Source organism: Lygodium microphyllum, chromosome 3 (genome assembly GCF_053477565.2).
Source record: "Lygodium microphyllum isolate KBCC chromosome 3, Lygodium_microphyllum_v1.1.10, whole genome shotgun sequence".
Lineage (NCBI taxonomy): Eukaryota > Viridiplantae > Streptophyta > Polypodiopsida > Schizaeales > Lygodiaceae > Lygodium > Lygodium microphyllum.
Window position 1 is genome coordinate 121725224 of NC_141137.1, and position 72089 is coordinate 121797312.

The 72089-nt window shown below is 40.3% G+C and overlaps 1 protein-coding gene across 1 annotated transcript; it reads left to right on the forward strand.

The window, feature by feature from the left end:
- Nucleotides 1–44428: 44428 nt before the first annotated feature.
- On the forward strand, nt 44429–49441 carry LOC148038836 (aluminum-activated malate transporter 14-like). Its single transcript, XM_087675476.1, has 6 exons — nt 44429–45731; nt 45924–46064; nt 46333–46605; nt 46796–46935; nt 47601–47744; nt 47994–49441. Exons 1-6 carry the CDS (start codon nt 45368–45370, stop codon nt 48780–48782), a joined length of 1851 nt encoding a protein of 616 aa, XP_087531602.1. The 5' UTR covers nt 44429–45367; the 3' UTR covers nt 48783–49441.
- Nucleotides 49442–72089: the final 22648 nt, after the last annotated feature.

A 72089-nucleotide genomic window follows, 5' to 3' on the forward strand; every position in this document is an offset into this window, starting at 1 on the left:
AATAATTGATTAAATAATTAAAATAAATATTTAATTGTAATAACTAATTACTTATTAGTTAATTAAAAGAAAAATTTTCAATTGATTTTAATATTAATTAATAAGTCTAATTTTAATTGGCTATTTTTAATATAGGTAAGATAGATAATTAGTTAATTTTATGTATTTTTAAATTTCACTTATATCTAATTAAATAATTCTGAATTAACCACCTAAAAAGTAGATGCATGAGAGAGAGAGAGAGAGAGAGAGAGAGAGAGAGAGAGAGAGAGAGAGAGAGAGAGAGAGAGAGAGAGAGAGAGAGAGAGAGGAGAGGATTCAAAAATCCCCCCTTGTAAGGACTTTGTAGCTATACCATGGCGTTATCACCAGAAACACTTATATAGGGAGTAGTAATGAATTTGAGCCCTACTGGGTGTCCACTCTATGCGTGATTTCCTATACCCAGTGGTGAAGCCTTTTATGTGTGGTGTCACGAGGGTGTAGTCCTAGGATGTGCCTATGTTGTACCGTTTCTTTGATTGAATAATACAAGAGTATACCTTGCTCTCACATATCATATTACCTTTCTGTGTTGTGTTGAGTGAGTAACAAGTGCAGGTGCACCACACTCGGTATCAGAGCAGCTCTTGCTTAGAGTGAAGGAGTGGTCACAGAAGTAGGAGAGAAGATCCAGTGCCCCAAAGAGAATGAGTTAAAACGACCCACATTGTGTCACCCCACGTCACATCGACCCCTGTCGCGTCGACCACGGTGTGCCACCTTGGCATGGCAACCTCGATACCATCTGCTATCTGAAGACTTGATGTGACTTCCTCGTGGCACAACGACCCACCAAAGGCAAAACGCGGCTTCCTTGCATCGATAACCCCCACCGACCACATGGAGGATGACAGAGAAAATGTACCCATCTTAATAATGGAAGAGAGGAAGAAGAGTAGAGGGCAAGAATGGAGAGTAGCCCAAGAGGAGAAGGTAGCTGGATTGGAGAGGCAGTTGAAGGGCATGCTAGGCATGCTAGAGTCAATTTGGAGGAACATGTAGATGAAGGAAGAGGAAGAGGAAAGGAGAAGAAAATTAGAAGTGGAGCAGGGCTATAGAGAATGGGTGTTACAACAACAAGAAGAGGAGAAAATGCAAAAAATACAAGAGAAGATGGATAGATTAGGGAGAGAGGAGACTTCTAGGAGGGCGCAAGATACAAGAAAAGACAAGAAGAAGGTAGTAGAAACCGGAAGTAAGAAGAAGGACAAGAAGCACATCCATAGAGAAGAGGAAGATACTGACAACTCAGAAGACAACTACGGCAAATTCAAGATGCCCCAACCTGCCAAGTATAAAGGAGAGAGAGGCGGGTTGGTTCTGAAGAAATGGATTGCAGAGGTGGACAGATAGTTGAAATATGCCAAGATCACCGAAGATAGGAAGGCAAAGTTGGCAGCCATCTACTTGGAGGAGGATGTTGCTATTTGGTACATGTTGGAACATGAGCAGAGGCACACCATCTTTTAATATGGGAAGAACTCCAAGAGGAACTCAAAGATTACTTTATTCCAAAGATGGAAAAATTTAAAGTCAGAGATGAATGGAGAAACCACAAGCAAATGCAAGGGAAGATGAAGGGGTACATCAGCAAATATAGGTAGCTCATGCTACAACTATCCATCATGGACATTGACACCAAATTGCACGGATTCTTATTTGGGATGCAAGAATGGGCCAGAAGAGACATAGAGAGGTAGGAGACAACTAGCTTAGATGAGGCCATGAGAATGGCTGAAAGACTAGTGGACTTGGAAGGCATGAGGATAGCCCAGGGGAACCAAAATAGATTCAACACCAACCTCAACAACAATTCAAGGACCCCGAGACCTAATGCTCCTAGAGGCCCGTTCATAGAGAGGTGGAGCCAGACCTCCAGCATAACACCAGTCATGCCACAATCTGCATTAGTACCAAGAGGAGCAATTGTGGCAGATGGGGGAACAACCACTATAGGCCAACTCCCAGTGCGTCATATGGTCCCACGGGATTAAACACATCATGGTGGAGACCCCCAGGCCCAACCACAAGGATTAGATGTTTCAAATGCGGGGGACCACACTATCAAAACAGATTCCTTGTGGAAGACATAGCCTCATCAAGCGGGCCGAGGGTGAACGCCACTAGTGCATATGGAGGAGAGGAACCACAACCCTCGTGCATTCAAGAAATCCCAAGCAGAAGCGATGAAAGCATGGATCACCCAAGAGTGGGGACAGTTAGTGCGCGTCCCTAATGCATGGCGGCGGACCGGGTAGCAGCAGTCCACCACCTATACATCAAAGGCAGAGTGAGCAAAGGGAATCAAGCTATTATGGTGGACACATGGGCCACTCACACCTTTATGACACTGGAGTGTGCAGCCAAACATGGATTGAAATTGTCTAAGGCCCCAGAAGGATTAATAGTAACATTCGCATAAGGAGAGGCCAAGGAAGTGAAACAGGTCTTTGTAGTACAAGTAGAGGCCAGGAAATTGAAAGCAAAGCTCAACTTCTTAGTAATCCCCATTGATGATTTTGAAGTTATACTAGGCTTGGAATTCTATGATAAATATGTCATTACAATGTTTGAAAAGGGAGTTAATGAGATGATGCTAGATATGCAAGGAGAAGGCATCAGAGTACCATGTGAAAGAATGCAGTTGCCAAGTAGGACACCAATGAAAGTGCAAATGAAGGAGAACAAGCTTGGAGTTTCTTACAAATAGTGAAGTCACAACTAGGAGTGCCAACCCAAGCAACACTGTGTCAAGGGAACATTATTTGGCCACGCACCATGACATTCAATGCCAAGCAAGTGGAGAAATCAGTTAAGCAAAGAGACATGGTCTACCTATGTATGATTCGACCCATTGAGCAAGAGGTCACCAAGAAGCCCAAACCCCACCAGTAGCATAGAAGTGGCATAAATACTTGAAGAGTTCAAAGATGTAATGCCATCAGAGCTACCCAAGGGCCTACCACCTAGAAGGGATGTGGATCACAAAATCAAATCAACCCCAACGACCAGGTCCCCTTATCGCATGAATCACATAGAACTCATGGAATTGAAGAAGCAGTTGCATGAATTAGAAGAACAAGGTTTCATCCCCCCAGCAAATCCCCCTTTGGTGCCCCAATGTTGTTTGTTAAGAAGAAGGATGAGGGACTTAGACTATGTGTAGATTATAGGGCCCTTAATAAAATCACCATAAGAAACAAATATCCCATGACCCTAGTGGAGGACCTCTTAGATAGGCTACACAGAGCCAAATACTTTAGCCACATAGACCTTAGGTCAGGCTACCACCAGATTCACGTAGCAGAATAAGATATCCCCAAATTAGCTTTCCGCACCTGATATGGTAGTTTTAAAGGGTTAGTTTTAGGATTTGGACTAAGCAATGGGCTAGGCACATTTTGTGGCCTCATGGATGAAGTCTTTAGACTTGAGATAGATGTCTTTGTCATAATCTACATTGATGATCTACTAGTCTATAGCAAGACCCTAGAAGAACACAAGCAACACTTATGCTTAGTCTTTGAGAAACTGCAGCAACATAAGCTATATGCCAAACCAGAAAAATGCGAGTTTGCAATAAAAGAGTTAGAACTCTTAGGCTTCATTGTAGGAGCAGCTAGTATCAAAGTGGACCCCAAGAAAGTAGAAGCTATCCAAAAATGGCATGTACTGAAGACTGTAAGGGAAGTGAGGGAGTTGGCTTCACAGTATTTTGTAGAAGGTTCATCAAAGATTATAGCCTCATCACCGACCACTATCCCACCTCACCAAAGAAGATAACACTTTTACATGGGGTAGTGAGCAATAGGATGCTTTTGAACAGATGAAGAAATGCATGAGCCAAACCCCTATCTTGAAAGTACCTAGCTTCACCAAACCCTTTGAGATCTACACAGATGCATCCGATTATGGCATTGGGGGCATACTAGTGCAAGAAGGCCACCCCATAGCTTATGAATCCAAGAAGTTCATAGATTTTGAAATCAGGTGGAGTGGAAACACAGTTGCGATTCTCATCATCCTTCCACCCTAAAATAGATGGGAAAATAGAACAAGTCAACCAAGGCATTGAAGATTATCTCATGAGTTACACCCAGGTGGACCAAAAGGATTGGGCCTTGTACCTCGATGTGTTGGAATTCCAATACAATAGCTATATCCACTCTGCCACAGGTTACACACCCTTTGAATTGGCCATATGGAAAGAAGTCATCACCCCCTTGCCTTAGCATCTAGAGTAGTCAAAGCAGAAGATCAAGTTGCAGATGAATTCTTGAAGAAATGGAGAGATGGGAATGCGGTGGCCAAACAGAGCCTAAAACAAAGCAAAATCACCATGACAGAGCAAGCCAACAAAAAGAGAAAGTCCGTACTGTTCACTAAAGGCGACATGGTCCTAGTTAGCTCTCTATAAGAATATGTCACTCCCAAAGAATATGAACCCCAAGTTCAATCACCGCTACTATGGACCCTACCACATCACTCAAGTGCTGAATGAAGTCACCTACAAACTCAACTTTCCAGAAAGTATATGTGTTCATAATGCTTTTCATGCTCATCTTCTGCGTAGGTTCTATCCTGACAACCAATGGGGGTGGCACATACCTGTTAGAATATCAAGCTTCACTTTTCTTTATCTGTGTGTGTGTCTGCTGACCGACAGACTGGAGACAGCTATACATGTGTGCGACATTAATAATTTGGGACCTAACCATAGTTAGATGATGGTTAGTGAAACCTAGTATAATACTCTCTCTTTTAGTTAGTAGACCAAGTGAATGGAATAATGAAGAAGAAAAAGATGAGCTAAAGCTAATGGTTCTGTTCCACTCTTTGTCTCTCTTTCTCTTCCAATATGGTATCAGAGCCATTGTAGGTGGGCTCTCTGGAGAGCAGGAGGCAATGAAGAAGACCTGAAGAACTTGAAGGCCAGGGTACTTGAGAAGAGAAGCAGCCCGCCATTGTTTCTTGAAAGGTATGCATTAATACATTGAGTACCCTGGCTCTCAAGCATTGAATACAAAGCCATTGTAGGTGGGCTCAAGCATTGTCTCTGGCTTTGTCTAGAAGTGCATCAAGGCTCCATTGAGCATGCATAAGTTGTCAATGAGCACCATGTGCTACTGGTCTGTTGCAAACATAGCATGTTAGGCTACGTGAACTGCACCTGATGTAGGCTCAACTTCCTTGATTGCCAAGACATCACATAAGTGGCTACTAGGTGGTTAAGATGCTGGCCATACCCTTTGAAAGATGCTTGAAGATTGTTGTATGCAAATGCTTTGGAGAGGGCTTAGTTATGAGTTGAGACATGAATGTACAAATCTGAAATTAAGTCTTAACTAATGTATACTTGAATGGACATCATGTACTTTGTCATGATTGACACACATGAATTCTTTGACATGCTCAGAAAGCATCATTGAAGCATAGGTATATGCAAGAAGGACATATGCATTGTTCTTGTGTCTTGGAGCTAAATTCTAAAGCTTTAAAAAAATGCATTTAAAGTGTATTGGCTGGTTACAAGCAAGGAATGCAGTCCATGGCATTGCTTCTTGAATATAGAGTGTCTACTATGGTTGTATGTATGGTCATGTATTGACCCCGGCACATTGAAGCAAATGTGTGAAGTTATTTGAAGACATTTTGGAGCTAGATAAACCTTTTTTTTCTGAGTATTTGTTGACTGCAACTTGTGAACATGAGTTTTGACACTTGTACCTAATGTATATACACTGATATGTGCCGAATGATCATGTATGGAACCCTACATGTACTAGCAAATGTCTGTGAGCTTTTGGGACACATATGACATGGATACACCTCAATTTTGGCTGTAAATCAACTGCTGGTCATTTACAGCCTGCAAATTTTAGACTCCATGTATGTACCCTGGCAGTAAGGTTGCATGAGATAGAGTTAAAGCAACTACATGGTCTATGTATTGACTGATGTACCTATGGGTTATGCCATATGTTGTGGATGGTTTTGAAATGTTGATGGGCTAAAATACCTTGGTTTAATAGTGAATTTTTTGTAGAAAACTGTCATAAATAGTCAAGGACTATAGTTGGTCAGTGAGACTTGTTGGCTTGCAGGTAGTCAGAGACATAGTCTGTTACAACATGGTAAATGCACAGGGCACTGGCAACATTACCCAGATTGTTGGTGAGAAGTTGTATAACAAGAAATTTTCATTGTGGAAATTCAAAATGAAGAACTTTTTGGTTGGCAGAGGATATTGGGATCTATGCTCTCGTGATGAGGCTGAAGTGAATTGCCTAAATGACCGACACTTGATCATGGAAGAGCTCATAAACAGTAGACATAGAGAGCATGCAAAGTGCTACATTGGTTTTCCTTATGCATATCTGATGCTATGGAAATACAGATCATTGGATATGATTTTCCAAAGGATACTTGGGACATAATCATGATGAAGAACTATGGAAATGTAACACATGCACGAAAGATTCAGGTGAAACAACAATTTAACAACATGTCTAGGAATGGCAAAAGCATCCAGGCTTACACGACAGAGATAAAGACCATAGCAGACCATCTTGCCACTATTGGATCACAGATATCTAAGGATGATATGATTTCTATCACTCTGAATGAACTTGGCAAGGAATATAAAGCATTTGATACATCTATTTCAGTTAGATCTGAATCCCCTGATTGCGATGAGTTGCTTGCTTTGCTGTTGCACGAGGAAGTAAAGCTTGGATTGAACACAAGTTCTAGTACGTCTCAAAGCAAAGACACTATCCTTTATTCTAGCCAGTGTGGTAGAGGTGGCAGAGGCCATGGCTTGTTTCAAGGTAGAGGTGACACTCAAAACACCTATGGACAACAGCAATAGAGTAATTGGCATGGCACAAATACACAAGGCTAGCATGAATCTAGCGACTTTAGAGGCAGGGGGAGATTATCCCGAGGTAGAGGTGGTAGATCCTGGCAGTCGAATGATCAGTCCAATAGGGTGGCAGGCATGGGCACATTGCAAAGGATTGTCATAAGAAGCAGGTAGGTATGAAGGCTAAGGGTAGACAACATGGGAACTATGCGTCTTCTAGTGGTGCTCATGATGAGCAAGGTGATAGATTGTTTGCTATGCAGCATGTGTCCAAGAATGCATCTAGGTAGAATAGAGATGAGAGATGGTACATCGACTCTGGGGCTTCTAACCATATGACACCCCATGTAGAGTGGTTTGATGAGTTGGTTGCAGGTTCACATGGTTATGTTTGTACTGGGGATGACACCTAGCATGATATTCAGCACACATGAGTTGTTCCATTGATGATGCTTGATGACAAGAAAAAGAGCCTACATGATGTATTTCATGTATTGTCAATAACTAAGAATCTCTTGTTAGTGGGATGGATGGCAGAACAAAATTTGTAGGTTAGATTAAATAAAGATGGTTGCTTTATTGAAGAATATAGTAATGGCCGCAAATTAATTGCCAGAGGTAGAAGGGCTGGCAAGATGTTTACCTTGGATGCATCAATTCCAAAACTTCAAGCAGCCATGTTTGCACATGATGAGGGTGCTTTACAAGATGTTGAGATTTGGCATAAGAGGATTGGCCATGTTAATGTCCAAAAGCTGAAATCTGTGCAACAGAAGGAAGTGGTACTTGGATTGCCCAAATTCAAGTATAATGACTTTGGCCATGTATGTCTTGCATGCCAGTTTGGAAAGTAGGCATGATTTCCATTTATGAGATATGTGAAGAATAGATCGAGACCCTTGTAGTTGATAGACTCTGATGTCTAGGGTCCGTCTCATAATGCTTCGTTTGGAGGTGCTCGTTATGATGTATCCTTCATTGATGATTTTAGCAGGTACACTTGGCGATGTACATATTGAAACATAAAGATGAAGTGCTTGATGCATTCAAAGATTTCAAGAAGCATGCTTAAAATGAGTTGGGCTGCTATATCTCTTGTCTTAGGTTAGATGGAGGTGGAGAATATGTCTCTAAAGAGTTTGATATGTATCTTGCAAAGTATGGGATCAGAAGACAGCTTACTTGTAGATATACACCGCAGCAAAATGGTGTAGTAGAGAGGAAAAATAGGGTACTGATGGAGTTAGCTAGAGCTATGTTGAACGAAAAGTGTTTGCCTAATACTTATTGGGATGAAGTAGTGGTTACTACTATATATGTGCTGAATGGAACCCCTAAAGGAGGGATTCATGATGTAACACCTTATGAGAGGTTGTGTGGTCATAAGCCTAACATTAGGTACTTAAAGGTCTTTGGATGCATTGCATACGTGCATATTCTTGATGAAAAGAGGAAGAAATTGGATCCTAAAGCTGTCAAGAGCGTGTTTTTGGGATATGCACATGATAGGAAGGCCTATAAATGCTATGTGCCATCTACTCATGAGACGTTGATAAACATAGATGTTGTCTTTGACGAACTAGCTTCTTGGTATGGGAATCCAGTTGCAGTGGCTATTGACAGATCAGCCAGCACAAGTAATGTTGAAAATACCCTTGTAGTTAGTACATCTATAAGTGGATCATCGACAGGTGATGTGTCATCCACAGTGAGTCCTTGGTTAGGACGATTGCAGAATCACACTCCTATGTCCACTAATACGGACATGTCAATGAAGGGGAGATTGGATAAGGGAAAAGAAAAGATGTTTGAGGATGTAACAAGTCCACTTACTACAGGTTATGAGTCGTCCAACAGTGATAGCTTGGATAGTGAGTTGGGGATTCCTTCTGTTACAAAGATTTGACCTCGTGTCCCAAATTTATGGGAAATTCCCATATTCCTCAATATGGTGTTTAGAGTTGGCTCCCTTTGATACATTGTACATACATTTAAGTGTCTTTAAGTCACTAGCTATGTGCCACTCAATCTTATAGTTTCCAAATCCTTTAACAAATAGCTCTTCTCCTGCTTGTTGTCTCTTAATAACATCACGTATTGGTGTTCAATGAAAACTCCAATACAGTATATCAAAATCCTTTGTATCTACTTCGAATGTTCCTAGCCACCAGATGTTGTGTTTCTATTGAACACTAAATGACATTGAGTGATTGTAATGATCTTATGAAAGTTCTCTATTTATCAAGGTAATAGAGAACCTCTCTAGTTTCGTACATTTTAGAATCTCACTTTCATCAAGTTTAACCACAAATCTAGCCACTCCTTGTGCCTCTTCTAATGACAAGTCATAGAATTTAATCATTAAGCATTGTAGGGTGGGTAAGCCAAGGAAAATATTGTTAAATTCATTGAATACAACTTACTTTTTCTTGCCCTTGAAGCTAGCCTTGATATGGAAAGGCTCACCCAGAACCTCTATTACTTTGTTATTCACTCTTTGTCTAATAGTTCTAATCATAGATGGCCTTGGAAGTATGCAATTACATACTTGCCATTGCTTCATATTTGACTGTAAAAGCTGAAAAAGTTGTATATAAGCATCTCGACTGATACCAATATTATCTAGTGTACACTAACTCAATTTCCAAAGAGAGATCCTTTATAAATGACTCTAAGCATTGTTTCTTTACCTTTTAAAATTTCTTCTTCTCCAAAATATCTTTTGAAACTAGTGAAGGAAGAAGATGATAATATAACAGATATGATTTTAAAGAATCTCTTTCACTTGCATTTGCTTGAAGAAGAGACCTAAACAAAATCAACATCACAAATCAATATAATTAATTATAAACAAAGTCATATTTCATATTTTTAAAGTGCAAAAAATGTACCTTGCTTCTTGGATTCTTTTACTACAACCACCTCCTCCTTGTTTGAAACTCTCAATATTTCTAAGAGCCTTTTGTCAATTTCAAAGTCCTAAAATAGTTTGATTTTGTTGATAAGATTTGATGTGTTTCTTCAACAAATGAATCCTATGTTGATAGCCTTCTAGCTTTTACAATAACTTATTGTTATGTTTTGATAAAAGATGGTTCTCCAATTTGAGGACATCCTTTTCTGCAACCAAGTTAAGTGTATGCCTAGAAACCCATTATAACCATCACCAATGAACCTCAACAGTGAAGAGCTATTATAGAAAGGTAGAGTGCCATTTTTTCTAGGATGTTTGGGATATATCCTGCCATCTAACCAAAGATCAAGATTCTTCTTTCCTTGAAACCCGAGTATATGTTTCGTAGACTTTGTAGTAATGGTTTTGTTCTCTTCCTTATTGGTTCGTACTCACTATCCAACTCAACATGAAGATGATAGAGAAGCCTTTTACTAGATCTACATAGATAATTGGATGACTCATCCATAGCTAAGGATGTGATTAGAATATTGGATTGAAAAAGTATGCAAATTAGAAACAAGAAAGAAAACAAAAGAAGAAGCTAGTAAAAGAAAGAAGAGAGTGAGAGTGGAGGGAAGTAATCAAACGTCGAACAAAATTCAAATTGAATATTGGTTTTCACTTTAATGAGGATGAATAAGATCTTCATTATGACAATCTTTGTCACCTTTATGGCAGTCTAGATTTCTAGGTTTGATGTGATAATGAGAATATCACGACAATGACTCATTAACAATGTTTAATATATTTACTTACCAAAATATAAAAGTTTTTAAAAATCTAAAAAATAATTTTATTTCTTAAATATTTTTTCTCTCTAGGATCACTTACATGGGATTTTTGAGACCTCAAAACTCCGCTTATGTACACCTACTAACCAAACCATCTGCATTATGCTTGATTTTGTAAACCCACTTATAGCCAATAGCTTTCTTGCCCTTAGAAAAGGGTACCAAATCCCATACCCTTTCTGCTCTAAAGAGTATCCAATAAAAATACATTTTTTAGCCTTTTGATCAAGCTTTTTTTGTAGCTCATCTGGCACATGAAGATATGAAATACAACCAAACATTTTCAAGTGTGACACATCAGGCTTCTTCCTTATAAAGGATTCTTCGAGGGCCATCCCCCATGAACTGTAGTTATGGGAGTAATGTTCATAATATAGATAGCTGTATGAATAACTCCAAACCAAAAATATTTTGGCATATTCTTTTCATCCATTAATGTCCATGTAACTTTTGTTATATGCATTTTCTTACTTCTTGCAAACCCATTTTGCTGTGGGGTTTACCTGCAGCAAACTGTCTCTTTATCCTATGAGATCTCAAGAAGGTACTAAACTTATTAAAGAGATATTCTCTCTCCATCTGATCTCAAGCACTTAACTTTCAAGCCTATTTTTGTTTCAATATTAGGCTTGAAAGTTTTGAAGTGCTCAAATGTATCACTCTTTTCCTTTATTAAATATACCCACACCTTCCTTAAACAATCATCAATGAATATAACAAAATATTTGCTTCCACCAAGAGGTATGTTCTCTGTAGTCTCCCAAACATATGTATATACAATATTGAGTATGTTTTTGCTCACATCTCTATCATGCACAAAAGGTTGTCTTGTATGCTTACCAAACTAACATGCTTCACATACTTTATGAAATTCTGCAACTTTAAAAGCATGCAACCCTATAACCAATCCTTTGGATTGCATTAAATTCAACCTTTGCACATTTTCATGTCCAATATGTTTATGCTATATTTCAATGTCTACAACCACTCCTTTGCCTTTAGCATACATAGCCACATTCATAGTAGGAATTAAAGCATCTAAAGTGAACATGCAACCAATTCTACTTTCTTTTGCAGTACACTTATCATTAAAGTTTAGGGCTCCCTTACCTCTAAAGTTTCCATGGCCTCCTTTGAAACTTGTATTTCACCGAATTGCTAATTTAACATGTTTTGCTGGTTATTACCAACATGTTCCATACCACGGCCTCTCGAAAAGGATAAGCCACGTCCCCTTCCTAAACTTGAGTAAAATGCTTGGACCTGTTTATTTTTTTAAAAGATGAGTCATCTTACATATTGATCTCTTCGGTATTCATGAGAGAGACCAACTTATCAAAATCTAGAAATGACTTTTGTACATATACTGAAGCGACAAATGATTTCCAAACCTTTTCATTATTAAGACCATGCAAAGTAAATAAAACTAAATCATCATCATTAGGCACTGCATCAATCACTACCAAAGCATATACAATGCTCCTCACCTTTAAAACATACTCACTGAAAGAAATTTTCATTTATTCAAAGTATTCAACTCTTAGTTGAGTTGAATCTTTCATGCCTTTGTATTTACTAAAAACATGTTCTCAACACAATTGTCCAAGATGCATGTGGTTTTTGTGCATTCCTAATATACCCCAGCATAATATTATCAATGACTGCAAATAGCCAACACATTTTCTTTTTGTCCTTTTGCATTCTATTCTTTTCATGCCTTTAATCCATCTGCAATCATAGGATTACTCAGCTCTATCTCCTTTTCTTCACATGACATGAACTCATAAAAGTATTTTCCAATAAGGATGTTCATCACATGAAACTTCCATGATGGGCAATTGTTCTTAGCCAACTTCTCAATGTTTTTTTGCCATTATTACAAGAATGATACAAAACAACAAGCTAGTCTTTTGCAACCATTCACATTAAGTGCACAGCAATATACAAGAAGCCTTTTTCACTGACTACTCAATAGTACATGTAATCTACAACTTTTTTGCATATAAACCTTGCGTTTGCTTCATGGAAAACATCTCAAAACTTACAGATTTGAAATTTGTAACTTGTGCATCCCCTTTCAATTAATACAACCGAAATTGTAGTATATCGAGAAACTATTGTCCACAACCTTGCGGCTCTAAAACAGGGATCAAAACAACCTCGAATCGGAAAAAAACCTTTGGCTAATGTGATATCCCAATTTTAATTTAAAATCTTCCCGACTTCTTGCAAAAATGGACTTGAAGAACTCTAAATCATTAAATAGAGAAGATCTCGAGCAAAATGACCCAAGGATCGTAACCCAATAGTTTCTTGGATTAATGAGGAATGTCATCATCCATCACGGAAGTTACCGCGTGAACGAGAGTTGTGAGCCATAAGTCAAAATTGACCAAACACATGTAAAACTTGGCAAAGAAGGTAAGTCAAAAAAGCTTTAAGCTTTAAAGCTTAATGCTTTATAAAAAAGAAGAAGATTGAGAGGGAGATGACAATGAACATGCCACCCCTGCCCCTCTTTTTATGGAAAAAAAAAATAGTGCAGTATCTTCCCCAATTTTGGCATCTTTGATTTTGAACCAAAAAGCCTAAATTCTCCTTCAGTAGTTTAGAAGTTAACTCCGGCAATCTTTTCCTCTTCTCAATTTGATGAGAGGCTTGGATTGAAGCAAGATCATTCGAGAGCCAAGCAAATCAGTCATGGCATCTCTAATTTGAGTCCAATGATCATCATGAGTTAAGATATTGAAATTAGCTCCCTCATCGACCAATGCATCGAAAATATGTGTTCCCTGGGTTATCAAAATCTCATTGCTTGACATGCTTGTCAAACTAGCTCTCACGTCATGCCTTTTTGCAAATCAATGCATGGGTAGCTAGAAGTCGAGTCTCTAATATGTGTTCTAACTCAACTAGGCATTCTATTCATGCATCCTTTCCATCCCATTGCTATTAAATGGCTACTCTTAGGCTAGGGACAAAGAATTTCATTGGTAAAATGGCTTCAGTTCTGTAGGTCAACCTAAAGGGAGTCTGTCCTACAGTCATTTTGTAGGCTGTTCAATAGGCCCATAAGGTCTCCCCATTAGCTTGTTGTCCCAATCATCATTGTGCAAATTAGAGACTACCTTGGTCAAGACATTCACTAAGATCTTATTTGTAGATTCTGCTTGGTTGTTCACTTGAGAGTAGTAAGGCAAGGATTTCTGATGTATGATAAAAAAGGTAGACAGGAGGTGAGCAATCACTTCATTGATAAAATGCGTGCCTTGACCACTAACTAGTTCAATGGAGTAGTCGAATCACAAGATCACCTGCTCCCAAATGAACTTAGGTATGGTTCTAGCGTCGTTCTTTCTAGTGACTCATGCTTCTGCCCACTTTGTGAGGTAGTCTCTGGCAACTATGATGTACTTGGCTTACAAGTATTGTGCTGCGGGACTAATTGGCTTGATGAAGTCAATTTCACATTTTTCAAAAGGTTGCCTTGCAATGATTGGGGTTAGCTCCCATCTTGTCCTTGCGAAGAGGTACCTTGGTCTGTTGGCACACTCATCGCATTGCTTTACAAAGTTTGTTGTGTCTCAAAAAAGTTTAGGCCACCATAGTTGAGACTATAGCACCTTGTAGGCTATCTTATCTCTACTGAAGTGTCCTCTAGCAATTCTGTTGTGTGTGCTTCTCCAAGTATGTTATGCATTTTGTGCTCAGATACAATCCTATGTAGCAAGCCATCTTGCCCCCCTAGCCTTTAGATCTGACCTGCTATCAAACTGATATGGTTGTATCTTGAGGACGAGTCACCTAAGTCACGGACTTTCTCAATGGGTCTTTCGAGTAGTCCATGTTCAAGCACTTAGACTATGTCATCTACCCAGTATGACGTCAAGTCGGCTCTAAAAAAATCCTTCTTGCTAGACAGGTTAAAGAGATGTGTGCCTAGCAATGGTCAGCAATACCATGTCTAGTGGATTCTACTGTGGGTATGTGGGACATTTGGTTAGCCATTTCATGCTATTTCCCCTTGCGCACGACCACAAAGAAGTCAAATTCTAAGAGCAAAAGTAACCATCGAGCAATGTGTCATGTAGCACAAGGTTTATTAACAAGATAGAGCAAGGCTTCATGGTCACCAAAGAAAGTAAAAGGCATAGCCAAAAGATAATGCCGAAATTTCTTTACAACAAACACCATGTCTAATCCTTCTCTCTCAATTGTGGAATAGTTCATTGTGGTACACTTCAGTTGTCTACTAGCAAAACTCACTAGATAGTCTAGATTATGTTCACCAGGCTAGCACAACATAGCTCCCACGACAAACTTTGAGGCGTCAATGTGGACGTGGAAGGTTATGGTCCAGTCTAGGGCTCGTAGTATTGGTGTAGTTGTCAGAGCCTTTTTCAACTCTTCATATGCACATTAGCATTCCTTAGTCCATTCAAATATTATCAGCAACTTGTAGAGTGGTCTAACAATTAATGCATAGCTCAATACAAATTGCCAATAGTATCACGTGTTCCCTAAGAAGCACTGCACTTCCTTGTAATTGGTTGGTGGTGGAAGTTCGACAATAATCCTAATTTTCAAGAAGTCGGTGTGGCAATGCCGTTCTTGGACGCCTAGGATGCATCCATGCTTCACCCAGATTTGGCACTTAAGGGGGTTCAACAAGAGATGATACAGTCTGCAACATTCAAATACTGTGCGGAGTTTGTCTAGGTGTTCTTTTGAGCTCGAGTGAACATATAGGTCATCAACAAACACTTCTAATCCCCTCCAAAACATGTCTTGGAAGATGGTGCACATGAGCCATTGAAATGTGGCTGATGTGTTTGTCAATCCAAAGGGCATGACTATGTAGGCAAAGACGCCTCACTCGGTAGAAAATGTGGTCTTATGCCTGCCATCTCTTTTGAGCATATGCTTAGTGTACAACAATGGATAGTTGTCTCTCTTTGTACCAGCGTTGACTTTCTTATAATTGATGCACACTCTGATTTTTCCATTCTTATTCAATACAATCACGATGGGCGAAACCTAGTTTGTGTGATATATTTCATAAATGAATTCCACTCTTAAAATCTTATTGATTTCCTCTGATAGCGTGAGCATGGTTGGGATTCATCAGATACGGTCACTGCTTGACCGGTGTTGCATCGTGTCATGGGGATGTTATGAGTCACTACCCTCGGATCCACTTCTTTCAACTCGTTGTCGCGTGTGACCAAGGGAAGACATCTATGTACTCTCATAGGAGAGCAATGAGACTTTCTTCTTCCTGCTTGCTTAAGTCGTTACCTAAAAAGACAAGTTAGGGCATCTCCCCTTCCTTAATGAAATTAATCTCTTTCACTTTGACAGGTCCTTATATCGGCTTGATTGCTTGCTTGCCCTTGTCGTTTGGCTCCTAGCAAGATCACTACCCTATCACATTTGTTAAACTTCGCAAATCATTTTGGTAGGTCTTGTAGATTTTTTTGTTCCCTAGCATCTGATTCCTAGGACTATCTCTTCCTTTCCTCCTTCAACCATCAGCGCCTTAAGTGGACCGGTAGCTCCCCTTGATGTGTTTTTTATTATGAGGTTGAGGTACCTCTAGGGTCACTATCTGAGCTTACTTCTAACTAAGAATCAAACTCTCCATCTTTGCTAGAAGAGGGGGTCTTTCTTGGTGGTTGTAGCGCTGACGGTGATTCTATTATTAATAGAGGCACGGCACTTGGTTGAACTCACCTTGTTATCACCCCCAAATGGTCTAGCCAAGTGCAATTGCATTCGGTTTTGAAAACTCCTCTTTTGATTCTAAATGTGTTGGTGCTTTGCGGCTTTGAGTCTACCACGATTTGCTCAATTACTTGACCATCCATGTTGTATTCTATTGTGTCAGTCCCCTCTTCATTGTCTTCATTCGTAGGATAGTAGCCTTCGTACTTATCATTTGAACTATCCTCATCCAACTGCTCATCATCTCCTAGGTCTTGTTACTTTGTTTCTTTCTCTTCGGTGACTAAGGCCCAATCGTACATCAAGTTTAGATTGTGAACCTTGGTCCATCTCCACCTAGGTTCATCTAAGAAATCCTCGAGGGGTTTGAGATTAGCAGCTAGGTTGCCAGCTACCTTGTTCGTCAAGTGCTCTAAGATCTCATGGAGCTCTTGCTTGTCATTTGGGATATGGAATGTGATAGGGGTGGGTCGTCTACTAGGGCTTCTAGCCATCATGCATAATTGCACTGAGGGTTTCTTCTTGAGATCATCAATTGTGTTAGCATCTTGCTCGTATTCCTCATTATCCAAGAACGACAGATCAATCATAGCTAGCACACACATCCAAATGCGCTCAATCTCAGAGCAAGGGATATACTTCATTAGTAGCGGCCCGTAAGATTTTCTAACATGAGTATCACTCTTCAGCATAGTTGAGATGGTGCCAAGGTTGATTGGTGTAGTCTTCCAGATGTCCATCTCTACCCTCACTACTTCCATTTGATTGCCTAAGAAGATCAGACCGTTGCTCCAATCTTCTATGACTCGTGCATTTCACATCTAGGGGGGTCAGTCTAGCAGGATATCGTAGTCAACTCTCTTCATGATGATGAAGTCTACTGAGCACTGGACTCTTGCAATCTTCAATGGCCAAATTTTTAGCACTCCGAATGGTTTGACCTTCATCCCATTTGCTAGTGTGACATTTAACCTAGCGCTCTCAATAGGCGGGTCACCTTAGGCTTGAAGCACTGCATGGCTAAGCACATTGACTCTTGCCCCCGTGTCTACGATTCCTTTCCTAGTAGTGTCTCCTAGTGCTAGGACCAGCAAGACTACATGCATCTCTGTGCCCTCCCAAAAAGTGTTGACATGTAAGGACTTGGGCACTAAGTGCAGTGTTAAGCTCGGTATCTGCATCACTGCATCATGGTCATGCAAGTCAACTTCCCTTTGCTGAAGCAGTCCTTCCACCCAGTGTTTCAACTCTTGCCACAGTGTCAAATGCTACCTAAGCATGTATTCTAAGCTCAAATTCACTGGGATGGTTGCTAGCATTGTAAGAAGATTGTTAGTTTCTTGCTTGTCTCCTGATTCTACACTCCTCCTTGGACAATGGCCTTGGCTAGCTTGCTAGCAGGTGGCATTCAAGCTCTATCTATTTAGTACTACTTGAGGTGCAGTGGCATCTCTTGACTTCAGTTGCATAGGTGAAACCAATGTTCTCACACTAGAGAGATCATCTATTTAATCCTCCAAGATGGGCTCGGTGTCCCTTAAGTATTCTCGGGCTTCTCTCACACACTCCTTGACCTTATCCATGGCTTCAAGTTCACGCTTCGGATTGGGGTACTCCCTAACCTTAGCACTCCCTTTTTCTGTAGTCTTCAAAGTGGATGTTTTTGCCTTTGCGTCCATGACTTTCTTCCTTGCAGGTAGTGTCATGGCACTTTCATTTTTAAGTGTGATCTTTACTTTGCTTCTCTTCTTCCTTCGCCTATGACTCTTCTTTCCTATTGAGGCTGCATCTGGGTTGCTAGGCCCTAGCAACAATGATATGCCGGCCTACTTCGTCTATGCTCGGGTCATGACATGTAACAAGATGGGCATAGCTTCTTTGTCGTGTGTTTCAAACTTCAAACAATCCCAATGGTACTGATGGCACGATTACTGAGCTAGAGGATGGTTTCCATCTAGGGCAATTGGCAAATAGGTGGGTGATGCCAAACTCTGCACATCTGAGGTCAACCTTTCCTTGGTTGGCATGCTTTCTCATAGAGCAGCATGAGGAAATGTGCCCTAGGTGACCGCAAGTCCAACAAGCAATCAGCTCTTGGGTCTACCCTCCTAGGCCTCTACCTCTACCTTTGCCTAACACCATCATCGACACTAGTTGATAGTCCATAAGGATCAGACTGCCCTCTTCATCATGTAATACATAAGGGTTCACATATGCCTCTTCGTCATTTGGCTCCTCCGCATAGTGGACTGGGGAGCATCGCTCGGTGGGTGGGTTAAAAAAGGTCCACGCGGCCTAGGTATGCTTGTGGGGTTAATTTCCATCCTAGGGATGACTAGTTTTGTGTCATTAGGTGCTGGAAGACCCAACAGGGCTCCCCTTCCAAAGAAATTGTGTGGCCTATTCCCTAAGTATAGCTAGTTGTAAGGTTGTGAGTATGGAAGTCTCCTTAGAAATCTACAATAATGCATGGCATTATGACCAAACCTACCACAATTGGCACAAGGTCGAGACCAAGGGTCTTGAAACTCTGTTGAGAGGTGGTTTCCATCACAGTGCACACATTGGACATGTGGGCATGTAGGTCTCCTTACCATTTCTTGCAGTCTAGCTAGCTCCATCTTCATTTTTGCCAGCTCTTGACTCTGGTCAGACTCTGGTCAACGCTTTTCCCTTTATCTTGGGTAGAATGACTACTTGCTAGATGTTGTGGCCCTTTCTAATTCTGAGGATCTAGAATTAGCTTTGTCCCAATTGGAACTCCTGGAGCTTCTCTCCTTGAGCTAGTTGTCCACTCATATGGCCTCTTCAAAGATCCTAGCTAGTGCGTCTCTTTGCAAGCTCTAGTTTCCTGGCAAGGTCTTGTAGAGTTCCTCATTGTGTATGTCGTTGATAAAGACTGTGGGAGCTACACTCTTGGTGGGTCGTTCATTAGTTGGGATTCTCTTATAGAGACTCTACACATAGGTAATGTAGTCCCTAATGTTCTCTTTGTCCTTCTACTTGACATTCATCAGCCAAACTATGAGATTGTTAGAGTACCCAACCTCAGAGTATCCCTTAATGAAAAGAGTCTTGAGGTTGTTAAAGTTATTGTGTTTCATAATATCTAAAATCGTGTACCATGTCCTACGCTTATCGCTTAGGCATAGGTCGAAAGCTTGCGAGTGCTGCATGAGATCGATTAGGCTGTTAGCCTCACAGACCTACTCGAATTGCTCTACAAAACTATATGGGTTGTTACTTGGCTTGTATTTGTCTAGTTGCTTTGTGACTACAAGGATCTTCAATTGGCTCTTGAAGCCTTGGGTGACTCCTAATCCTGCAAGCAATGAGGCTGCTAAGGACATTGCACTCTGCTCTAACATATTGTCAATAAGCGGCTTCGTAAGAAGCTTGCTCAGCATTAAGTCTGCCTCTAGCGCTCTCTGTCTCTCTCTCTTTGCATTAGGTCATGTACGATTCCTATTTGCTAGAGCTAACACGGGACTTCTCGCATCTCTATGTCCTACCTCAATTTCCTAGCATGCTACTCCTGGTTGTAGGCTGTGATACTCTATAGAACCTTACGTGCTAATTTCCTCTCCTCCTCGAGGTTTGCAATGATGTCCTCTAATGGCCTACCATGGTGGTCCATCTGGGTTTGTAGATCATATTTACTTGTAAATATCAACGCAAGGTAAGTGCGGTCATATTTGGTTTGTTTGGTTCTTATTAGTGGTTGTGTATTATTATTATTATTATTTTGTTTGAGTTTTTAGTGTTATTATTTTTTTAAAAAGAATTTTGGAATGAGCGTTCTACACAATTAACCTCAAGTGAGAATTGAACCATTAGGTTTCAACAATGTGTTTTTATTTTTCAACATTTTTCAGCTTATTTTTGGAATTTAAAATGAACTTTTTTCAAATTTAAGTAAAAAATTTAGCATGTTGGCCTTAAAATAATATTTTATCCATTGATCATAGCATTTTCAGCTTATGGAACATTCCAAAAATATGCAATAAAGTTAGTGTTATTTTTTGAAATTATATATATATAAATTTTAGTCAATTTTCAATAAATTTTAAAGTATTTTGAATATTTTTTAATTTCTTACAATTAATTTTCTACATTACATCTAGGAAAATAATCCAAAAAACTCTCCAATGTGTCAAAGAAAATTTTAGTTATTTTTTGGTGTTTTTACTAAATTTATATGAATTTTTAAAGTGTTTTTAGGTATTTTCTTGGGTTTTAACAAGTGTTTGGAAAATTAAAAAAAGGAGGTAATTGGGTCTGCATGTGAACAGACGGGCACGCACCACCGCATGGATAAGGCTGAATGCGGGTCCTCAAATGTGAACACATGCAAGCAACTCTCGAACACGGCACAACGACACCCACGAGTGCGCACGACCACACGAACACTCGCAACCACCCGTAAGCCCGGTTGGGAGAACACGTGAGCAGTGGGGGGGGGAGGGGGGAATGGGGGCTTAGGTAGGGGTGGGGGAAAAGGATGGGAATGGGGCTTAGGGAGGGGTGGTGTGGGGAGGGGAGGAGGGCCAAGGAGGCAACGGTGGCGACGGCTGCGGCGAAGGAGGTGGTAGCGGCGACAGAGGCGGTAGACACGGCATCAGCGACATGTCCTGGGGGTGATGACGACAGGGTGGAGGAGGAGGAGGAGGAGGAGGAGGAGGAGGAGGAGGAGGAGGAGGAGGAGGAGGAGGAGGGAGGGAGGGAGGGAGGGAGGGAGGGAGGGAGGGAGGGAGGAGGAGGAGGAGGAGGAGGAAGAGGAAGAGGAGTGGGGAGAAGAAGAAGAAGAAGAGGGAGGAAGTAGGAGAAGAGGAAGAAGGAGCAAGAGGAGGAAGAAGAAGAAGAAGAAGAAGAAGAAGAAGAAGAAGAAGAAGAAGAAGAAGAAGAAGAAGAAGAAGAAGAAGAAGAAGAAGAAGAATAAGAGGAGGAGGAGGAGGAGGGAGGAAGCAGGAGAAGAGGAAGAAGAAGAAGAAGAAGAGGAAGAAGAGGAAGAAGAGGAAGAAGAGGAAGAAGAGGAAGAAGAAGAAGAAGAAGAAGAAGAAGAAGAAGAAGAAGAAGAAGAAGAAGAAGAAGAAGAAGAAAGAAGAAAGAAGGAGAAGGAGGAGGAGCAGGAAGAGGAGAAGGAAGAGGGAGAAGAGGAAGAAGAAGAAGAAGGAGAAGAAAGGAGGAGGAGGAGGAGCAAGAAGAGGAGAAGGAAGCAGGAGAAGAGGAAGAAGAAGAAGAAGGAGAAAACAAATTTGCAGGGCCGAGAATGAAGGGCGACAAACGACGGCGCGAATGCGACACGTGCGTCGAAAGACGAAAATGAGGGCATTCACGCGCAAACCTGCGCAACTTCGGGATGCAAAAAATAAACAAAAACTAATTGCGAAAAATCCATCCGTCGGAACAAAGTGCGAAAACAAGAAAAAATGGGTAAGATGATGTGGCGGACCAACCAAATACTTCAAAACATGGTTCCGATTGGGATAAGACCCGTTCACATTGAAAACCCACAAAAATACACCCGAAACAAGACATAAAATTGAATATGGAGGGAAACGTAAGTCAAAACCCAACGAGATGAATAGGAAAAAGGTATGCAGTGAGGTGTCAAACTCAATGGATATGGAAAATTGCAATTCCGGGGGAGGTAAAGCACATTCGCATGGGAAAAACAATAAAAACTCTACTACGGACACATAAATTAATGGTGGAAGATCCATGCATTGGAACAGAGGGCAATAAAAAAAATGCGAGGACAAATATGGATGATAGGGCGATTAGGGCAGAACGCATTTTTGGGGGCATGAGGAGGTGTTCACATGAAAAAACAATAAAACGAGGCCTGAAACCACATCTAAAAATTAATAACGAAAAATTCGAAGGTCAGAATAGGGCGGAGTAAGAAGGAATAATGGGCAGGATGATTTTTGCAGATAGTCGACGGTGATTGTTGATGGCATGTGTGGGATCACATTCGTCTACAGAAGGTACTAGAGTGTCTTTACATCACAGATCCAACATGGCAGGGGCCACATAACAGCACTTAAGGAGGTAGCTCTGTTGGTGAAGTGCGTCAGTGATGATGAAGGGTTTAACATTTAGCTCACTGTCGCTCATGGAGGAGGATGAAAGAACAGTCCCTTGCCTCAACTCTCACATTGCTCAAGGAATAATCATAAGAACCCATAACTCATACCCGATTTAGAATGGAACAAGGGGAAAATGATTCATAGGGAGTATGCCAATGTGCACAGTTAATGGTGCAAGAGTGTGTTCCAACCTGTTTGGCATAGGTGCAAGAAGGCAGGCCAGGGAGCTTGATAGTATAGTGCACAGAACAGAGTGACATGTCTTTTGGTGGTGGCAGAGACCCATCCCATGTGTGTATAGGAAAATAGGAACATACCTGACTCCAAGTGTCGTAATGTCCGTCAATCCTCACCTCTCGATAATTGATTGAGGAAACACCAGTCATGCTCAGCCCCCCCCTACCTCAGGCTCTATTGATAAATACAGGAGGGCAGCCCATTCCTGAAACCCATTGATGTTATCCTCATTGTCACTTATGCAGAGGGCGTATGCCTTGTGCACAATTGATGGTGCAACCGTGCATCCTACCATGTGCCGGCATACGGTGCAAGAAGGAAGGCTAGGGAGCCTTATAGTGCTGTGCATAGAAACAAATTTGTGCTTTGTGCATTGAGAGGCCCATCTCCCGTACCTGCAACACTCCATTTACACATCTCACCTCTCTATTGAATATCAAGGCCAAGGACTGGTCACTTACCCCACCCTCTGTCTCGCACTCTGTTGATGAATACAGAGAGCAACCCATACTCAAATCCCCATCCGGTTAGGATGAAAGCTCACGACGCTCAAGGTTTGCCGATGAAGATCAACCTCGTCTGGTTGATGGTATCAATGTGGATTGGTTGATGAAGAAGCCCACCCAGGGAGGTAGTCAACAAGTTCGATGCTGGTATTACATGTTGGAAATGGTGTCTGTTGTAGGAATCAGAAGCACTTGAGAGGTTACAAGATTTAGCGCACCAAGGGAGGTGGCTTGAAAAATTCGTTTACAAGAGTTCAGCTAGAGATTCGGTGATCTTGGATTGCGAGATATTAACACCTTTTCCACAGCCAGCTTTCCGTCCAAGTGTGTATGCACCACATTGTCTTAGAACGAGGCCTGTTATGACAGGGAATTGCTTCCTTTTCTCCCATAACAATTTTATTTTTTCTTTTCTTTTTTTTTCTTTTCTTTTGTCCTACTCCCGAGGGTGTTTTCACCTTTTCTCGAAGAATAGGTTGGCATGATAGGAACCAGTCCTTTTCTCCCATCACCAATATATTTATTTATTTAATTATTAATTATTTTCTTATTGTCTTTGAAGCATCGAATGGCAGGGATGCCATATATCAAAACCATCCTCTTGCCTCTATTGCATCAATCGGAAAGGAAGCAAAAGGGGAGGGGAAGGTGGCTGCAAGGGGGTAGTAGACAGGGTGATGACAGAAATGAGCATTTGTTTATGGTGCAGCACATGAACAATCCTATGACAAGTACAGAAGAAAGCAACGATGTATGGTATGTTGACTCAGGTGCATCAAACCACATGACAGGTCATACAGAATGGATGGAGGATGCAAGAAAAATGGAAAAACCAGGATTTGTGGAGACTGTGATGATACTGCACATCCTATTGTGCAGATTGGAAAAATTCCTTTGTCTATGCAGGACGGGAAAAAGAAATACCTGTTTGATGTATTTCATGTCCCGAATATCACCGAGAATTTGGTTTTTGTTGGTCAAATGGTTGAGCAGGGCTTGCAGGTCAGATTTAATCCTCATGGATGATTTGTTGAGGGTATGAAAAATAAAGGTCGCTTGATAGCAAAAGGAAAGAAGAAGGGCAGAATATTTACGTTGGATGCAGACATGTCTGAATTGAGTGCAGCAATGTTTGCACATGGGACCAGTGTAGTTGCAGATATTGATATCTGGCATAAACGCATTGGTCATGTTAATGTACAGCGACTTAAATCAATGCAGGCCCAAAATATTGTTGCAGGATTGCCTAAATTCAAGGTTGCAGAAATGCATAAGGTATGTGAAGCCTGCCAATTTGGAAAACAGGCAAGGAAACCATTTCCTAGACATGTTCAAGAGAGTAAGAAGCATCCACTCTGATGTGTGGACTACTAAAGCTGCATCTCTTGGAGGCTGTCATTATTTTGTCACTTTTATTGATGACTATAGCAGAAAAGTTTGGGTGTATTTTATGAAAAAAAAAGTGAAGTTTTTGGGCATTTCAAAACTCTTAAAGCTATGGTTGAAAAAGAAATAGGCCTGTAAATAAAATGCCTAAGGTCAGATGGAGGGGGAGAGTACCTCTCAAATGAGTTTGCAAGGTTCCTGCAGGAGCATGGCATAAAGCAGCAATATTCATGCAGTCATACCCCACAACAAAATGGAATTGCAGAAAGGAAAAACATGCATATTGGAGAGGTATCTCGTGCCATGCTCAATGAAAAAGACTTGCCAGATTTTTATTGGGCTGAGGCAGTTGCTACAGCAGTCTACATTATGAACAGGACTCCCACTGCAGCAATACATGGGATGACTCCAGAGGAGAGGTATACTGGTAGGAAACCAGATATTTCTCATTTGAAGATTTTTGGTTGCATTGTCTATGTTCATGTGCCAGATGAGTTGAGATCCAAGTTGGATCCAAAAGCTGAGAAGTGCATCTTTATTGGTTACTCTCTACAGAAAGCAGAAAGGGTATAGATGCTATAACCCTTCTACTCGTAAGTTTACAGTGAGCAGAGATATTGTTTTTGATGAGATGAGTAGCTGGTATAAAGTAATAAATGTGATTGATGATGTAGATGCACAAAATGGTAATGCTGCATAGAATTCACAGAGCAGTCACAAAATATTAGTGGACCTGGAGCGTCCTCTAGCAGTGGTTCACATTCTTCGCCATGGACAGGCAGATTGAGATCAGGAGAATCTTCTCAAAGCAATACAGATAGTGGTATGCAGGTATCACGAAAAGGAAAAGAGAAGGTAGATCAGCCCATGTTTGATGTGAATGCAGGTCACTCTTATGTGGATGGTGAATCCAGTGGCTCAGAACAGAGCATTGATGATGAGTTGGGTATTCCTTCTATTGTTACACCTGGAGTAAGGAAGACTAGGGATGTTTTGAGAGCATCTGGGAGTGAACCTACTTTGCACATGTCTACCAGAGCTAGGTATCTTGTGGATAGGCTGAAATGTGATGGATTTATAGCCATTCACTATGCATATATGGTCAAAGTGATACAGGAACCAGAACCCACTTCTTTTGAGCAAGCCATGGGAAAAGAAAAATGGGAGAAAGACATGGATGAAGAAATGGATGCCTTGGAAGCAAATGCTACATGGGAATTGGTACCTTTGCCTAAAGGTAAGAATGCAATTGGCTGTAAGTGGGTTTATAAGGTGAAGCACAATGCAGATGGTTCTGTGAACAGATACAAGGCAAGATTAGTAGTCAAGGGGTATGCACAAACATATGGCATTGATTATGAAGAAACATTCAGCCCGGTTGCAAGGATAGCAACCGTAAGAGCAGTCATTGCTATGGCTGCATCAAAGGAATGGTCTTTACATCAGATGGATGTAAAGAATGCCTTTTTGCATGGCGATTTGCAAGAAGAGGTATATATGGAGCAGCCACCAGGTTATGTGCATGATGTTCATCCTGAGTTTGTTTGCAGGTTGAAGAAAGCATTGTATAGCTTGAAGCAAGCACCTAGAGCATGGTCTGACAAGATAGGACAGTATCTTGTCACTATTGGCTTTCAGATTTCCAAGGCAGATTTCTCACTTTATGTGAGAAAAACAGAGAAAGGTATTATGCTGCTTGGCATTTATGTTGATGATTTGATTATCACAGGTGACAGTGATGAAGATATCCTTCATGTGAAAATGCTATTGAAGCAAAAGTTTGAGATGAAGGATTTGGGAGAGCTGCATTATTTCTTGGGCATTGAGGTGATTAGATCACCAAGTGGGATATGGCTCTTACAGAGGCAGTATGGATTGGACATGCTGTCCAAATATGGGATGACAGGCTGTAAGTCTATTTCAGTTCCTTTGGAGCAGAATGTGAAGCTGAGCGCAGATGCAGGTGAGCTTTCGGAAGACCCTACTATGTACCGACGCATAGTAGGAAGTTTGATTTATATGACTATTACCAGGCCAAATTTGAGCTATGCTGTTGGATTGGTAAGTCAGTTTATGCAGGCTCCTAGGAAACCGCATTTAGATGCGGCTAGACGCATACTCAGGTATGTGAAGTCCACATTGCAGTATGGACTACTTTATGAGATTGGGGTTCAGATACAGTTGCATGGATACACTGATGCTGATTGGGCTGGTAGTATTTCTGATAGACGATCTACTAGTGGATATGTGTTCTCTTTTGGGAGTGCTGCAGTCACTTGGAGCAGTAAGAAACAACCTACAGTTGCCTTGTCGAGCACAGAGGCTGAGTACAGGGGTGCAACAATGGCTGCATGTGAGGTAGCTTGGTTGCATAAGCTACTTTATGATATGCATCAGCCTACAGATGGGCCAGTTGTCATTTATTATGACAACATGAGCAGTATACACTTGGAAAATAACCCAGTCTATCATGCTAGAACAAAGCACATTGAGGTGCATTATCACTATGTGCGGGAGAGGGTTTAACTAGGTCTTATTGATCTAGTTTATGTCAGCACAGAGGATCAGGTAGCTGACATATTCACGAAGGCATTGGGCGCGGAGAAGCTGCGCAAGTTCAGAGACCTGCTTGGTGTGCAGGAATTGAAATTGAGCTCGAGGGGGAGTGTTGAGATATCGAGCTCCACTCGTGATATGCCAGGGTGACCGTTGTACATTTATGTCACCGACTTGTTAGCTGTAGATGCGGTTGGTACACCGCCCATGAATAATAGCTAGATGACAACTATCCTTATCTACTCTAGTTCGTGGCTCAGTTAGTATGCCACCTGAGTTAGTTGAGTTTGTTTTGAGACCCATATATAGGGTTCTTCTATTTCTATGTACTTGAGTTCTTTTTGGCTTACACAACTAAGAAGAGGAAAACTGTTTTCAGCCTCCACCTTTGTGTGTATTCCCCCATTGTGCAAGCAAGAAAGCTGCAAGTGAGACTCCTTCCTTCTCTCCCACAATCTTGACAGCATAGACTACCCTGAGGCGTACATGTGGTGGATACGAGAGAGGTGTATTGAACTAGTTTTAGATAGGGCAATTACACTGATGGACCCAAATTCCCCTATCCAAGCTAAAAATTCCAAAGGACAAGGCAACAACGAAGGGTAAAGGCAAGAAAATGGCAACCATTAAGAAAAAGAAGTCTCCAAGGTCCAAACAAAAGGGCCACAAAATGAAGGGCATGCCTAAGCTTTCGCCATTGAAATTCCGTCCATCTCCTCTAAAGCGCCTAAGGAGGAAAGAGTGCCTAAGGTAATTAAGTTCTTCAAGCAATGAAAGAAAACACCTACTAAGAGGAAACTAGTGATGACTGATGAAAGTATAGAAGATGAAGCAACTTTTCCAAAGAAGGAGAGAAGTCTTAAGGATGAAGAAGCTATAGATCAAGGAGAACTAAAGATCAAAGAGAAGCTAAAGAATAGTCTTATAATTATCAATTTGTCTATTTGTACTAAAGTAACATTCCACGGGTCCTTATACATCTGTAGTGCAATATTCTAACCCAAAACGTAATGATATGTCATATTGATCTTACCCATGAAAGACGATTTTTTGTTCATAGAATCATAGAGAATTAAAAAAGCTTGTACCAAGTCTTTCCTATTAAATTGCACTGTAATTTTGTAACTCATGATATAATGAAATCATTTTGGTCCACAAATGACGATTTGTTATTCACAGAATCATTGCAAAGCTTATACCAACATTTTTTTAATAGTACTTCTCAATGTGTATAATTCCATGTTTGTGGCAGCAAAATTTGTGAGCAAAAGAAAGATTCAAAATTATTTGTACATGCATATTTATGGTCTGAAACTCACAACACTAGGAGGCAAACAGCTCATACATGATACAGAGCTCTCAGCTCTTTTTCCAATCACAGCACCATTTACCTTGAATTTATATCCAGGAGTAACATTGTCTAGAAACTCCAAGGTGTCTTTTACATCCTTAAGACTCCACTTTGAAGTAATGTTCACCTCTTTTACTTCTTGTGCGGTAACTTGCAGTGTAAATTTCAATGTCTTATAATCAATATCTAAATCTAAAGGAACCCAAGCATCCAATCTAAGTTTGTATATTCTATAATCAAAACCTATGATAAGAGATTGTCGAGATATATTATAGAATAAACTCAATGATTGAGAGCACACATTGCATCTTATAAAGTCACTTTTGTGGTCAGATTCCTTGACTTTCCAACATAGACCTAAAATTTTGTCCAAATCTTCATCTGAAAAATTTATGTTTAGCCATGAAGCCTTCGTCCGTTGTAAAGATATTGTTTTGAAGTAAGCTACAAAAATCCTTCCAAGAGTCATAGCCTTTTGAATATATTGAGCAATTTTGATTTTAAAACTCTCCATTGTTGCTTCATCAGGCATCTCACAATCCAAAGATGTGAGGCTTCGTAAGTGTAGATCTTCAAGGTATCCATATACACCTGCTCTTGAAGGAAACACATATTGTGCATAATACACAAAATTTCCACTTTCATGAAAAAAAACTCGTGCCCTGATTAGCATAAATAATGTTTGTAAATTCTTTATGAATGGCATGCAATGTTTCTGTGAGGCTCTCCACCGGTTGCCACTCGAAACTTGTTGATGGAAAGATATCTACAACCAACAATTCATTATTTAGCATATTCTTCAAAAAAAACCATATACTCACGTATATTTACAACTTAAACTTACAGTGTGCTTGCTGGGAAAAACATTCCCGTGGAGCCAAGTGCATATCTTTGGCCATGTAAATATGTTGCACCAAAGAAAACCAGCCTTGAGGCATGGATTTGAATGCAAAGATATGTCCCTTCCAATGATATTTGATATCCCCTTGTTTTTTTTTTCACTCTGTGAGAACCCCTGCAAGATGGTAGCATTGTAACCCAATCTTTTATAGTAAATGTTTTGGACTCCCATTCTCCATTTGCGCTCTTGCTATACATGGTGCAAGAGTTTATAGAATGAGAAGGACGTCTTGTGGATGCCATGTAAAAGACAACGAGTATGCAAACAATGTGCAGAGAAAGAAACCTAAAGAGAGAGGTCAAGGAGACAGATTAAAAATACTACAAGCGCCAAGAACTTTGAAAATTCTCCTGATTCTCAAAATGGTCTTAATAAACTTAACTTTGTCATGTCTTTGTCAGAGGTTTTATCAGCTTTTATTAGTTAATAGGGGCCGTTGGGACTACCAAAACTTGTCAAGGTTTGAATATTTCGGCTAAATAGGAGGGGAGAACTACAAAATGGACTCTACTATCTCAAAATCAGAGGAGAAAAGAATACCATATTTTTGTCCAGGTGGCGAAATCTCTTTGGCCCTTTCCTTAATCCACGGATTAACAAAAGTGCCGTTTTTAACGTTTTTTGACCCTAATGGGTAGCCATACCTTCAATCATTTGAGGTAAGTATTAGCTCCCCATCCTCTCCAACTTCTTCCTCAACTCCATGACAACCTTGAATCACTACCAAGTGACTGCAGAGGGTTAGTGACCACAGAGGGTTAAGGATAGTAGGAGAAGCTAAAGATAGCATCCCACAATTTGTAGTACATTTTTAGGGGCCTTCTTTGCATAGTCTTCATAAGCCATTGTGCTCTAGCATTCCTCATGCTTCTTGCTTAGTCATTGGGCATTATTTCTAGTACTTTTGATTCTAAAGAGCATCATTCAGGAAAGAGTTCATCAATCATCGACTGTCATTTGTGGACCCACTTGATGTTCAAAATTTGGGACAATAAGTATTTGAATGTTTATGCTTCATTAATGCTTATTCATTGAGACTTAATCTTGCGATGATGTACTAATGCTTGGGAATGCTCTACAAATTGATTCATGTCATTTTTTTCAGTGTTTGAAAGGTTCCTTATTGTCATAAACAATGGGGACAACATGCATATGCTTTGAATGTTAGTGTAATCTACACTTTCATGTCAGTCGAGAATGTTCTTGGATCATATATATACTTGAGATTCCTAATCATATATGGATATGCTCTTGTTTGATCTTCGAGCTTTGATTTTAAGATCTCTTACATTCATATTTGGCAAAGGTTGCATTGTTGAGTGCTATTATTTGTAGGCTTGGATGCTTATGTTATCTATATGCTCTCGGATGTATTACTAGGTTTCTTTGGGCTTCTGGATGTAATGACATACATATTTTGAGCTTGTTTTGCTCTTGGATAACCCCATTTGTTTCAATGGGAATACTTTCAGATTTTATAGCAGAGCTTAGGGAGTCTCTCATGCATGCTTATTGATCATTGTGGGCTAGTCTCTATTTGCTTTTTTAGTTATCTAGTACTTCCTCTTGTCAAATGGGTTGCTAGTTATATGGATACATGTTGTGTTATGCATTGAGCTTTCCTCTTCAATGAGTAGTTAGTTGGCTACAATTTGGTAGATATCATGTTGCTTGGAGATCTCTTATGCATAGTTAGTTTATATACTTGGTTAACCCTTGGTTTGGGATGCATCTATGTATCTAACACTTTTGGTTCTATGATAGTATTTGGTATTTGGAGTTGTATGCTCTTCATTGGTCAATGCTAGCTGCATTGTAAGTCCTATTGCTATTCGGACTTTCTTGATAGTAGGAGAATTTTATCTTGGATATTTTCCTAGAATTGAGTTCTCATTCACTTGAGTTTTATGGACAGTACTATTGGATTTCACCTTTTTGCCATTTTATTCAAGGTAGACACTTGTTTTTGGCACTTTAGAGCTTCTATTTTGTGGATAGCAGTACATTACCTTGTATTCCTCATTTTGCACATAGTTGTGGCTCAACTTTGGGGCTATTTTACTGAAATTATAGCAGTCCATACTCTCTTGATTTTGCACTCATAATGGCATATGCTTCTAGTGCTTCTAAGTATAGTGCTATCTTTAACCTTGACAAGTTGAATAGCAACAACTTTCACCACTAAAAGACACAGATTTGGCAAGTCTTGGTCCAAAAGAAACAAGTTAAGCCATTGAAATGCAAAGGCATAAATCCAAAATATCATGATATTGACACTTGGGGCTTGATGAGAGTGGTGCAAGTCCACGATCATGTTATCTTTGTCTAAGTAAGTATATTTTAATATCACTAAGACTATTTGTGGTGCATGGTAGTTATGGGAAAAAACTAGTTCAAGAAGCTTGTGGACCTTCCTATGAAGAAAGGAACTCGTATGTCTAGTCATTTGAATGAGTTCCATTGAGGTTCCATTCTATTTGCAACCTACTTACATCACAGAAGATCATCTTTGATGACAATATTACATCTAGTGTTCTTGCTTGTTACTCTACTTGAGTCATGGGGTACATTTTGTATTGCCATGAGCACTAGTACTCTTGAGGGTGGCTTTACATGCTTAGATGTAAAGGGAGCTTTACTCCACTAAACATATTAACATGAAGAATGTTGATGCAACCCACACCTCTCATGCTCTCACAATTTGGGGAAGGAATGATACTAGAGGTAGTTATGACCATCGTGGTAGAGACCCACAATAGAATGGGTCTAAGTATAGATCTCATGGGCAAGCCTGCAATAAATTCCTTAGGCCTAAGTATTCAATTACATGTCATTATTATTGGCAGAAGGGACACATACAACCATAATGCCATAAGATATGTTGGGATAGGTGTGATAAAAGGAAAGGAAAAATGAAGGATAATGCTAAATCTTTAGATGATCAACACATCACTAAGTCCATTTTCAAGATTGAAGACACTAATACATTGAAGTACAGTTTAGATGATTGCATATTGGCTAATTTTTCACCTGGTGCCACATAGTTGAGCGATGGTGGCTAGTCCTCATTCTCTCAATTTCAGTTACTTGATTCAGGGGCTTCTTGTCATGTGACCCCACATTGTAGTTGGTTTTATACATACCATACCATTTTCAGTTTTGTATGACTGGGAGATGATCATGTATGTGATATTGTTTTGATGAAAAGCCTTACCTTTGGTGGATAGTTGGGTGGTGTTGGTTATCTCTATCATTTTCTTGTTTCTAGATCTACTAATCATATATTGATCATTATTGATCTCCCTCATGTATCTCTATGGCATCATTGCCTTAGGCACATGCCACTCAATAAAATGAAAGTTTTGACTCGTTTTGTAGTATCTCCCACCCCTAGACTATTCTTGTTTTGATTCATTACTTATGTGGTCAACAAACTCCTAATGCTCATAAGAAGTCTGTCTCTACATGCATGGGTGATCTATTGGCTCTTGCCCATTTTGATGTTTGTGGTTCCATGACTTGTTAGTATTTGGGTGGTGCTAAGTATTTTGTCATGTTTATTAATGATTTTTCACATAAAATCAGGGCGCATCCCATAAAGTAAAAATGGGATGTTTTGGCTACCATTGAATGCTTTGTTGCTTTGGTTGAGAACTAATTTGTGCATAGGCCAAAATACCAAGGACTAGATAATGAAGATAATTATGTCTCATGTGCTCTTAAGTAGTTTTGTGATGATCAGGGCATTAAGCATTAGTTGACTGCCTCTTCTACCCCATCCCAAAATAGGGTTATAGAGTGCATGAATAGGAACATTCAAGAGAGGGTTCTTGTAGTATGCTCAGTCATGCAGTATTACCCCATACAATTTGGGATGAGGCAGTTACTATTGTAGTTTATTTGATTACTAGATCCTCATGCACTACTGTTCTTGGTGGAGTTATAGAGGAGGTATGGCATGGCAAACCTTCTTCATATGCACACTTGAGAGTCCTTAGATGTGAAGTCTTCTACCATAGTCACAAAGACAAGCACAACAACTTAGACCAAAGTATGTCAAATGCATCTTTCATAGATATGGTGATGTAGGTGAGATGGATCTGGTGTGTAAATCGGATGCTATATGCACATGTAGTGAACGTCGGAAGGTCCCCAAGGACAAAGAACTCTACAAAAGCTCATAAAGCAAGAAGAAAGGTTTGCATGAAATGAGACAAAAAGAAAAATTGGGTGCAATCTCCCCCCATGCCTTGTGTGAGTGCTTCACAAGGCATGTATTTATAGATTTATTAATCTCCAAGATGCTTTTGGCTTTTGTGTTTGTGTTTGCCCAAATAAAGAGTAAAGCGTTTGGGCGTCCAAAAATCAAGCTATGCCCAAATACAATGTCTAATAATAAAATATTAAAACCGAGCGCCTATGCGCATACAAAATAATAAATATTTGTCAAGCGCTTTAATAAATAAGCGCAACTAAATAAATATTGGTGCTATGCCTTAAGTGATAAGACACACGCCCATCAAAATAATAATTCTTCTGGATAATCTAAATACATGCCATCGCCCGGTGCTTCCCAACGGCACTGCTGTCTGCTGTACACATCAACTAATGTATTCATAATTGTTAGAAAATAATAAGATAAAATCCACAAAAGTGAATACCTAGCAGTCTTCAGCTACAAAATAATTAAATAGGTTGGAACTCTGTCCTAACCTTAATTTAATACAAGTGCACTCTAAACTTATAAATGTCCATTAATTTAAATATGTATTTTGTGGAATCACCCGATGTGGAGTCACTCACATGCACATTAAATTAATTTGATGCCCGAAAAGGACAGGTGTCCCCATCAACTTCTCGCACAAGGAATCCACCTTGTGTATGAACCCCGAAAAATACATATAGTTTTACGAAATCCACTAAAAAACCTCACGGAATCCACCATGGAATATTATTTTAGTTTTATAGAATCCACCAAAAAACCTCACGGAATCCATCGTGGAATATGACTCTTGGCATCACAACCTTGGGGTGGGATAGCAATTGTCCTCAATTGCTATTAGCTCAATGTGGAGTGAGCAGTGAGGGGTAAGCACTTAGGTCGTGAGCGTGCATCCATTGGGCTTCTTCAACATGATGATTTTTAAACTTAACCAAATATCTAGAATATCTACGGCTGGTTCTAGTGGTCATAAAGTTAGTGTCTAGAATAGTTTTAGGTTTAAGAATTTCAGTTTCTTCTTCTAACAAAGGAGGGTTTTCATAGACAGTGAGGACAGGTACTTGGCCTCTAAAAGGTCATAACAACATGATATGAAAAGTATTATGGATTTTCCAATATTGGGGTAGTTTGAGTTTAAATGCATTGTCATTGATCTTGTGGATCCTTTTGAAATGTCCATAAAATCTAGGTGCTAATTTAACAACAAGGTGTTTCTTAACACTTTCTAATCTTCTCTTTTTAATGCATAACCATACATAATCATCAACATTGAAACTCATGTATTTTTTTTTTCTTATTAGCTTGTTTAGTGTATGATTGCTGGGCTTTCGCAATCATGTCTTTAACTTCAACAAAAATAGTAGTATGCGTATTGGCAATATCATCAACAGTTTTACCTTTGTGTGACAATGATGTAACAGGTATAGCCAATCTATGCCCATAAATGATTTCAAAAGGTGCTTTTTGTGTAGCTGTATGTGGTGTATTATTGTATGAAAATTGAAGTAGATACAAATGTGTGTCCTATGCTTGTGGTTTTGAAATTGTGTATGCATGCAAAAGATCTAGAATTGCATTGTTAGTAGCTTCTGTTTGTCCATTGGTTTCAGAATGAAACGCATATGAGAAATCAATCTTAGTACCCAAATTAGTAAACAAAGTAGTCCAAATTTTGTTACAGAATATAGAATCACGATTAGAAATAATAACTTTTGGCAAACCATGGCTAGTGAAAACAGTCTTAAAAAACAATTGTGCATCTTGAGATGTAGTTAATGTTTTCTTGCATAGTAGGAAATATGCTTGTTTGCTAAATCGATCTACTATAGTCCAAATCATATCATGATTAGCTTGTGTATTAGGCAAACCAGTTATAAAATCCATTGAAATATGTTCACATGGACGTTCAAGAATTGGTAAAGGCATTAACAAACCATATTGCTTACCATGGTGTCGCTTAACTCTTTGACAAATTAAACATTCAGAAACAAAGTTAGAAACATCAGATTCCATTTGTGGCCAGTAAAAATCTTCAACCAATGTTCTTAAAGTGGAAATAATACCTCTATGACCTTTATATGGAGGATAATAAATTTCGTGCAACACAAATGATCTAAATGGAATAGCGACACACAATCTTTTCTTGTAAAACATAAATCCATCAGAATAAGACAAAGAATCAATTGGAATCCAGTTATTAGCAACTAATTTGTTCCAATCAGCTTGAAAACTAGTGTCATGGTCATAGGTATCATTCATAGGAATAAGAGAATCAAAAGATAAAACAGAAATATTATGGATACTTGGTCTTCTACTCAATGCATCGGCAACAACATTTTCTCTTCCGAGTTGATATTGGATAAGTGGATAAAAACTTTGAATGAAAGCAGCCCATTTAATATGATGGTCAAAAATTTGTGGTTGATTAAGGAGATGTTTGATACTTTGTTGGTCAGTTTTAATCATAAATTCGGATCCCATTAGATAGTGTTTCCATTTACGTAAGGCTTGAACTACAGCTAACAATTTTTTATCATATGTGGAATACTTTAGTTCACAGGGTTTAAGTTTGCAACTAGAATAGGCTATGGGATGTGAATCTTGCATGAGGATAACTCCTATTCCTGAATCCGCTAGCATCAGTGTGACTACTAGAAAGAATGGTCATTTAAAATCAGGTGATTACAAAATCGGCACATGTGTTAAAGCATGTTTCAATAAATCAAAAGAGTTTTGTTGTCAATTATCAAACCAATGATACACAACACCTTTCTTTAACAATTTCTTCAAAGGCAATGCAAGTAATGTAATATTTCTCACAAATTTTCTGTAAAAGCTAGAAATACCTAAGAAAGAACGTAATTCATGCATATTTTTAGGGATTGACCAATTCAAAATTGCCTCTATCTTTTTAGGATCAACACGAAAACCATCAGAAGAAACAATGTGACCTAAGTATTCAATCTGAGTTTGGAAAATTTTACTTTTGTTAGGGTTAGCATATAATTGATTCTCTTTCAACAAATTGAAAACCAACAATAGATGTTCACAATATTCATTCTCATTCTTATTGAAAACCAATATATCATCAAAGAAACAATTACACAATTCTGATACTTTAAAAATATATGATTCATCATATGATTGAATGTAGTTGGTGTATTGGTCAAACTGAAAGGCATAACAATAAATTCATAATGACTAAATTGAGTTCTAAATGCAGTCTTGAAAATGTCAGGTGTATCCAATCGTACTTGATGATATCCACATTTGAGATCTATCTTACTAAAAATAGTGGCTCCTTGTAGTTTATCCATGAGGTCGTCTAGCATAGGAATCGGATATCTATTCTTAACAGTGTTCTTGTTTAGGGAACGATAGTCAATGCACATCCTATAGGTATTATTTTTCTTCTTAACTAATAGGACAGGTGCACCAAAAGGAGAACTATTGGGCCTAATGAGTCCTCGGTTCAACATTTTTTCAACTTGTGCTTGGATTTCTTTCTGTTCACAATCTAATTTTGTCTATAAGGTGCTTTATATGGTGGTTGAGAACCAGGGATTAAGTCTATTTTATGGTCTTTCGAGACGTGTAGGTGGTAAACCAGGGGATAAATCAACAACAAAACAATCTTTAAATTGTGGAAGAAATTATGCATGCATAGGATGTATCTGATTTTTCTTAGTTTCAATTTCATTCACCCATACTAAGTATGATTTGCTACTTTTTCTCATTGCACGTTTAGCCTGTATGTGACTAAGCAGGGGAAAATTATCAATGGTATGCGTTCCATGTAATGTGATTTGGTTCATGAAATGTGTGGAATAATCTATGTCGGGATTGTATTTGTGACACCAAGGCATTCCTAACATAATATCACTAGCTTGGAAAGGCACAACCAAGAAATTTCTACGCTTGATATAATCACCAATTTTAATTTTGAAATCATGAAATTCTTGTGGACCATTGTATCTAGTGCCTAAGAATGCAGTCTTTATGTGGTAATGAGTTGGAACAGTAGGTAAATTTAATTCTTTTACTAACTTTCTAAAAATAAAATCATGCGTGCTTCCGTCATCATGCAAAATAATCTTTTCTTGACCATGCACAAAACATTTCATCATTAATAATGAATGAGGATTTAGCATACCTGGTAAAGTATTTGAAGCATCACTGATATCATCATCATCTTCAGTGAAGTGTGGCATGTCTTCATGGTCTTTGTCTTTAGTCACTCCCAAGTGATTGATTTGAACAGCTTGCTTCTTGGATTGATAGTTCACTACTAAGTGTCCAGGTTGATGACACTTGTAGCAAACTATAGACTTTGCTTTGGAAACATTATTGGTAAGGGCCGAAACTTTGGATATGCTAGGATTTGGCTAGAGAGAAGGCTTAGGGTTTGAATTTATGTTTGATGGTAAAACAGGAGGTCGAGTCCAGGGTTTACGGAAAGAAGAAGAAACAAAGCAATTTTGATTGAATCTTTGAAAGTTAGAATTGAATTGCTTTGTACCAAAGTTACCATTAGTGGAAAATTGTTGTGGTCGCTTTTCTCGTCCACGAATTTTGTCTTCAGTATCATGTGCTAAAGAAATCACATCCTCCAAAGTCTTTGGCTTAAACATATTCACTTCCACATAGAAGTGACCAAGCAAACTGGACATATACCTGCGCTTGTGGATCGCCTCAGGAACATCTTCTAGCATTCAAAGTTGTAGTAAGGCATTCCAAAAACACTCAGTGTATTGCGGAATGGATTCACGATCTCTTTGGTGCAAAAGGTCCCACTATTTGATTGTTTTTGCATGGAATTGAGGTGGAAGGAAATTCTTGTAAAAATTTCTTTTGAAAGGTCTCCCAAGTAGAAGGACAATCAACACTCTTGCGGACAACAGTCCACCATAATGATGCTCTGTATGCTAGATGGTTAGTGACACATTTAAATTTATCTTTTTTAGCGTATTTCTCTTCATGGAAATAATCATCAAACTAACTGATGAAAGCAAGAACAATTTTTCCGTCACATTGCCCATTAAAAGTATGGAATTTGAGGTTTCTTTTACTTATCTTGGCTTCTTTCGAGAGAGACTATGCTTCAAGTGTCGCGTCAATGGTATGTCGAATAACATCTTCGGGTTGTGCTCCGTCTTGATCAACAGTGGATCATTGAAGTGTTGCTAGTTGTGCTCGCAAATTTTGACGTGCTCTTCGCTCTTCTTGAAGTTGCATCATAATTAGGTCCAATTTTTGCTCTATAGTTGGTTCTGGAAAATCACCTTCATCCATAAAATCTTCCATGTTTTGATCAGACATTCTACAAAATCTCAAACAACCTCACACACTCCAAATCTTGTTAGAAGGATGAATGCAGCTCAAATTTAGGTTTACAAGGCTTGCTTTTTTTTGAATGGCTTTTTTGATCTTGCTTCTTTCACGGGTACGGAAATTAATGACGGTCTTCTACCAAGCAAAAATTTCTTCCATATAGACTGCATGTGACAGTCTGTTTGCTGGAAATCAACTCTGCCAAAGGGCAGGTATAAACACATGCTTGCGGAAGTTTTCAGAATTGGTTTGGGAGTAGCTCGATGTGAACACCCACTATGAAGGAGATTAAAGATTGAGTCTTTAGCCTTAGTTAAGGCTTAAAAATTTTAAGATTTAAAGAAAAATCTTAACAATTTGAAATAATCATTGTAGGATGGCAGTATGTTCTGGCCCAAGTCGACGCTGTTTAGTACATGTTACCGCTGCTCATCGTTGAAATTGGAAGCTTTAAGTTATTTTTAAGCTTATAAAGCTTATTAACTCCAAGCTTGATAATCTTCCTTCTTTGTTCTCTATTATACTAAGTACTTACAAAGGATCTTCAGAGGTCATTCTCCACTTCCTAGGTGAGGTCCTTCACAATCTGACAACACAGCAGGGGGTTCTTCACCGCCAAGAACACGCTGGTATTGACGGTTTGTCGCGAGACTGCCTATAGAGCCCGTTCATTCTAGGATCAGCTTCGCCTTCATGCGAGATGGTAAGCGATTGGAAGTCCTTGATCTCAGCTTCGCTCTGATACTAATGGTATACAAATCGGATGCTGTATGCCCGTGTAGTGAACGTCGGAAGGTCCCAAAGAACAAAGAACTCTACAAAAGCTCATAAATCAAGAAGAAAGGTTTGCACAACATGCGACAAAAAGACAAACTGGGTGTAATCTCCCCCCGTGGCTTGTGTGAGTGCTTTATAAGGCATGTATTTATAAATTTATTAATCTTCAAGCTCAAAAATAGCCCAATTTACAATTAGCATGCTTTGGGCTTTTGTGTTTGCTTTGTCCAAATAAAGAGTAAATAATTTGGGTGTCCAAAAATCGGGCTGTGCCCAAATATAATGTCCAATAATGAAATATTAAAATCGAGTGCCTATGCACATACAAAATAATAAATATTTGCCAAGTGCTTTAATAAATAAGCACAGTAAAATAAATATTAGCGTCACACCTTAAGTGATAAGACACACGCCCATCAAAATAATAATTCTTCTAGATAATCTGAATACACGCCATCGCTGGGTGCTTCCCAACACCACCGCTTCTTGCTCTACACATCAAATGAGGCATTCACAATGGTTGAAAAATAATAAGATAAAATCCACAAAAGTGAATACCTAGCAGTCTTTAGCTACAAAATAATTAGATAGGTTGGAACTCTGTCCTTACCTTAATTTAATACGAGTGCACTATAAACTCATAAACTTCCATTAATTTAAATATGTATTTTGTGGAATCACCCGTTGTGGAGTCACCCACATGCACATTAAATTAATCTGACACCCGAAAGGATAGGTGTCTCCGTCAACTTCTCGCACAAGGAATGCACCTTGTGTACGAGCCCCGAAAAATATATATAGTTTTACGAAATCCACTGAAAAACCTCACAAAATCCACCATAGAATATGCCTCTAGTTTTACAGAATCCACCAAAAAACCTCACGGAATCTACCGTCGAGTATGCCTCCTGGCATCATGAGTAGGTGGTTTAGATACATGTGGTGATCTTTCAAGAGGAACCTGTCATTACTATGCAACTAGCCCTTGTTAGACAAAAAGGTATTTCTTTTATGACTCCCATCCTATATTCAAATTCTATGAGCGCCATCTCGTTGGCATGCAATCTAGTCTTTTATTTACAAACCAAGACATTCAAGCGTGTTATCACCTTCCTACACAATCATCAAGAAGGTCGAGGAATTGGCTTACCATCTCCAACTTCCTCCCACTACTAAGATCCATAATGTCTTCCATGTGAGCTAATTGAAACCTTTCATTGGCACTCTCAAAGATCATGTAGAAGAGCTAATCCCCATGGATGAGGAGGGCCTTATCCAGTATATTCTTGAAGCGGTCATTAGGCAGCGTGAAAAGCAAATTCGCACCCGTTCCATCCATAAATACCTAATCAAATGGCAAGGCCTACCAACAAAGGAAGCTTCTTGGCGCCCAGCATAAAGACGTGATTGTGAGGACAAATACATCATGTGTGTTCAAGGTCTATTTATAAATATCCTTATCTATAAAATTTTCTTGAATAAAATATAATCCTGTTTTATTCCACCTGTAAATAAATTCTTTATACTACACCCTTTTATATTTAAAAAATGTATTAAAATGGTATTTTAAAAATACATTATTTTGAGCCCACGTGATGCACACATATATTTAGTAACTTACCCGAGCTGTGCACTAAAAGCTTCCCATTGGAATATTATGCCTTCCTTAGGAAGATGGTGAACGTAGGATGAGATGAAATTTTTCCTCATCTAATTGTGCTCATGTGTACATACTATACTTTTCTTGTCACTCTATGCACATTCATCTTTAAGTGGGAGGTTGTTAGGGGTTAAAGGCCGCATGTGTCTAGCCATCTATATTTAGCTTATGCATAGTGCTTGCACACTTGTACACTATAGGTAGCGACTGTCCATCACTATTATCTTTATTCTTTATTCTTTAATACGATAGAATAATAAAGGGAAGAGGAGTCACCCATTGTGACTGTTGGAGTTTCCACACACTAGTCTTACTCTCTTGCTCAGGGGGGTTCACTATATATATATATATATATTCTATATATAACGTGAGTTCATGGCCTATTTATAAATATCCTAATAAATGATTTTTTCTTAAATAAAACACAACCCTTTTCTATTTAACTTGTAAGTAACCCCTTTATATGACACCCTTCTATATGTTAAAAATGGTGTTTTAAAAACCCCTTATTTTGAACTCGCGTTATATATACATATATTCATGAGTGACCCCCCCCCCCCCCCCCCGCGAGCTCTCTTGAGTTCAAACATCCATGGCTATCGCTCTTGCTCTTGCTTGTACTCCTCCCTCATTGATGTTCACCATTTTGGACACAACCCAAAACATCCTAGCCAACCTCTCCCATTTCTTAGAGCCACCCATGGTCATGACACCCCCTGTGGAAATATAAGGCTTACCGAATTTTGACACAAGGAATTCAAAAGAGCACCCAATAGATAAAGAGAAAGACCTAGAGCAAAAAAAGACCTATATAGCTATGATCTTGACTTTACAAGCTTAGTCTCAGAAAGTAATAGAGCATCCCATTCCCCTATGCTCTACCACAAGAAGAGAAAGAGAACCCAAAGAAGATAGGGAAAAAAATACCAAGAAAAGCAAGAGACTAGTCTTTTTGTGAAGTTTAATTTCAAAGTCAATGAGGAGGAGAGTAGGTTTAAGAAGAAACTTCGATTATGCACTATACAATTACTCATACAAAAAGCTAAAAACATTGGTTTGAAGTGGCTAGACCCTTTAGATGTTGAAGCTTATTAAAAGTCATGCAGAATCCAAGGATGCAAGAGAAGATACTTGAAATTAAAGCCTAGGGAAGTATGGCCAAGACTACTAGAATGGCACTACCCCATTCTAGAGGGCAACAAGAGGGCCTGGGAAGCCTTCATCTACTTGAGGAAGGAAGAGTGGGTAGATCCAATCTTCTGTCCCTACCCCCAAGAAAGCATGGCTAAGAGTATCAAGAAAAGGAGCATGGTAGGTACAACTTTCAAAAAATCCCCAATATCAATGTGATCCACACCAATAATACCTACTTTTTCCAACCCATTGTCCTAGTCCATTCCTTTGCTAATTTTGTGTGAGAATTTACTAATTGCCAAGATCCTTCCTTCAACACCACCTGCAACTATTTCCACCTCCTCATCAAGCTCCTCCAATAACCAGTAACTTCTTATGAAGATGGTCTACCTCCACTCTTTTTTTACGTCAATGCTAAAATTGATCGAGTGGAAATGGTTCACCTTCACCTCTGTGCCCTACTATTGCCAACCTTATGTAGCAAATTACTAGAGGACATGGATAGTAAGTTCACCATGTGCACACATCCTTTTTACCGACACCATCATTGCATCTAAAGGAGCACATCAAGGAGTATCTTCTCAACAACGGTTGTCTTCAGCACACTCTCAGTCCACTTCTTGAGTGATTGGCTTCCTCTATTGTACCTTGTCATGTATCATATATTTATTAAAAAAGAGAAACATAGAAAAAAGGAAAAGGTGAAAAAATTTTAAAAACATGTGCACATAAGGAAAAAGTGATTAAAAAAAAAACATGTGCACATTCATTGCACTTAGGTAGGGCTAGAACAATGCCCTAGCCCTTCCTCCATGCCATAATCTACTTAAGGAAGGAACTAAGAGCTCATTCTTAGATAACTTTAGAGTGCCCTTTTTCTCTTGTCTTCTTCTCCTTCTTTCCAACTCCATAAGTAAAGATAGAGAAAGAACTTGAGAGTGAGGCAGACAACATGAGAGAGTGAAAGTGAATGCAAGAGGAATCAACCATCGCCATTCTTGATTTTCCTTTCTTTTGTCCTCCTTCTCCTCCTCCTTCTTTACCTATGGGAGCATGGGAGAATGGACTAAGAATGAGTAAAAACAAATTTAAGGAATATTTGGTCCCTTACATTGAGCCTAGAAGTGGCAAATTCCAGATATAGGATCGTGGACAAATGAAAGTGCCTATAAAAAACATACAGGTTGTAATGGATTTTGTAAGCGACACAGAAATAGAAAGTAGTTCTCCTTGAATGGCCTGGCAATGTTTATTCATTGCATCTAATTTAAGAATCGTCATTCTCAATACATCCTTACAAGTTTCGTTGAGTTTTTCTTTAGTTGAAATCAAGAGATGGCTCGCATCATGTGGAACTAGATAAGGGGCATTGCCTAATGGATCACTTGGGTTAAAAGGAACTTTGTGGTCTTTTGAGGAGAGGTTGCTAGGTGAGATTTTTATCCTAAACCTTCCCTCCCTTAGGTTAAGATGGATGCCGTCTTTGCTAAACTAGTCAAAGGGTGCAAGAAAGAAGCTTAAGGAAACACTTAACAGTGCAATAGAAACGAGATATTTGCAAGAACCCCAAAGATGACTCTAATCTAATTAGAGGTTGCTATTTTGCAAGATCCCCGAAATCTGGCATTGCAAACTTGTCCCATAAGCATGGGTAAAGCATTAACCAAAATCAAAGAATTGCTGCCCAAAGGTGTATGTTGCTTGTAGCTGGCATTGCTTGTGGTCCTGAAGGTGGGATCGTGCAATAATAGCCTGTCTTCTTTGCAAATATCCCTCCTTTTACCAACCTTGATCACTGCCTTGCTTCGATCTAGAAGAAGGGCTTGGATGGGACTCAGTGGTATTTAAATCCAGGATGCTGTGGAATTCCTCAGATCAAGCCTGCAGAAGAGTTGTAACATGGGTTCACGTTAATCCTTCGATGGCGAGCTCATACCACAGCCTATTTTCTCATTCAGTAGCTCTCAGTTTAACTGCTCTTCACATGAATATTTTAGCTTCCGCTTGGCAATATTCCCATCCACTCGATCTATGCTGGAAAAAAAAACCCAGTCTATTTCCTGATAGATTTTATCAATCCATCAAACCATTCTTTGCAGCTTCTTTCTACATCATGCTTTTGTCATAGCTGCATCTTCTTCTTCTTCTTCTTCTTCTTCTTCTCCCATTTTGATCCCTTCTGCTATTTAATTTGAGCTCCATTAGTAACTTAGACACTACTTTTGGTCCCTTCTGGTTTCTCTTCATGACAGGAACCCTGAGATCACCTACTGTGTGACTCAATTGGTTCCTTCTGGTTTCTCTTCATGACAGGAACCCCGAGATCACCTACTTTTGGTCCCTTCTGGTTTCTCTTCATGACAGGAACCCTGAGATCACCTACTGTGTGACTCAATTGAGCTAGTTCAATGCCTCAGACTATCCTTGATTGGCCAAGTTGACAGTTGCATTTTTCTTCATGACACCACAAACCTTGAGATCACCTCATGTGTTACTCAGTTTGAGTTAGTTTAATGGCGCCTCAGACTATCCTTGATTGCCCCTTTGTATGAATTTTCATCTTTCACTCTTCTCTTGACAGTTGCATCCCCTCCTCACTTGTCCTACTGATGGCCATCCTATTCTTTGTAAAGGAAAAGCACATTTAAGCCAGTGTTTGCTTCAATATTAATAGGAACTCTGCATGTGTGAACTTGTGTGTCTACCTCCTACCTTCTTACTCACATCTAAGCGCATCTCCTTAATCACATCTAGTACCTCTTACTTTCTTAATCACATCTAACTACATCTCCTTAATCACATCCAATACATCCTGCCTTCTTTAACACATCTAAGCATGGCCAAGCCAGAAAGGACAGCCTCCCAACGTCTTACATGTGAAGGAGGCAGCATATACGATCCCAGCTCTACATCTGAGCTTGACAGTCATAAGAACTTTGCAACAAGTAGGTCCAATGGTGGCGAGCTGATTAGAAGTCCAAAGCAACGTTTAATCTCATCACTTAAGGGCACTGATTGGAGAAAACTGGCACCATCACTTGAAGGCATTAATGGGAGGAGAATAGCACATTCTTTCAAAGTTGGGCTAGCCTTGGCCCTTGTTTCTCTATCAGTCCTTCTGCAGGATGTGTTTGAGAAGGTTGGGAACAATGTAGTGTGGGCAATCTTGACAGTAGTGGTCGTGTTCGAGTATACCGTCGGTAATATGAGTCTCTGAATATTCAGTCATGTTCCAAAAATAACTTGTAAAAGAGCAGCAATGTGCCAGGCAACTTGTTGCAGTAACATTTGCATATCTTGTAATAATATAGGGAAGTATATGTTTGCTGGTTTCTTCCTTGCCAATCTGAATTTGGTGTGGGTTGTTTTTGGTTTTGCTTGTGCTGGAATAGGTGCAACTCTGAGCAAAGGATTGAACAGGGGGCTTGGAACAATCTCAGCAGCTGTACTAGGATTGGGTGTTGATTACGTGGGCACCATAATAGGACCCAAACTGGAACCTTTTTTTGTTGGGTGCTCAGTGTTCTTGATTGGTCAGTATGCAGATTCTTGCCATTCTTACAGAACATGTTCCAACAAGGCACTTTTTTTATAAATTTGCTTACTCTGGGTTTTGTCCCATAGGTTTGAGCATGACTTTAATGTCTCTCAATACTAGTGAATCTAGAATCCACTGAAAACTTGAAAACTAATAATACTGCACAGTGCTTTCATATCCAAGTTTGGCTGTTTCCTTTTACCAAGGTAGGAAATCTGTGCTTGCATAGATTTTCTCATCAGTCCATCTGTATGTTTCAACAGGTGCTGCTGCAACATATTCCCGGTTTGTACCGAGAATCAAGGCCAAATATGACTATGGAGTTGTGATCTTTCTTCTCACTTTCTGCCTGGTGGTGATCTCTGGTTATGGATCCCAAGACAGCATTGATCTTGTGCTTGATCGGGTGGCGACGGTGATTGCAGGGAGTGCAATCTGTGTGCTTGTCAGTGTCTTCATCTTCCCAATATGGGCAGGTGATGATCTTTATGAGCTGATTATCAACAATGCTGAGGACTTAGCTGGATCAATTGAAGGTTAGTTAGGGCTGCTTACCAAATTGAGGATATCACAGCAGCTAACTCTTAGTCAATGCTTGAAGTTTGAAGTGACAATTATATGGTTGAAAACATTTCATCAATCTTTGTGTCTCCAATTTGCACGAGGTTATTATTTAATTTTCTGACCATGCTACCTTATCTTGAGCCATGCTGCCTGATGGTGCAGATTGCTTGACAGAGTATTTTCAAGAGGCACAAAAGCTCACACGGTTGCCTTCGATTATATGCAAAGGGCAGCCATATGATGACAAAATATACAATGGTTACAGAGGAGCTTTGATTTCCAAGCAAACTGAAGAATCTCTGGTTGATGACTCGACCTTGATCATTCATCCATCCATCTATTTTCCTTTCAATATAGCAGTGGGAGAGGTTAGCGGTGTTTTCAATGGTGTGTACATGTAAGTCAGGGCTATTTCCCACTTAAAACACTTGGTTAATCCTAAGGAGGATCCAAGGTTAGTCCTCCTTGGTACCACATGTGACCAAGCTCCATTGTTCATCAGGCTTTTGAGTTATTCTGTCCATGGATAGTACCAATGACAGCATAGCTCTTGACTTGGAGTTTGGTTGTCACAAGAAGTTTGAGACAGATGCTTACTATAATTCCCACATTGTGAATTATGACAACATCGTGAGCTTCTGCAAGGGAGGGACCATATACCTAGCTAAGTGCGGTTGGAGGCAGGGGACTGTTGGCCCCCATCCTAGGCTGGCAGCCCCCTTCCCCCAACCGCACCTAGCTGCTTGTGCGGTCCCTCCCTCGCAAAAGCTCATGATATTGAACACTATGAAAAACGAGGGGAAAAGAGCCCCTCTTTGAACTGTCCTATTCGGGAAAATGTGTGAGTAACTTAATACCTTTAAAAGAATTTATATAGCATACTTTAGTATGTCCTTGGCCACAAGTTAATATCTTGTGATAGACAGCTCCTGTTTGAGACAGCCCTGTGATGTACATGTTTTTCCAGGCCACTTTTGCACACTGGGAACCAAGACTAGGGCGTCTTCGTTGCATGCATCCTTGGAGGCGGTTGGTTGAAGTGGGGGCAGTTTTGCGGCATTGTGCCTACACAGTTTCAGCTCTGCACTGTTGCTTGCTATCTGAGATTCAGGTTTCTCATCCTCCACCCCCCCTATTCAGACACTTTCAAGCGTAAAAATCCATATGCTACCACACCTGCACATCTGCCTTGTAACAATAAGGCATAGATACTAAGTGTGCATGCACCCATCACTGTGTCATTGAAACCCAGAAAGTATAAAGGATACTTCAAACCGTTGATTGCTCAGATGATTGCTATAGATGTTCCTGAAATGTTTTGAGCATGCATGTGATCATACATCCAGTATATTGGCTGCAGGCCCCCGATTCGCTTCGGAAGGTGCTCGCAGAACCATGCACGGGGATTGGTGTGGAAGTGGGGCGAGTACTACGAGAGATTGCTGAGGACACAAGGAAGAGGCACAAGTCTAGGGCCAAAGAGTATATCCTGGAGCCTGTTAACAAAGCAGTGGAGAGGTTGCATGGGGTGATCAATACACACCCATATCTTTTTCTGAACTCTGGCAAATGGTCTGTGGATGATGAAAAGAAGCTCCAAATCATGACAGGGTGCCTCAGTCAAACCTCTACCCTAGTCCATCATCATCCCAATGCATCTTCCCCAGTCAACAAAGGCATTCTGATCAGTCCAAATCATGACCGAACATTGGTATATAGCCGTGAGAAGCACTGGCCATCTTCATCTCGTGACAGAACCCAGCCATCTCATGCGAAGCTCAGCTCATTACCCCTTTCTGAAGTGTATAACTCTAGAGTGAGGCCTAGGCTGCCTCAGGATGCTGCAGATGATGAGAGCCTCAGTTCTCACCAGAGAATGAGTTTTGCAGAATCACTGTCCCTGGCAAGTATTGTGTCAATGCTGATTGAGCTGGTGGCAAGGCTTGATCATCTCCTTAATGCAGTTGCAAGGTTTCAGGAGGAAGCTGGCTTTAAACAGGATGCAGGTCATGAGCACCAAAATACAAAAGATGGTGATGGCAATGGTGAATATATCATCGCGACTGAGGCACCCACGACAATGCGAGCCGCATCACGTAAGCACCAAAATTTGCAAATGGCAGCCAGCACAACCAATGCAACAGAGTAATTGAAGAGAACAGCATCATGCTGATGAATACAAGTGGAAGTTGATAACAAATCAGTCCCGTTTGTAAAGTTAGCCTGCAATGTACCTACATTTGGATTAGCAGATCATCAAATTCCTTCTGCCTTCAAGGATATGGAAAAGTGGATATGGAACAGCATTATGCTGGTAAATACAATTGCAATTTGATAACAGATCAATCCCTTTGTAATGTTGGCCAGCAATGTACCGACATTTGGATTAGCAGATCATCAAATTCCTTCTGCCTTAATAGGACATGGGTAGGATCCAGTTATGTACCCAAGTATAGAGCTCCACCATGTTGCAGCAGCACAACCATTGCAGAGCAACTTGAAGAGTGGATAAGGGGACAGCATTAAGCTGATAAATCAATATTCTCTTTGTTATATGGGACAGATCAATCCCTTTGCTGTACTGAAGAGTAAGGTATTTGCATTTGGAATTGAGCATGTTCAAGTGCCTTGGCATTAATGTTCTACAAATGAACTCAACACAGACGTCCTGGAGCTGCATCTGCCACTCGCCATCTTGATGGATTAGCTGCCTTAACCGAGCAAGTTACCTTGTCGAAATTATATATAAACTCTCTGCTTTGAGATTGCCTCATCACAAGATAGTAGAGTTACTTTCTACTTGTGTGTCCAAACGTGTTACCCTAAATATATTGTATAGTACGTGGTAATTACTTAATCATGTGCTTTGCATCCCAATGATGAATAAGTGAATTGCTTAATCGTCGTATACTTTAGTTTTTGCGTCTTGTATGAGTTAATTATTCCCTTGTGTAATTTGCAGCCCAATACTTTTTAATGTCCTCTTAGTATATTTATTGCCCTTCATGGCAAGGGAGAGGTTCAAGAAGGTGCCATGTGCTACTTACTCTGCTTGCTATACTTGCATAATTAGCTACAGCAAGTGAAGTGTTACAATAGTTTTTTAGTGCGTATAAGATGCATGAATACACATGGTGTTGGGAACCATTAATTTGAAATACACAAGGTGATGTCATCATAAGTCAAAATTCACTTGACAAAGAAATTATGTTAATTAATGCTTTCCTTTGTAATTATTCACCTTGGACACACGAGTATGCATGAGCGTGGACATCATGCACACTTATATGCACAAGGTAAGATGAGAGTGATAAAAGCAGGAGCAATTAAATCTTTGAGATATTTTTGCATTTAAATCAAGTATAATACCCAAAAATTTTAACTTTTAGGAATAGCACAAGTTGAATCACTAAGGAGCCTTCAAAAGTTAAAACCCATATTGCATCTAAAATCAATGTTTTTATAATGTATAGATAATATTGCATCTAAAAGCAATGTTCCTTAGATGGCAACCAACTAAGTGGCATGTGTATGCTCACATACTTTGCTGCTCCACTATAAACCATTTAAGCATGTATTGTTGTTTACCACAAAAGGTAGAGCCTACGTAATTTTTCATAGGGCGTTGTGCATGTATGTTATGAATTGGGCGTATATAACATCGAAACTTTGGAACACCATGAATTACTACAAGGATATGAGGGTATAGCGACGGCCATTTGTGACGAGAAATAGCGGCGTCGCTATTTGCGTCGCATTTGCGACGCTAATAGCGATGCTAATAGCGACGGTACCCAGACGAAAAAAAATGCAGGCCGAAACCCGAGCGTGTTATTTTTTGTGCATTCACGAAAGAGAGTGAAAGGGAGAGCGAGATGGAGAGCGAGCATCTTGCTAAGAGGGAGAGAAAGAGAGAAAGAGGGAGAAAGAAGGCTTCTCACTGCCACCGCCGCCGCTGCCGCCATTCGCGAAAAAGAGAAGGAGGTGTACGGAGGGCGAAGAGGAGTCCCCGTTGTGAAGAGGAGCCACCAAACCCTTCTTCTTCGAGCCTTTACGGTGAGTGCATTGTCCATTTTTGCTTTGTTTTTGTGTTTTCTCTCTCTCATTTACTTGTTTTTTGTATAATTCGTGTGTATTGAGAGAGGGAGAGGAAATGAGAGAGAAAGAGAGGAAGAGGGAGAGGGAGGGAGAGGAAATGAGAGAGGGAGAGGGAGAGGGAATGAAAGAGGGAGGAAATGGGAGAGGGGGAGGGAGAGGGAGAGGGAGAGGGAGGGAGAGAGAAAGAGATCAGGGAGAGGGAGAGGGGGAGGGAGAGAAAATGAGAGAGGGAGTTTTCTCTCTCTCTTTTACTTGTTTTTGGTATAATTCGTGTGTATTGAGAGAGGGAGAGGAAATGAGAGAGAAAGAAAGGGAGGGGGAGGAAATGGGAGAGGGAGAGGGAGAGGGAGGGAGAGAGAAAGAGAGGGGGAGTGAGAGGAAAAGAGACAAAAAACATTAAACATAATAGGGAAAGAGAGAAAGAGAGGGAGAGGGTGAGGGAGGGAGAAGAAGTGAGAGAGGGAGAGGAAGAGAGCAAAAGGAAAAGAGAGAGGGAGAGGAGAGAGAAAAAAATGAGAGAAGGAGAGGAGAGAGAAAAGATGTTAAACATAATAGGGAAAGAGAGAAAGAGAGGGAGAGGGAGGGAGAGGAAATGAGAGAGGGAGAGGAGAGATAAAAAGAGAGAAAAAACATTAAACCTAATAGGGAAAGACAGAAAGAGAGGGTGAGAGTGAGGGAGGAAGAGGGAGGGAGAGGAAATGAGAGAGGGAGAGGAAGAGAGAAAAGGAAATGAGAGAAGGAGAGGAGAGAGAAAAAGAGAGAAAAAACATTAAATCTAATAGGGAAAGAGAGAAAGAGAGGGAGAGGGTGAGGGTGAGGGAGGGGGAGGAAATGAGAGAGGGAGAGGAAGAGAGAAAAGGAAATGAGAGAGGGAGAGGAGAGAGAAAAAATATTAAACATAATAGGGAAAGAGAGGGAGAGGGTGAGGGAGGGAGAGGAAATGAGAGAGGGAGAGAAAGAGAGAAAAAAATGAGAGAAAGAGAGAAAAAATGAGAGGGATAAAAAATGAGAGAAAGAGAGAAAAAAAATGAGAGAGGGAGAGGAGAGAGAAAAATAGAGAAAAAATATTAAACCTGATAGGGAAAGAGAGAATGAGAGGGAGAGGGTGAGGGAGGGAGCGTATACGAGGAGGGAGAGAAAGAGAGAAAAGGAAATGAGAGAGGGAGAGGAGAGAGAAAAAATGAGAGGGAGAGGAGAGAGAAAAAACCTATATACCTAATAGGGAAAGAGAAAGAGAGGGAGAGGGTGAAAGAGGGAGAGGAAACGAGAGATGGAGAGAAATAGAGAAAGGGAAATGAGAGAGGGGGAGGAGAGACAAAAAAAATGAGAGAGGGAGAGGAGAGAGAAAAAGAGAGAAGAAACATTAAACCTAATAGGGAAAGAGAGAAAGAGAGGGAGAGGGTGAGGCAGGGAGAGGAAATGAGAGAGGGAGAGGAGAGAGACAAAACATTAAACATAATAGGGAAAGAGAGAAAGAGAGGGAGAGGGTGAGGGAGGGAGAGGAAATGAGAGAGGGAGAGGAGAGAGAAAAAAAGAGAAAAAACATTAAACTTGATAGGGAGAGAGAGAAAGAGAGGGAGAGGGTGAGGGAGGGAGAGGAAATGAGAGAGGGAGTGGAAGAGAGAAAATGAATTTTTTTGTTGTTGTTTGTTGTAGTAGTAGTAGTTTTTTTTCTTTTCTTGTTTATTATAGTGGTCGTGGTCGTAGTAGTGGTAGTGGTAGTGGTAGATGTGGTGGTCGTAGTCGTGGTAGTGGTAGTGGTAGTCATGGTCGTGGTCATGGTCGTAGTCATAGTCGTGGTCGTGGTCGTGGTCGTGGTCGTGGTTGTGGTCGTGGTCGTGGTCGTTGTAGTCGTAGTCGTAGTCGTAGTCGTGGCCGTGGCCGTGGTCATGGTCGTAGTCATAGTCGTGGTCGTGGTCGTAATCTTCGTCGTAGTCATAGCCGTGATTGCTAAAGAAAATGAGAGAGGGGGAGGAAGAGAAAAAAGAAGAAGGAACAAGAGAGAGGGAATAAACATACATCATAATAAAGAAAGAGAAAGAGAGAGAGAGAGACGGAAGGAGAGGAGATAATGAATGGATAAAAAACAAAGAGAGAGTGGTGGTGAGGTCCGGTGCAACACCACGAGACGGGAAACACTCCGACATATATATGTTAATCTGTGGGTGGGTGGGTGGAGACTTTACATACATTAATTTTTGTTGAGTTACAAGAGAAGAAATCCCTTCTCAAACAATTTAAGAAAGAAAAAAATAATGATAGCAAAAACAAATTGTTTGTCGTAACGTAGACAAAATGGAAAACGATGAAGGTCTTGTTGTTCAAGATCGCGAGGCATATCTTAATCAGTGTATTCCATGTCCTTGCTCTCAATGCAAGCTGGTAATTAGACGAAAATGTCGATTGTCTATAGAACACGTATGACGCTTCGACGAGTTTCAATCTGAGATCATTGATTAGACGATCTTGGATTTTCAGCAAACGGCAATAAAAGTTAATATCAATCATGCATTATACTCGCAAGCTAATTGAATACCATATACAAGAAAATTGGGTGCGACTGGCAAATTTTCTATCCAGGGAGGTGACGTCTTGTCCCAAGGAGGAGTGTACCCTTTGCGGCCAATTAGAAGAGGAGGCATGCGATGGATGGAGTGCCGGAGCCAATCCACCACTTGGAAGGTACTACCCAATCTATATCCTCAATACCAGAGGAGATAGGCAGCCTTCCAGACCTACCTACAATCTTGGAGCTTGAGCTGGAGGCAATGATCGATGCATTGATTCCCATGGATGTCGAGACTTCTGATCCGCTTAGAGAGGAAGCATCCATACCATTATATGATGGGTGCCGAGTATCTCGCTTGAAGACACTGCTTGCACTCCTAAGTGTGTAAGCAAAATATGGGTGGAGCGATGCGAGTGTGACCGAGTTGTTTAGGTATCTTGTACGTACACTTCGTTGATTTCTTTTCGGCACTATTATTAAAAATATTTGTGCTTTTTCAAGGTATTTTATGATTTTTTTAAAGTTACTAAAATATCATATATTACCACCTACAAATACCATGCTTGAGTCTCGTGATGATGCACGACATGTTTTATGAAGGCTTGGCATGGACTTCAACAGCATCCATGCATGTATCAACGATTGCATACTATTTCGATGAGAATATGAGACTATGGAGACATGTCCAAAGTGTGGTGCTCACAGGTATCGACAGGACTTACAAGGACAAACCATCTTTCAAAAAGTTCTTAGACACTTTTCGCTTATCCCCTACATAAACCACATGTTTCGTATGTCCGGTATGGTGATCTTGACAACGTGGCATACGTAGAATAGGTCCACAGATGGAGTTTAACGAATATCAGCGGATTCACATGCATGGAGCCACATTGACTCTACTTTCCTAGGCTTTGCTCGAGAGCCAAGGAATATTCGGCTCGGTCTTGCAATGGATGGCGTAAACCCATTCGGTCTGCGCTCAACTTCTTACAGTGTATGGCCTATAGTCCTTGTCAACTACAATATCCCTCCATGGCTTTCTACGAAGAAAGGACATCTCATCCTTAGCTTACTCGTCCCCGGCTGCTATAAAGTAAAAAATATGGACGTGTATCTTTGTCCATTAGTCGATGAGCTTAAGATTTTGTGGGAGGAGAGGGTCACTGTGCAAGATATGAGCAAGCGCAATGGTCGACGGTCCGCCAATATTCGAGCCATTTTCATGTGGACGATGCATGAATTTTCGGGATTTGGAGAGTGCTCAAGTAAATAGACTTTCGTTCTCCTTGGTAATATCTATATTTTATCTCGTTCAAGTTTGTATTCACTGGATAGAGGTGTTGGAACAGGTCTGGTTACCTCAGATTATCATGCATGTCTATTGTGTAGGCCACAATTAGACTCCCAAAGGTTAACAATGAAGAAGATGGTATATCAAGGACATGCCGCTTTCTTGCTAGAGGGTCATGAACTTAGGGAAAGTTTTCTTGGACGACCTCGAACATGTATGAATGCCACAAGTTGGTACGAGCTAAAAATGGTCCAGCGGAGTCACATCCAAACAGAATGTGACGGTTCTCAGTTTTCTACGAGTTGCCATATGGGACCCACTTACAGATCAACCACTTGTTGGATCCCATGCATATTTTCAAGAATGTGGGCAGCTTGCTATGGGACTATAGCATAGGAAAGAGAGACACTATAGAGGCACGAATGGATTTGAAGGAGGTAGGCAAGATGGAGGCGCTTTGGCTGCAGCGAGTGCTGATGGTCGTGTGCAGCTACCTCGCGCTTCTTAGGTTTTGTCCACTAAAGAAGAGTGCATTGTGAAGCAAATAGTCAAGTCTATCCACACTCTGACAGGTATGATGTGTTCTCTCAGGTCTGCATTTTCTAAAGACGACCAATTATCATGGCTAAAATCCCATGATTGGCATAAGATATGCCGAGTTTGTACTACGAATGGATTGTAATTGGCGTGCGCATTTTGCTATTTGGAGTGTAGCCATTGTTCATAATGCTTTCTCATTTGTGGTAGTTTGTACTACCGATCACGATCGCAGGATGCCTTACTCCAGAAATACGCGGGGCCATTTACAGGTTGTCGGCTTTAGTGCAATGGATCTCACAGAAGGAGATTAAGACGTCCTCTATTGAATCCGCGAGGCGGAGAGCAGTGGAGACGGTCTGTCTATTTGAGAAATACATGCCTACTAGCATGCTCACGATACAAATCCACCTTCTTGTGCATCTTATAGATAAAGTGGAGATTGCTGGACCTGTACATACATAATGAATGTTCTTCTTGGAGCGCTTTATGAAAACCCTGAAAGACTTTGTGTGACAACGAGCTCGGCCAGAAGGTAACATGGCTGAAGGTTGGTTGGTGTCTGAGGCGCTAGTGCATATTTTACAATGGCTACCAATGGTGGATCCAGACAACAAAATGCGATGGTCACTGAAGGACGATGATAGACTGAACCGAGATATGGTGGTTGGAAATGGGATAGAAAAAAGAATGGATGCTGCAATGGAGGAGAAGGTGAATCGCTTTTGTATGTTGCACCATGCCTCTATGGAGACGTGGCTCACCAGGTATCAGTTCGCTAGACAAGATCGAGAGAAAGCACAATCTGAATTTCGACGTAGTACGTGCCATCAATCGATTCGATATCCCAAGGGCATGGAGGAGATGCCGCGGTTCATGTCAACGCGATTGGTTGCATGGAGCTTTGACCGCAAGTAGCGTATCGCGAAGGGGCGGAGGTCTCAATTGAGGAGTGGGAATTCTCAAGGGGATGTAATCCAAAGATGATGATGTGTTTACGATTTTTCGTATCTATATTTTATATGCGACAACTAATTTGTGTGTTTCAATGTATAGTACAAAATATATAGTGCAATGTGGTCGCATGGATGGCATTTTCGCGTGGAGCGTATTGACAAAATGTGCTCCACAATGGACTGTGGTATCATGGCAAGCAGTAGAGCCGATGATGAGCAATGGATCCAAACATGGTTATAGATGAGATGGAGTATTTTGGGAACTTGCAAAATATTGTTACGGTGGATTACCATAGTCTCTCCATGATACTATTCGATGTGTAGTGGTTCAAAGTGGTACTTGAAGGAGCTGGAGCAATAGTTCGACGAGGTCCATCTGGATTTCTTGAAATAGATTCTGAAAAAAAATAGATGGATTTGCGCAACATCTTTGTGTTGCTGACCCATTGTGAACAGGTACATGAACTCATTTTTTTGTTAATTGTATTACGACATGGTACATGTCACAATAGTTTAATCTCTCTTGTACGTGTTTGTGAACATGTAATCTTCTATCCAAACCTCTGACAACCTCGATGGTGGTATGTTATACCTTTAGCTCCTCGAAGTGCGAGAGTATATGATCAAAGTGATGTTCTCAGCACAGATCATGATAATATGCAACTAGAGGGGTCGATATTGCAAGGGGTGCCATGCCACTGAAAGCTTGGAGTATGTAGAGGAGCCAACATTGGCTAACAATGATGGAAATACATCAATCTAAGAATTATTTGAGAATGAGGTGGACTCATCCTTTTGTGGCGACATGTCTATTGACCTTATATATGTGGAGTTGTGTCAAGAGATTGACATGGGATCATAGGATACTTTATACTTGGAGCATCCACTTACTCAATTCGTTGACTAATCGCTTATAAGGGTACATAAGATATGGATTTTAAGTGCGATCATTTTTTTAGGATTTATATTACCGTGCTTTGTATAGTTTAAATTGATTATGCTAACATCATTTTTTGTCTGTGTAGGTGACATTTTCAGGATGAGTCAAGAGATAAGCGATGAGGAGTTGCAGGATATATTCACGTGCATGTCTCCAAATTAGATGGTGAAATTCAGAGACATGGCGGACCAGGAGCTATCTTAGATATCGTCAGGCCGCTCTATTAGATCTACTTCAATGCGATCAGATGCTTCAGCTTCGAGTAGACGAGGTCGACGCTCCAGACTTGGGCCAGAGGGAGTGAGTGCTTCAGGGTCAGGGGGACACTGTAGAGATACAGAGGTAGTGAGCCCGCGGTCGTCGATGGGATACAGGTGTGACTTCTCGCTCTCGTGGCAGTTCTAGGGAGCATGGCTCAGGTAGTTGCTGTGGAGGTACGGACGCGGTGTCTCTGTCTCATCGTTCTATTGGGTTGCGTCACTTCCAAGATTTGTCACACCTATGGGGACGTCTACTCCAGTTACTCTGGCTTTTGCTCAACCGCTGCAGGTGGCACCCCTATGGGTGCTACACCGATAGATACTACCCCGGTCGGTACACCGGATGTACAGGGGTCTCCTGGATATGCCTAGGAGTATGAACGTAGGTGGGAGAGGACCCATCCTAGGCATATCCGAGAGGGATATGCCTATCTTGTCGATGATAGGTCATGAGCCATCATCATGAATGATGAGGGGAGGAGGGTGATGGCTCACATGAGAGAGTTGTGCTAACAAGTTTTTCTGCACAACATCTTAGATCATTGAAAAAACATACTGGAGGGGAGTAAGGACTACATAGTAGCATCCTTGCATGAGGAGTTTCCGGTTCCAACCACAACAGATAGATTTTCTATGGGCTGGATGATGGACTGCATGCGTGCATATATGTCACATAGACGATTGGACACATGCAAGGCACTCAAGAGTGGGGCTGCAAAGCTCGAGTGGCTAGACGTGGACGGCTGGTGCTGAATGAGGGAGGAGGCTACAGATTCTCCATGACGTTGGAGTCAGCAGTGCGAGGCGGCAAGGGCACGACTAGAGGCAGGAGTGATCCATCATCCTAGGAGTGGCGGGGCCACATGACATATTTGGAGGACTTTGTAAGTTTTTCTTTTGTTTTGCTTGCTTATTTTTTTGCAATATCCTTTGTACTGACAATCATGTTTCTAACAATTAGTATTTTGTTTTCTTTGTAGCACTCCATTACAAATCGCGATCTGATCGACCTTGAGACTCGATATGTAGAGAGGCACGGTCTCACTGCATTGATCGATTGATTGTATAGATGCAACGGCCCTGTAAGTCACTCATCTTTCTTGTTCATAGTTACTATGTTTAATTAGAATGCATTATTGTATGGTGGACTGATGTGTAGTTGTTTCTTTTTTTTGCAGAGTCCGTTCGATGCTCCTTTTTGCGACGGGACGAGCTTTCGGATGGTGAGGATATATAGCTTGCCCTTGGGTCCCTGGAGCTCACATAGCCTTCTTTTTTGGTCGCCTGATCTGTGTAGACATTTTCTATGTAGTGGTGGTATCTTGTCATGATTGTACCAGTCGCTTTCATTATGCGATCGTGTATTTATTTCATGTATCAGTGTTATGATTTAAGTACACTTTGTTTTTGTTTACATGAGCATTGTACACAGTGCAGAAACTATTTTGTATTCCATGTTACCATTGCTATTAGCGTCGCAAATTTACATGCACGCGTCATTATTGGCATCATTATTAGCGTCGCAGAGCGTCGTTATTAGCGTTGCTATTTGCGTTGGTATTAGTGTTGCAGCGTCACAAATGCAATGCTGATATCGACGCAAATAGCGACACTGATAACGACGTTGATACCGACTATTTTATGGTGTCGCCAATAATGACACTTTTTGCGATGACGGGGGCAAATTTTGTTATTTACATTTTCGTCGCTTTTAACATCGGTATAAGGCCTATATCTTGTAGTGAATAACTAAATAATTGGAAAAAGCTTGCATTTTGGCAACCCATTGAAAATTTGAAGAGTAGCACAACACCCCACAAACATGGTTGAGTGATAGCATGATATATAGCACACACACGCGCATATGTGCACACACACACACACACACACACACACACACACACACACACACACAAACTCTCTCTCTCTCTCTCTCTCTCTCTCTTCATAATCAATGGGACACTCTGGTGGTAAGCCACTTATTTTATTAACCTATTGGCTTGGGTTCAAATCTCCCTTTTTTCTACATCTGCCATATGGGATGTAAGAGTTTAATCCAAGACCTTCTAGTCACTACACATTTAACTTAACCAACTGAGATACACCTATTCTCCCTCTTTCTCTCTCTCTCTCTCTCTCTCTCTCTCTCTCTCTCTCTCTCTCTCTCTCTCTCTCTCTCTCTCTCTCTCTCTCTCTTTGCATGGTTGTGATGTATGACCTGCCTATGTGTGGGATGTAGGAGTTGAATCCAAGACCTTCTAGTCACTACAAATTCAACCTAACCAACTGATAGTACATCTATACTCTCTCTCTCTCTCTCTCTCTCTCTCTCTGTGCATGGATGTGATGTATGGCCTACCTACTATGTGGTGAGATGACAATTGGAATCGATGGTTCATGACCCTTTCTTAATTAACATACTTGAGCAAACAAGATTACAATAAAAATGTTGTAGCTAAATATGGGGCTACATAGAATACTTCCAATTTGAGGCCTTAATCTTATGAGTAAATTGTTCATGGATACTTCTAATTATTATCATTTGTAGTAAATAATTTTTTTGTTTCTTTTTTCCCGTGCTTGTCCTATCACTCACTCCCTTCTTGTAGATGTAGGCATGACTCAAGTATGACTTTAGCATGAATCAATATGATTGGAGCATAACATTAAACTTAGATGTGGTCTGAGTTTAAGTAACCTGGCAATGGAGATTGATGCTGAATTGGTATCTCTTTGGGTGGATGCCCACACATGTTATCTTTCTTCATACTTGTCATATTACTTTCTATATATTCATTAATCCATGTATAAATGGTCAATTTGGGATCTAATTAGAAAATCAAGAGAATTGGATGAGAAATGCAGTGTTGATGGAATCAAGACAGTGTGAGACTCAAGCATAACATTAGTTGAAATCTTCAAGTTCATGCAAAGGTTGAGTGAGAATTGTGCTAGCTTATGTATGACTCAAGCTAGAATTCATGATGGGTTGCAATTGAGCTACACATATTCCACTACTGGCTCAAAAGACCCATGTTCATAACTCCATGGAGCTTTAGAATGTAATAAGAACAAAAACTTAAGACTCAAAATTAGGTCTCATGGACCTATTTTTACATGTGGATTAGTTGGAATCTCAAGCTCAAGATTAACTAAGTTAAATCCAAACTTACAATATTACAACTAGCCACCTTGAATGATGGAATAGACCAATAGTGTGAACTAAACAAGCAAGGCTTTGATATTATGCAATGATTGAAGGGTGGATTCCTAAGACACAATGAGGGTTGTTGGTGTAAGACATTAGCATACATTCCTAAATAGAGCCTCATTTTTTCTTCTATCTATGTGGATTCATTGTGGGCTAGGGTTTCTCTTGATTTTGGCTAGAACTCACAAGTGAACATATGAGAATAGAAATTGACTACTCATACCTTGAAAAAGAGAGGAGATAAGTATGGAAGTTAACTTTTATAATACAATGGCTTCATTTTAATTAGGCAATATTGTGCTTGTACTCCAAGAAGTTAATTCTTTAATCTATATTAATTTATGTAAAAAGAACAAAACATGAACTTGGGATATAATTCTTTTATCACTAGATACTTCTATTCTTCATGCCATGAAGTTCAATTCTAGCCCTTCACATTGTGGCAGGCCCTAATTAAAGGCTTGTTTATTAGTGCTATGTTTGGAAGGTACTATAAATAGTTTCAAGTTTGTAAAGAGTTAAATCCTAGTAAATCTGGCATTAAGACACTAATTAATCCCCCTCCTTTATGGTTGATTGATGCAGGATGCAAGGAGCTGGAAGAAGGCAAAGCTTTCAGAAATCTAGGAATCCGAATGGGGTTTGGGGTCTCATTGAAACAACAATGGGAATGGGTGACGAGCAAAGTAAAAAAAAAGCTAGATTATCTCAATGGACTCCAGTGCTCATTTGCTGGTAGAATGGTTGTTCTTAAGCACATTTTGATACCTTCCACAATATATTTCTTAGCATGCTAGAGGCCTTCAAAAGTTCAACTCAAAAGCTAGAAACACTTGCCAGAAATTTCCTATGGTTAGGTAGTAGTGAGCAATTTAAGATTCCTAAGGTAGCTTGGGAAGACTGCACTCTTCCAAAGGAATTGGGAGGATTAGGACTCCCTAACAACCTAGAAAAGATAGCCAACAAGATGGCAGCAAAATGAATTCCAAGAACATTCCAATATGAAAATGAAGACTGGGTTGTACTCATCAAGGCCAGTTGTAGGAATTTCTCTATCTTGAACTATCCAATATGAAAAGAGATGAATCCTTTAACACTTGCTTTCAATCAAGCAAAAGTCAAAGTCAAAGGGTGCTCAAACTTGATGAGAAAAATTTGGCTTTCATGGCTTACTTTCAAATATGAGGTCGGCATTTCTCCAATCTGTAACTTCACTCTTCCATGTAGTGCTTCTGACTCTATCTGGCTTAGCATATTTCATGGCTTGGTGGAGGAAGAGCAAATTCCTATCGCATACAAGATGCTCAAGAAAGGAATCAGACATCTAGGACTACTCTCAAGGGGACTGGAAAGATCTAGACACTCTAAATAACTAGTTTCATCTGTCAGGGGAAGAAATCACCCTCATATTGCAGAGAATGAACTCTTGGGGACTACACATTTACCATTACGATTCAGTTGAATAAGGAATTTAACTTCAGAGGGATTTGTTGGTTAAATGATAAACCACTTCTACCTATTCAAGAGAGAAAGGAGTCACCCAGCAAGATAGTCAATAAACTGAACAAGAGATGGCACATCAATTGGGGTCATCACCGATGGAATTACAAATTCCATATGATCTAGATTTCCAACATCTAGCCTAAAAAATCCAGCCTACTATGGCTGATTCATTTGAAAGCAATCTGGACATGCTCCAGAGCTAAAAAGCTAGTAGGCATTGGCACCGGTCTTTGCCCTCGGTGTCACAAAGAAGAGGAAACCATCCCCCATCTTTTCTTTTCATGTCAATTTAATCGAAATGCCTTGAATCTGCTACAAAAATTGATTTTCCCTTTTCATCCCTCAACCATAACATGAAAATAATTAATTCTTGGTGAAATTTATGGAGTGCATCTAGTCATTTGGAGTTGGTTGCGCAGTTTATTTCTATGGAAGATATGGATTTCTCAGAATAAAAATTTATTTGAACAGCTTATTGTGGATCCAATGCATAGTTTTAAAGAGAAGTTTTTGTTTCAGGCCAAGACTCAAAGTAAACAACTGGCTAAAGACTGCAACAAGCATCTCTCAACCCGAAATAAGAAAAAGGAAAACCCATACGAAGGACTGGGCATCGAGATGAAGAACTTCCTCATTCATGAAGAAAAGAGAAAGAAAATGGAGCGCAGAGAAGCATGCTTTATTGCAATGTATGAAAAGCCTAATGCACCAACACCCTTGATGTAATGGAAATGAAAAGCTAAGAAAATGTAAATAGAAGGTAGTCTACTTAGTAAACAAATATAGAAGGTAGTCTACTTAGTCTAGTTGGGTGGACTCCTACTTAAGTCCACATTTTGTAATACTCCTCTTTTACTCCTAATTTTACTGCTACAACTTATCGTTTGCGCGAGAAAAAAAAGAGAGTACATGAAGTGAAAAGATAAGTTTTTGAAAGGACAGACCTAGTAAGAAAAGAAAATATATACCAAGAAAAGATAAAGACTTGCAAGAAGGTAGAATACACTTTTTGAGAGGGAGGATGACAAGAGAGATGGTTTGTAGATTAAATTTATGTGCACAAAAGAGAAAAATAAAAGGAAACATGAGGAAGAGGAAAAGGAAGAGGAAAAGTCTTAAACTTTTAATAAAAGAGGAAGAGAAAAAGGCTTTAATTCTTTAATAGAAGAAAGAGGAAGGGGAGTATAAAGAGCAACATGAAAATGTTTCTATATACAAACAACTTACAAGATGATGCAATATAATATAGCCCTCCCAAGATAAGACTAGAGGCTAGGTTCAAAAGATTAACAAAGGTGAAAGGATTATCTGACGATCAACAAAAATGAATATAAAAAGATGAAAAACTCTCTAAAATGGCTATGATAAAAATTAGTTCTTGCTTACCACATGTTTCCATTGGTGACTTGTTTCACTCTCTCTTCATAATCTTGCATTCTCTCTTTTGAATCTTCCTCTCTTACATGGGGTCATGGGATAGGTGTGGGAACCATTAAAAACTTAGGTGTGGATCCATGGTAACATGTAGGATAGATAATGTACACATGTCCATGCACTAGTGTCAATTAAAACCCAAAAGTTAAGAGAGTGGGAGATAGAGAGTCTCATTTAAATAATAAGGATGTAGCAACAATGTAGAGCACGATGAGAGAGAGAGAGAGAGAGAGAGAGAGAGAGAGAGAGAGAGAGAGAGAGAGAGAGAGAGAGAGAGAGAGAGAGAGAGAGAGAGAGAGAGAGAGAGAGAGAGAGAGAGAGAGAGTGTGTGTGTGTGTGTGTGTGTGTGTGTATGTGTGTGTGAGTGATAAAAACACCAAGGGTAGACGTCATCATTACTCTATAATAAATTATTCTAACATTCATCATTACTCTATAATAAGAATGTGAAATTATTCTCATTTGAAAAATATTTTCACTTAAGAAGAATCTAGGACACAGTACAGTGGTACACCCAAGGAATGAAGACAATGTCCTAGCTTTTTGCAAGCAATGTCATAAAGTTGACAAGGTCAACCATCATCATTACTCTATATTGAATACTTTGACTATTGAGCCAATAAAACTTCTAAAAACATTGCCATTTCCTTCTTCTTAAAGACAACATTACACTTGAACAAAGATTGGAAACCACACAAGGAATGAAGACAAAGGCCTAGCTTTTTGCAAGCAATGTCATAAAGTTGACAAGGTCAACCATCATCATTACTCTATATTGAATGCTTTGACTATTGAGCCAATAAAACTTTTGAAAACATTGCCATTTAGTTCTTCCTAAAGACAACATTACAATTGAATAAAGATTGGAAACCCTAGAAAAACACAATATTAGTGAGTTTAGGAATCTCCCAATTTCCATTTTTCGAATACTAAAAATGTGGCACGCAAATAACATGCCTATAAGTTTCTCAAAACCATATGATGTGACCTATCATTGGAAAGCACTTGGAAAATGGAATCTATTGAGCTATAGAACGCTTGATTTGGAGTTATAGTGTTGAAGTTATGACAAATACAAAGATTTGACCACGTGTCCCGAACTTATGGGAAATTCCCATATTCCCCAATATGGTGTTGAAAGGAATTTAAGTACCCTTGCATAGGCAAGACAAAAATCAAAGTAATAATGAATGTAAATAGGTATAGACATGCAAGCACATGTGTGTGTAGTGCATGGAAAACTCACCTACATACACACAAGCACACACGTGCACGCACACATACACACAGACACACACACACACACACACACACACACACACACACACTCTCTCTCTCTCTCTCTCTCTCTCTCTCTCTCTCTCTCTCTCTCTCTCTCACTCTCTCTCTCTCATGGCTCACTAACTTGCTTGCTCTCTCCCCCCCTTGTTGGAAAGAAACATTATAGTAGTGTTTATTTCACATGAATATTTTCTATTCTTAGATCTTGTAGCATTGGAATCCTTGTGTCAAACATATGTTTAAATCACTCATATTTCTTCTAACAACTCTAAGTAAGGTTTATGCTTCCTTAGAGCTATCATTTAGGCCTTCAAATGTTTTGAAAAAAAAAACTTGAGATTTTTTATAAATAAAATGAGGATTTTATAGAAGAATTCATACAAAGAATTTGATAGATAAGACTTTCATGAGAAATGAGTGGACTATCCAAATAATATTGTCATAATGCTGGAATTTTGTAAGTGATGAAATAGAAAGCATCATAGAGTCAACTAACGGACTATTAAGGAGGATTTATTCAAGGAGCATTGAGAATTGCACAATACATCCAACGTTAAACCCTCTATTGTATGTAGCATCAAGGCCACTCATTTAACACACACACATGCGCGCGTGCACATACACATGCATGCACACATGCAAGTGTACACGCACGCACACACACACACACACACACACACACACACACACACACACACACACACACACACACACACACACACACACACACACACACACACACACACACACACACACACACACACACACACACACACACACACACACACACACACGAAGGAGGAGGAGGAGAATATGGGAAAGAAAATTAAAAGGCTCCATTCCATCACCATAAAGTCTAGGGTATCCTTTTAGCCACATCCAATCATCATAGAGAGAAAGAGCTATCATCAAAATATAAAAGACTACTTGAGACATGGTTGTTTTAAATCCATAAAGCCATGACTACAAAGGCAAGGCTTATGCCAATGAAGAGGATGGTTGACAGTTCCCACTCTGTTGTACATTGGCAAGCCAATTATTAGTTGTGTAGCTACATACACACATTCTACTAGTTGACCTTATGGAGTGTTGACTCTCACATACCCTTGCACAACACAAAATCTCAATCATACACCCACTTTAAAACTATTTTACTCACTTAGTTGCTTGTTCAAGCCTCCAATACATGATTATTATATGAAGGCTTGGCCATATGGGCATATCACACTCTTACACACACACACACACACACACACACACACACACACACACACACAAGACTTATCATTGCCTCTCCTATACACACTTACATAGTACATGATTGAGACACATGCACACACACAAATATATTTAACTTCTTCTTGCACTACAAGGATATGAGGGTATAGCAACGCCCATTAGCAACGATAAATAGCGGCGTTGCTATTTGTGTCGCTAATGCTAATAGCGACGCAAATAGTGATGGTACCTAGACGAAAAAACGCGGGCCGAAACCCGAGCGCATCATTTTTCGCACATTCACGAAAGAGAGAGCGAAAGGGAGAGTGAGAGGGAGACAAAGAGAGAAAGAAGGAGAAAGAAGGCTTGTCACCGCCACCGCCGCCATCGCCGCCGTTCGCGAAGAAGAGGAGGATGTGTATGGAGGGCGAAGAGGAGCCGTTGTCGCGAAGAGGAGTCACCAAACCCTTCTTCGAGCCTTTATGGTGAGTGCATTGTCCATTCTTGCTTTGCTTTTGTGTTTTCTCTCTCTCTTTTACTTGTTTTTGGTATAATTCGTGTGTATTGAGAAAGGGAGAGGAAATCAGAGAGAAAGAGAGGGAGAGGGAGGGAGAGGAAATGAGAGAGGGAGAGGGAGTTCTCTCTCTCTCTCTTACTTGTTTTTGGTATAATTCGTGTGTATTGAGAGAGTGAGAGGAAATGAGAGAGAAAGAGAAAGAGAGAGAGAGGGAGAGGGAGAGGGAGGGAGAGGAAATGAGGTATAATTCGTGTGTATTGAGAGAGGGAGAGGAAATGAGAGAGAAAGAGAGGGAGAGGGAGAGGAAATGAGAGAGGGATTGGGAGGGAGAGAGAAAGAGAGGGAGAGGGAGAGAAAATGAGAGAGGGAGAGGGAGTTTTCTTTCTCTCTTTTACTTGTTTTTGGTATAATTCATGTGTATTGAGAGAGTGAGAGGAAGGGAGAGGGAGGGGGAGGGAGAGGGAGAGGGAGTGAGAGGAAATGAGAGAGGGAGGAAATGGGAGAGGAAGAGGAAGGGAGAGGGAGGGGGAGGGAGAGGAAACGAGAGAGAAAAGAGGGGGAGGGAGACATTAAACATAATAGGGAAATGAGAGAGGGAGGGGAAATGAGAGAGGGAGAGGGAGAGGGAGGGAGAGAGAAAGAGAGAGGGAGGGAGAGGAAAAGAGAGAAAAAACATTAAACATAATAGGGAAAGAGAGAAAGAGAGGGAGAGGGTGAGGAAGGGAGAAGAAATGAGAGAGGGAGAGGAAGAGAGCAAAAGGAAATAAGAGAGGGAGAGGAGAGAGAAAAAAGAGAAAAGATGTTAAACACAAAAGGGAAAGAGAGAAAGAGAGGGAGAGGGAGGGAGAGGAAATGAGAGAGGGAGAGGAGAGAGAAAAAATGAGAGAAGGAGAGGAGAGAGAAAAGACGTTAAACATAATAGGGAAAGAGAGAAAGAGAGGGAGAGGGTGAGGGTGAGGGAGGGAGAGGAAATGAGAGAGGGAGAGGAAGAGAAAAGGAAATGAGAGAGGGAGAGGAGAGAGAAAAAACACTAAACCTAATAGGGAAAGTGAGAAAGAGAGGGTGAGGGAATGAGAGAGGGAAAGAAAGAAAGAAAAGGAAATGAGAGAGGGAGAGGAAGAGAGAAAAGGAAATGAGAGAGGGAGAGGAGAGAGAAAAAACATTAAACCTAATAGGAAAAGAGAGAAAGAGAGGGAGAGGGTGAGGGAGGGAGAGGAAATGAGAGAGGGAGAGAAAGAGAGAAAAAAATGAGAGAAAGAGAGAAAAAAAAGAGAGAGGGAGAGGAGAGAGAAAAAGAGAGAAAAAACATTAAACCTGACAAGGAAAGAGAGAAAGAGAGGGAGAGGGTGAGGGAGGGAGCATATACGAGAGAGGGAGAGAAAGAGAGAAAATGAAATGAGAGAGGAAGAGGAGAGAGAAAAAACGAGAGAGGGAGAGGAGAGAGAAAAAGAGAGAAAAAACCCATATACCTAATAGGGAAAGAGAGAAAGAGAGGGAGAGGGTGAGGGAGGGAGAGGAAACGAGAGAGGGAGAGAAAGAGAGAAAAGGAAATGAGAGAGGCGGAGGAGAGAGAAAAAATGAGAGAGAGAGGAGAGAGAAAAAACATTAAACCTAATAGGGAAAGAGAGAAAGAGAGGGAGAGGGTGAGGGAGGGAGAGGAAACAAGAGAGGGAGAGAAAGAGAGAAAAGGAAATGAGAGAGGGGGAGGAGAGAGGAAAAAATGAGAGATGGAGAAGAGAGAGAAAAATAGAGAAAAAACATTAAACCTAATAGGGAAAGAGAGAGGGAGAGGGTGAGGCAAGGAGAGGAAGTGAGAGAGGGAGAGGAAGAGAGAAAAGGAAATGAGAGAGGGAGAGGAGAGAGAAAAAACACTAAACATAATAGGGAAAGAGAGAAAGAGAGGGAGAGGGTGAGGGAGGGAGAGGAAATTAGAGAGAGAGAGAAAGAGAGAAAAGGAAATGAGAGAGGAAAAGGAGAGAGAAAAAAAAGAGTGAGGGAGAGGAGAGAGAAAAAACATTAAACCTAATAGGGAGAGAGAGAAAGAGAAGGTGAGGGTGAGGGAGGGAGAGGAAATGAGAGAGGGAGAGGAAGAGAGAAAATGAAGTTTTTTGTTGTTGTTTGTAGTAGTAGTAGTAGTAGTAGTAGTTTTTTATTTCTTTTCTTATTTATTGTTGTTTAGTTTTCTTGTTTTTTGTGGTAGTAGTAGTAGTAGTTTTTTCTTCTTTTCTTGTTTATTGTAGTAGCAGTAGTAGTAATAGTAGTTTTTTTTTCCCTCTTCTTTTCTTGTTTATTATAGTGGTAGTGGTAGTGGTAGTGGTAGTGGTAGTGGTAGTGGTAGTGGTCGTGGTTGTAGTCGTCGTAGTGGTAGTGGTAGTCGTGGTCGTGGTCGTGGTCATGGTTGTGGTCGTAGTCATAGTTGTGGTCGTGGTCATGGTAATCATAGTCGTGGTCGTGGTCGTGGTCATGGTAGTGGTAGTGGTAGTGGTAGTGGTAGTGGTAGTGGTAGTGGTAGTGGTAGTGGTAGTGGTCGTAGTCGTAGTCGTAGTCATGGTCATGGTCATGGTCATAGTCATAGTCATAGTCATAGTCATAGTCATAGTCATAGTCATAGTCATAGTCGTAGTCATAGTTGTAGTCGTGGTTGTGGTCGTAGTCGTAGTCTAGTCGTAGTCTAGTCATTGTCTAGTCGTCGTAGTCGTAGTCGTAGTCGTAGTCGTAGTCGTAGCCGTAGCTGTAGCCGTAGCTGTGGTCGTGGTCGTGGTCATGATCGTGGTTGTGGTCGTAGTCGTAGTCATAGTCATGGTTGTGGTCTTCATCGTAGTCATAGTCGTAATCGTTAAAGAAAATGAGAGAGGGGGAGGAAGAGAAAAAAGAAGGAACGAGAGAGAGGGAATAAACATACAACATAATAAAGAAAGAGAAAAAGAGAGAGAGATGGAAGGAGAGGAGATAATGAATGGATAAAAAACAAAGAGAGAGTGGTGGCGAGGTCCAGTGCAACACCACAAGATGGATATATGTTAATCTGTGGATGGGTGGGTGGAGACTTTATATACGTTAATTTTTGCTGAGTTAAAAGAGAAGAAATCCCTTCTCAAACAATTTAAGAAAGAAAAAAAGAATGATAACAAAAACAAATTGTTTGTCGTAATGTAGACAAAATGGAAAACGATGAAGGTCTTGTTGTTCAAGATCGCGAGGCGTATCTTAATCAGCGTGTCCCATGTCCTTGCTCTCAATGCAAGCTGGCAATTAGACGAAAACGTCGATTATCTATAGAACACGTGCGACGCTTTGACGAGTTTCAATCTAAGATCATTGATCACACGATCTTGGATTTTCAACTAATGGTAAGAAAAGTTAATATCAATCATGCATTGTACTCGCAAGCTAATTGAATACCGTATACAAGAAGATTGGGTGTGGCTGGCAAATTTTCTATCCAGGGAGGTGACGTCTCGTCCCAAGGATTAGTGCACCCTTAGCGGCCAATTAGAAGAGTTCGTGGGCGTGTGATGGATGGAGTGCCTGAGCCAATCCACCACTTGGAAGGTACTACCCAATCTATATCCTCAATACCAGAGGAGACAGGTAGCCTTCTAGACCTACCTACAATCTTGGAGCCTGAGATGGAAGCAATGATCGATGCATTGATTCCCATGGATGTCGAGACTTCTGTCCGCTTAGAGAGGAAGCATCCAGACCATTATATGATGGGTGCCGATTATCTTGCCTGAAGACACTGCTTGCACTCCTAAGTGTGCAAGCAAAATATAGGTGGAGCGATGTGAGTGTGACCGAGTTGTTCAGGTACCTTGTACGTACGCTTCGTTGATTTCTTTTCGGCACTATCATTAAAAACATTTGTGCTTTTTCAAGATGTTTTATGATTTTTTTCAGGTTACTGAAATATCATATATTACCACCTGCAAATACCATGCCTGAGTCTCGTGATGATGCACGACATGTTTTAAGAAAGTTTGGCATGGACTATAACAGCATCCATGCATGTATCAATGATTACATACTGTTTTGAGGAGAATAAGAGTCTATGGAGACATGTCCAAAGTGTGGTGCTCACAGGTATCGACAGGACTTGCAAGGGCAAACCATCCCTCAAAAAGTTCTTAAACACTTTCCGCTTATCCCCCACATAAACCACATGTTTCGTATATCCGGCATGGTGAGCTTGACTGTGGCATGCGCAGAATACGTCCACAGATGGAGTTCAACGAATATTAGCGGATTCACGCGCATTGAGCCACATTGACTCTATCTTCCCAGGCTTTTCCCGAGAGCCAAGGAATCTTCGGTCTTGCAATGGATGGAGTGAACCCATTCGGTCTGCGCTCAACTTCTTACAGTGTGTGGCCTATAGTCCTTGTCAATTACAATATCCCTCTATGGCTTTCTACGAAGAAAGGACATCTCATCCTTAGCTTACTCGTCCCCAGCCGCGCTACAAAGTTAAAAATATGGACATTTATCTTTGTCCATTAGTCGATGAGCTTAAGATTTTATGGGAGGAGGGGGTCACCATGCAAGATATGAGTAAGCGCGATGGTTGACGGTCTGCCAATATTCGAGCCATTCTCATGTGGACGATGCATGACTTTCTAGGATTTAGAGAGTGCTCAGGTAAATAGGCTTCCGTTCTAGTTAGTAATATCTATATTTTATCTTGTTCAGTTTGTATTCACTGGATAGAGGTATTGGAATAGGTCTGGTTACCTTAGGTTATCATGCATGTCCATTGTGCAGGCCACAAATAGACTCCCGAAGGTCACAAACCATGAAGAAGATGGTATATCAAGGACACGCTGCTTTCTTGTCAGAGGGTCATGAACTCAGGGAAGGTTTTCTTGGACGACCTCCAACACGTATGAATGCCGCAAGCTGGTGTGAGCTGAAAATGGTCCACGTGGAGTCACATCCAAACAAAATGCGACGGTTCTCACTTTTCTACGAGTTACAATATTGGACCCACTTATAGATCAACCACTTGTTGGATCCCATGCATATTTTCAAGAATGTGGGCAGCTTGCTATGGGACCACATCACAGGAAAGAGAGACACTATAGGGGCATAAATGGATTTGAAGGAGGTAGGCAAGATGGAGGCAGTTTAGCCATAGTCGAGTGTTGATGGTCACGTGCAGCTACGTCGCGCTCCTTGGGTTTTGTCTACTAAAGAAGAGTGCATTGTGAAGCAAGTAGTCAAGTCTATCTGCATTCCAAAAGGTATGATGCATTCTCTCAGGTCAGCATTTTCTAAAGACGACCAATTATCATGGCTAAAATCCCATGACTGGTATAAGATATGCCAAGTTTGTACTATGAATGGATTGTAATTGGTGTGCACATTTTGCGATTTGGAGTGTAGCTATTGTTCATAATGCTTTCTCATTTGTGGTAGTTTGTACTACCGATCATGATCGCATGATGCCTTACCCTAGAAATATGCGGGGCCATTTATAGGTTGTTGACTTTAGTGCAATGGATCTCACAGAAGGAGATTAAGACATCCTCTATTGAATCCGTGAGGCAGGGAGCAGTGGAGACAGTCTGTCTATTTGAGAAATACCTGCCTACTAGCATGCTCACGATACAAATCCACCTTCTTATGAATCTTGTAGATAAAGTGGACATTGCTGGACCTATACATATGCGATGGATGTTCTTCTTGGAGCACTTCATGAAAA

What these genes read in the sequence shown, in the direction of transcription:
- LOC148038836 (XM_087675476.1), top strand. Translation starts at nt 45,368, where the DNA reads ATGGCCAAGCCAGAAAGGACAGCCTCCCAACGTCTTACATGTGAAGGA. An exon ending in CGTGTTCGAGTATACCGTCG is followed by an intron (nt 45,732 to 45,923) that starts GTAATATGAGTC and finishes GTGCTGGAATAG; the next exon opens with GTGCAACTCTGAGCAAAGGA. An exon ending in GCTTGCTATCTGAGATTCAG is followed by an intron (nt 47,745 to 47,993) that starts GTTTCTCATCCT and finishes TATTGGCTGCAG; the next exon opens with GCCCCCGATTCGCTTCGGAA.